Raw genomic sequence first — 72089 nt, forward strand, 5'->3', positions numbered from 1 at the left:
AATCCCATGCCCACATCTGTCTCTGAAACAGTCATCATTTTAAATTTCCATCTCTTCAAATACTCCTCTTCTATCAGCACCTACTCCTTGAAGAACTTACTATAGTGATACTCCTTATTTTTCTTGTCTCAAGGATAGAGAAGAGAAAAGTTGGTATTTATAGTCAGAAAGGTTTTTTGCAAAGTTGTGAACAACTCAGAGAATCACTGAAACTATTTTGTCTGTCCTAACTAAAGCTAAACACACACACACAAACAAAAGACCCATTTTCATTAAACAATGAATTTTGCTTCTTCTATACCAGGCTCTGAAATCAGACTTCCTGGATTCAAATCCTCCTTCCACTTATCTGCATCCTTTAGCAAATCATTTAACCTCTGAGTCTTCATTTCCCCCGTTAAAAAAAGAATTACAAAAATAGTACATATATTGTGGGGCTGTTGTACATTTCTATGCAATAGTACATACAAAGCCCCCAATGTACACCAAGTACTTCATAATAATATCATTCTCATAACCATACAATCTATGAGATTCGTAAATGAATGGATTATGCAAACAATGTGATTTAGATGACAAGGCATTGTTTCCATTGCTTCATCCTTGATTTCTTTTCAATCTTCTTGTTCCTACTTCATGACTCAAGTGTCTGAAAGATGCAGGGTCAGTGCAATATGCCAGTCTGCCTTATATCTGGGCATAGAGAAAGGCTGCATGCTTGAATGTGCTGAGGGGAACATGAATTTGCTTTCATTAGACCAACATTTATTGAGCATCAGTAAGGGGATGAGAGTACAGTAATGAATAATGAATAAGGTATATATAGCCCATGCTGCCACGCCACTTCTTTTCATGAAGAATAGGGCCTGAATATTACAATCTAGTGTGGGGTCAACAAACCTTTACTGTAAAGAAAAATAGTTTCAGTTCAGGTCAGACATTCTCTATCGCAACTATTAAATCACAAGCTTGTGATACAAAAGCAGTCACAGCAAATACATAAACAAATGGTATGACTGTGTGCCAAAAAAGGTTTATCTATATAAACTGGTGGTGGTGCTGGATTTTGCCTGGGATATAGTTTACCAACCTTGGTTTAAATGAAAATTATTAACAAACGAGATAGAATGGAAAATAATAGAGCTTCCCCCTCCATTATGAAGGCAGGCCTACATTTACCTCAGCTTTTATTCTTTAATTCAAAACCAGAATGGAATTGAGTAATTCAGTCTCCTTTCGGGCTCTGAATTCTGCACAGTGGTGGTGGATAAAAACTGCATGTTCTTACAATAATTGGGGAATTATTTGTAACTAAGGTACATAAGGTTTGTCACAAAAGTCTCTTACGCCCTTTTACATTATTACCAGACAAATTGGTCACAAATTTTTGATAATCTGAGTCACAACTTTGGTGATTTTTCAAATCTGTCTTATGTAACACAACATTATAATGTCTATTCCCCACCCAAAAACTGGCCTCTGAGAGTTTGTTCCTGTGTGGGCCAAAGTAGAAAAAACACATGTGCTATTCAGTGTTAGCTCCAAGAGGAGATAAAGGTTGCATTTGCTTTTAATTTTTTCATTGGTTATAAAGTACTAATTTGAGCAAAGCCAGGAACAAATGAACTACTTGGCATTTCTGAGACATTTCTGAAACTCTAAAAGTGACTTTTTGCCCAGAACTGTTGAGGGAGATATGGAACCTCTGAAAAGGGTCATTTAAAAGTCATTTAAAACAAAGGACTGAGATGGTGATTATGGAATCATTTCTTCTTTAAGGAATCCCTTTTAGATGCTCTTCTTTTGAAGCAACATGCTTTGAACCTGGCAGCTCCTTTTGGCTCACAGGTCCTATCAGCATGCTATAGTTTTGAAGCATTTTAGCTCATGCTTTGATAAAACATGAAAGTTGGTTTTTAAGAGATGATTATCTTTGTTTATCTGTTCTTCTGATTCTTGTTAAAGGTTTGGTTATGCAACTATACGTATAATAAGATCTTTTTCTCTCATTTTCTCTTTTTGTTGTCATCTTTGCTATAAGCATAAAGTATCTGAATTGTCTTGCTTAATATATCTTGTGATACAGGGTGGTTTTCTCTAGTGGTTTGACCTTTTCAGTTTTAGGCATGTTGATAAGATGGGAGTACCTACTTTACAGGGTGCTGAGCAATTAGTTTGTGGAAAGGGTGCCACCTTCAGGTACTAGTAGGAAACAGGAAAAAAAGCCCTCATATGCTAACAACACACTAGGAGAAAAGGTTTGTATCTGCAGCAAGCTTCTATATGCATTAAGTTTTTGTTTTAAGTCATTTTTTGTGACCCTAGATTCCCCATCCTCCAGACTGATTAAAACTTTTTGTTACTATGGAAAAATTAATCTTCCCGTTAATAAGTGTTTGTGTGTGCGCTCTACACATAATGCAAATTCAGAAGAGCCCAGTTATACACAAACGCCCACACCCACATAAGCTTGAATAATGAACCATGGAATTTTTTACTATCTGTTCACTAACCACATATTAAGAGAGAAGAAATTCAGAAAGTGATTTTAAATACTTACTTCCACCTTAGAAGAATCTTACTTCAAATTTCTTGAGACAGGTAATCAGCAGAGAGATTTCGGGAAAAGCATATGCCATTAGCTTGATTAGTGAGAAAAAGTTTATATTGCATAAAACAAATGACAAAAAAACTATTAGAAAGGTGCTTGGAAAAATAATGGTGGGGACACTGCCTCTCCTCTCTAAGCAAGCATTTATGATACTGGCTGATTTTTTTACTAGCTAGAAATACTGGAGAGACAGAGAAGACAAATGAATAGGTCTGAGAGGGACCAGAAATTGAAGCTGTTAAGAGCACGGGCCATAGAACCAACTGCACAGCCTTCAGAAATGCCGAGCATATGTGAGGAGAGGGAAGAATTGACTTCCACTGGAGATCTCCCTGCAAATAGTTGCATTCAAAATGGAATTTCCTCCTTAACAACATGTCCTCAATTTCTCTTGCTAGATCAGAAGGAATGGAGAAGTAAGGAAATAATCCTCTTTTGGGTCAAAGCAATCCAAATATGAAATGAGTTCCCTTGTAAAGGCGGTTGAATTCCCTGTTACTAGTGGGTCCACCTGTAGGTCAATTAGAATCCACTTGGGGGTAGTAAGAACACATGGCCCAACAAAGCTCACCTCTAGACTTTGTGGCAACTAAGTGAGGGAGGTTGAACAAACAGGCTGCAATATAAAAGTAGAGGAAATAAAATATTTTCTTAAAAGAGATAGGCACTGAGTAAATTTAAGACTAAATTAAGTTAGTCTATCTCTAGTAATTTTCCTATCATTAAGATAGTGGATCATTAAAAAGAAAGAAAAAAAGAATCCTGCTACATGTAGATTCAGTCTCCTGGGTTAAAAATGAATTTAATTTAGGAAATCGTTTTTAAAATTAATGTGTAATTGGATTTCACAATAACATCTAATGTGCTTTCTAGTTCAAAATTCTAAAAATAAAATAACTGATCCTGCTTATTTATTTAGATAGCATAAATGAAGAGATCATAATACCAATAGACCAATATAATTAGGAATGTACGATGAAAAATAGAACATTTTCTAATGATCTCACATGGTATCTCTGATAAGGTTTGCTCAGTACACAAAGAGCTGCAGGGTGCAATGAAAACAGGAAGATCTAATGCACTGAGCATTTTAGTTTTTAAATGTTTTCCAGATATCTTTGCACCCACGGCCATTAACAACAAATATTATACATTTCATAAATTATGTCTTATTAACATGAATAGACATTTCTCCAGAGAAGATATATAAATGACCAGGACACACATGAAAAGATGCTCAACATCGTTAGTCATTAGAGAACTGCAAGTCAAAACTACGGTGAGATGCCATTTCACAACTATTAGGATAGCTAAAAAATTTTTAATGGGGGGGGGATAAATGTGGGTGAGGATTGGAACCCTCTTACAATTTTGGTGAAGTTGTAAATTGGTGAAGCCACTGTGAAAAAAAGTTTCACAGTTCCTCAAAATGTTCCACATGAATTTGCCATATGACCCAACAATTCCACTCCTAGGTATATACCCAAGAGACTTGAAAACATGTGGCGAAAAAATACATGAATACTCATAGCAACATTATTCATAATAGCCAAAAAATGAAAACAACCCAAGTGTGTAATTACTGATAAATATTTTATATCCATACAAAGGAATGTTATTCGGCAGTAAAAAGAAATAAAGTACTGATTCATGCTACTATAGGGATGAACCTTGAAAACACTGTGCCAAATGAAAGCCAGACATGAAAGATCATATATTGTGTGATTCAATTGATATAAAATGTCTAGATAAACAAATCCAGGAAGTAGATTAATGGTTGCCAGGGGTTCTGGTTGGAGGTTGAGAGTAAATATGGAGTGACTGTTAAATGGAGGTTTTTCTCTCTAAATTATTTTAAACCACAGGTCCCCAAACTTTTTACACAGGGGGCCATTCACTTTTTACACAGGGGGCCTCAGACTGTTGGAAGGCCACCACATACAGTGCTCCTCTCACTGACCGCCAATGAAAGAGGTGCCCCTTCCGGAAGTATGGCAGGGGGCCGGATAAATGACCTCAGTGGGCCACATGCAGCCCGTAGGCCTCAGTTTGGGGACGCCTGTTTTAGACAGTTAAGGAAGAGGTAAAAGGCTTCTTGAGCCTTTTGTTTCTAAAAAATAATCAGCTTAAAATAATCAATATTCCAAAAAAGGCATATTTATGAGTGGCAAATTTTGTTTCCTCTTTAATGTGTGCTTATTTCTAATTTCTTTAATTTCATAAAAATGCAATTTTTCATATTTGACAAATAGTTTAAAAGCTTTTCATACATATCATCTTCTGCTAAGTTACAATTTCACCAGGAAAGTACGAACATTTCAATTCCCTGTCAGTACTGAATACTGAATCAGAAGAAAATTTGAGTGAATTTGATCAAGACTATTATCATAGGGTTTTTTTTTTAGTTTAGATGTAAATAATTTGATTGCTAGTAATATGGAACTTGTTTTAGAGGTTTATCTTTGTATTCCTTCTTAGTAAATTCCATGTACTTTTGTCTTTCAAACATTTTTTTCTAATGGAGTATTGACAGTTGTCTCATGTGTTTGTTAGAACTCTACATAGTAAGGTTATACACACTTACTCTGACATATGTTGCAATGTTATTCAAGTATCACTAGCTTTTGTGCATTGATTAAAATTATTTGTTAGGGTTGGCTCAGCGGTGGAGCGTCGGCGTGGCGTGCGGAGGACGCGGGTTCGATTCCCAGCCAGGGCACATAGGAGAGGCGCCCATTTGCTTCTCCTCCCCCCTCCCCTCCTTCCTCTCTGTCTCTCTCTTCCCCTCCTGCAGCTGGGGCTCCATTGGGGCGGGGGTGGCCCGGGCGCTGGGGATGGCTCCTTGGCCTCTGCCCCAGGCACTCGAGTGGCTCTGGTTGCGATAGAGCGACGCTCCGGAGGGCTAGAGCGCCGCCCTCTGATGGGCAGAGCGTAGCCCCTGGTGGGCCTGCCGGGTGGATCCCGGTCAGGCACAGGCGGGAGTCTGTCTGACTGTCTCTCCCCGTTTCCAGCTTCAGAAGAATGCAAAAATAAATAAATAAATAAATAAATAAATAAATAAATAAATGAAATTATTTGTTAGTTTTTTTATTTTTATTTTTTTTCAACTCAGGGTTGTAGCATTTTAGTTGTTCATTGATTGCTTTTTCATATGTGCCTAGACTGGAAGGGCTATAGCAGAGCAAGTGAGCTCTTGTTTAAGCCAATGACCTTGGGCCAGCGACCATGGGGTCATGTCTATGATCCCATGCTCAAGCTATGGACCCTACACTCAAGCCATATGAGACCACGCTCAAGCCGGTGACCTTGGGGTTTCAATCCTGTGTCCTATGTGTCCCAGTCCAACGTTCTACCAACTGTGCCACCACCAAGGCAGGCAAGATGGCTCATCTTTTTTATTTTTTAAGGATTTTGGTTTTATTTACCAAAAGTTTTGCAGCTTACAGAGATCCAATACATTTTCTAGTTATTCTGAGGTATTTTATTTTTGTTGACAGCATAGAAGTTTTTCAAAGATAGTATATCCTTTTTGGTTGATGTTTAATATTTGAGCATAGTATTTTTCTGGCACAATATTGTATATTTTAGAACAAGATGGTTAAATAAATTATCTAAACTCACAAAATTGTTATGCATTTGAGAAAAAAAAATTAATCCCCTCATGTGGATTTCTGTGCTCTTTTTCCTTACACATTCACCTGTGTTTCCTTTATATAATCTGAAGTATACTTCTATCTGGAATGGCTATTTTACAAACAAAATATTATTTTTGGCCCAATTTACTATTTGACCTTTCTTTGGAACATTAAAAAGAACATTTTTTATTGAATCATTTGAGAATAAATTCCCAACTTAAGGCTTCATCCCAACCAAATACTTCAGTATGTATTTCTTATAACAGTAATGTTCTCCTACATAAGCCAGTACAATCATGAAAATCAGAAAATTAACATGGACACATTACCACCACAGAATCCTCAAGCACCATTTACTCTTTGCTAATTGCCTAACTATTGTCTTTTGCAAAAAGGACCCCATTCAGAAATATATATTGCTTTTAATTATCATATACCTTTACTTGGGGACACTCCCAAGGCCTTTCTTTGCCTTTCAAGACTTTGACAACTTTGAATATTATAAGCCAGTTATTTTGTAAAATAGTTCTCAATTAGAAGTTGTCTTGTTGTTTTTTTTTCATGATTAAATTCAGGGTTGACATCTCTGATAGAATATCAGGAGTGAGATAGCTAACTTCATTTTTTTTTCTTTTTATTTCTTTTTATTCTGAATGAGAAAAAGATTTTATTGTAGTAGGCATTCCACATGCATTATTCTATTTAATTCTTACAGCAAGTCCCTGGTGGTAGGTATTTTCTTTTAATTTTCATCTTTAATTTACTCTGTTGACATGGTTTCAAGTGTCCTTCCTACTCAATATAACACCTTCTATCCCCTGCTGTGTCTCCCATGTCCCATGCAAAGCCTCTTTCCATTCTCATTTCTCTCTCTTTGCACCCCATTCCCCTACAACCAACTCCCCTTTCCCTCTGGGACTTACTATCTCATTGTCTGTATCTGTGTGTTATGTATATATAATTTGTCTAATCCCTTCACCACCTTTGATCCTGTCCCCACTTCCCCCTTACCTCTGACAGCTGTCCATCTGTTCCCTGTGATGCTGTATTTGTTTCTGATTGTTCCTCAGTTTATAGATTCCACATATAAGTGAGATCATATGATATTTGTCTTTCTCTGCCTGGTTTATTTCACTACGTATAATAATCTCCAGATCCATCCATGTTGGCACAAGGTAAGATTTCTTCCTTTTTCATGGCTGTGTAGTATTCCACTGTGTAAATGTACCACAGCTTTTTAAATCACTTGTCCACTGATGGACACTTGGGCTATTTCCAGATCTTGGATTTTGTTAACAATGCTGCAATGAACATGGGGGTGCATATTTTCTTTTTAATTAGTGTTCTGGGATTCTTAGTCTTTTATTTTTTTAATCACTTTTTTCTTTTTCAATTACAGTTGACATACAATATTATATTAGTTTCAGTGTACAACCCAGTGATTAGACATTCTATTACTTAGTAAGTGATCATGCTGACAAGTCTTGTACATAGTTATTAGAATATTATTGACTGTTTTCCATATGCTGTACTTTACAAACATCTTCTGATTATTTTTGTAGCAACCAATTCCTACTTCTTAAGCCCTTCACTTTTTTTTACCTGTCCCCTCCAATCCCCACATATCAGGCAGCTGCCAAAATGTTCTCTTATATGAGTTTGTTTCTATTTTGTTGGTTCATTTATTTGAGTTTTTTTTAGATTCAATTGTTGATAGATATGCATTTATTATTATTTCATTTTTCATATTTTTTTTTCATTTTCTTCCTAAAGAAGACCCTTTAACATTCCATATGATACTGGTTTGGTGCTGATGAACTTTTAGTTTTTTCTTGTCTGAGAAGCTCTTTATATATCCTTTAATTCTAAATGATAGCTTTGCTGAGTAGTATAATCTTGGTTGTAGGTCCTTGTTTTTCATCACTTTGACTATTTCTTGCCATTCCCTTTGGCTTGAAAAGTTTCTATTGTTGAATCAGCTACTAGTCTTATGCTTGGCAACTAACTGCTCTTCTTTTGTTGCTTTCTAAGATTCTCTCTTTGTCTTTAACCTGTGCTATTTTAATTATGATGTGCCTTTTATGGGCTTCTTTGGGTTTATCTTGTTTACGACTTTCTGAGCCTCCTGGACTCATATGTCTATTTCTTTCAACCGGCTTAGGGAAGTTTTCTATTTTTTTAAAGAGGTTTTCCATTTCTTGCTCTCTCTTCTTCTTCTTCCAGCATCCCCCTGATGCAAATGTTGATGTGACTAAAGTTGTACCAGAGGCTCCTTACACTATCTTCATTTTGGGGGGAATCTTTTTTCTTTTTGATGTTCTGATTTGGTGCTTTTTGTTTTCTTTTATTCCAAATCAATGATTTGATTCTCAGCTTGATGTACTCTACTGTTAATTCCTTGTAAATTATTCTTAATTTCACTTAGTGTATTCTTCATTTCTAACTGATTCATTTTTGTGGTTTCTATGTCCTTTATATGCTTATTTCTTTGCTGAAGTTCTCACTAAGTTTCTTCTGCATCCTCAAAACTGTTGTTCTGAAGTCTATATCTAATAGTTTGTTTGCTTCCATTTTGTTTACTTCTTTTTTCTAGATATTTCTATTGTTCTTTCATTTAGGACATGTTTCTTTGTCTCCACATTTTGGATTTTAAACTACATACATGGCTGTGCTACCAACCTGTTCTGTATCTCTGCCCCTTTAACTATGTGACTTCTTTCTTAATTCCTTAGTTGTAAGACTATCATGCTCCTGGATTTCAGGTGGCTCTAAATGATGGTTGTACTGTAAATTAGTTGTAATTTTGATGTGGTTGTGGGAGCATGTTAGTACAGTGTTTACCTATGCCCCCATATAGACTTGATGTCTTTTTTTTTTCTTACAGGGACAGAGAGAGAGTCACAGAAAGGGATATGTAGGAACAGACAGGCAGGAACAGAGAGAGATGAGAAGTATCAATCATCAGTTTTTCATTGCGACACCTTAGTTGTTCATTGATTGCTTTCTTATATGTGCCTTGACAGCGGGCCTTCAGCAGACCGAGTAATCCTTGCTCGAGCCAGTGACCTTGGGTCCAAGCTGGTGAGCTTTGCTCAAACCAGATGAACCCACGCTCAAGCTGGTGAACTTGGGGTATCGAACCTGGGTCCTTTGCATCACAGTCCAACGCTCTATCCACTGCACCACCGCCTGGTCAGGCTGGACTTAATGTCTTATTTGATTATTTTTTAATATTAACATCATGACATGTGCTTTCTGGGTGTTATTCCTTCATTAGTTTGCAATTCTCTCATCCCTTTATTTTTAAACTTTTTATGATGCTTTAAATAGTTTTTCTTTATTAAATAAATGAAGAGATGGATTCTCTGAATAACTCAAGAAAAAATATTAATAAAAATAACTTTTGATATTTAGACTAAGTAACTCAGTATAATGTAATACCATTTCCTGAGCTAGGGTACACTTAGGGAAAGAATGGTTTTATGAGTGTTAGAAATAAGACAGTGTTGGACATATTTAGTTGGAGACGAAGATTTCTGGGTAGACAATGGGATATACAAGTCTGGAGTTTGGTTAAGGCTAGTGATACAATTTTGAGAATAGCTAGCTTAGAGATGATACTTAAATTTATGGAACTTGATATGGTCACCTAAGGTAAAGGGACAGAAGGAAAGGAATACGGGTCTATAGAGTAAGCTTCAGGACATGCTAACATTTTTATGTTGGAAAGAAAAGGATTTAGCACAGAAGATCAAGAATAGGCAGCGGTGAAGGGAAAAACCAGGAGAGTGTGTTTTCATAGAAACCAGGAGGGGAAACTTTCTTGAGAAGGAAAGAGTAGACAACTTTGTCAAAAGTTGCTGAGCCAGCATTGTCTAAATGAAGTCTCTGGAGTGACAAAAATTCTCTAGGTCTGTGCTGCTTGACACAGTCACCATTATGCACCAGTGGCTTTTGAGCACTTGGGATGTAGATATTAATGACACAAGAACTGAATTTCTTTTAATTCTAATAGTCAAATGTGGCTAATAGCTTCCATATTAGACCATGCAGCTTGAGACTTTAAGAAAGATGAAGACAAAAATTGCCTATTTGGTACATTACTTTCATTAGAATGGTAGAAAGCTGGATCAGAGTCAGCTAAGATATGAACAAGTGGAAAGAAACAATTCAATTATTCTGTTTTAAGAAAAATACCCAATATAGAAGGAAAATATCTCAACATGATAAAGGCCATATATGATAAACCATCAGCTAACATCATATTAAATGGCACTAAACTGAAGGCTTTCCCCCTTAAATCAGGAACAAGACAGGGTTGTCCACTCTCTGCACTCTTATTTAATGTGGTACTAGAGGTTCTAGCCAGAGCAATCAGACAAGACAAAGAAATAAAAGGCATCCATATCGGAAAAGAAGAAGTAAAGGCATCACTTTTTGCAGATGATATGATCCTATACATCGAAAATCCAAAAGAATCCACAAAAAGACTACTAGAAACAATAAGCCAATACAGTAAGGTCGCAGGATACAAAATTAACATACAGAAGTCAATAGTCTTTCTATATGCCAACAATGAAACAATTGAGAATGAACTCAAAAGAATAATCCCCTTCACGACTGCAACAAAAAAAATAAAATACTTAGGAATAAACATAACAAAGAATGTAAAGGACTTATACAATGAAAACTATAAACCATTGTTAAGGGAAATCGAAAAAGATATAATGAGATGGAAGAATATTCCTTGTTCTTGGTTAGGAAGAATAAATATAATAAAGATGGCTATATTACCCAAAGCAATATACAAATTCAATGCAATTCCCATCAAACTTCCAATGATTTTTTTTAAAGAAATAGAGCAAAAAATCATCAGATTTATATGGAACTATAAAAAACTCCAAATAGCCAAAGCAATCCTAAAGAAAAAGAATGAAGCTGGGGGCATTACAATACCTGACTTCAAACTCTATTATAGGGCCACGACAATCAAAACAGCATGGTATTGGCAGAAAAATAGACACTCAGACCAATGGAACAGAATAGAAAGTCCAGAAATAAAACCACATATATATAGTCAAATAATTTTTGATAAAGGGGCCAACAACACACAATGGAGAAAAGAAAGCCTCTTCAATAAATGGTGCTGGGAAAACTGGAAAGCCACATGCAAAAGAATGAAACTGGACTACAGTTTGTCCCCCTGTACTAAAATTCTCTCAAAATGGATCAAAGATCTAAACATAAGACCTGAAACAATTAAGTACATAGAAGAAGACATAGGTACTCAACTCATGGACCTGGGTTTTAAAGAGCATTTTATGAATTTGACTCCAAAGGCAAGAGAAGTGAAGGCAAAAATTAATGAATGAGACTACATCAGACTAAGAAGTTTTTGCTCAGCAAGAGAAACTGATAACAAAATAAACAGAAAGCCAACTAAATGGGAAATGATATTTTCAAACAACAGCTCAGATAAGGGCCTAATATCCAAAATATACAAAGAACTCATAAAACTCAACAACAAACAAACAAACAATCCAATAAAAAAAATGGGAAGAGGATATGAACAGACACTTCTCCCAGGAAGAAATAGAAATGGCCAACAGATATATGAAAAGATGCTCATCTTCTTTAGCTATTAGAGAAATGCAAATCAAAACGGCAATGAGATACCACCTCACACCTGTTCGATTAGCTATTATTAGCAAGACAGGTAATAGCAAATATTGGAGAGGCTGTGGAGAAAAAGGAACCCTCATCCACTGTTGGTGGGAATGTAAAGTAGTACAACCATTATGGAAGAAAGTATGGTGGTTCCTCAAAAAACTGAAAATAGAACTACCTTATGACCCAGCAATCCCTCTACTGGGTATATTCCCCCAAAACTCAGAAACATTGATACGTAAAGACACATGCAGCCCCATGTTTATTGCAGCATTGTTCACAGTGGCCAGGACATGGAAACAACCAAAAAGCCCATCAATAGATGACTGGATAAAGAAGATGTGGCACATATACACTATGGAATACTACTCAGCCATAAGAAATGATGACATCAGATCATTTACAGCAAAATGGTGGGATCTTGATAACATTATACGAAGTGAAATAAGCAAATTAGAAAAAACCAGGAACTGCATTATTCCATATGTAGGTGGGACATAAAAGTGAAACTAAGAGACATTGATAAGAGTGTGGTGGTTATGGGGGGAGGGGGGAGAGGGAGAGGGAAAGGGGGAAGGGGAGGGGCACAAAGAAAACTAGATAGAAGGTGACAGAGGACAATCTGACTTTGGGTGATGGGTATGCAACATAATTGAACGACAAGATAACCTGGACTTGTTATCTTTGAATATATGTATACTGATTTATTGATGTCGCCCCATTAAAAAAATAAAATTACGAAAAAAAGAAAAGAAAAATACCTAAGATGCAAACTTATGTATGAAAAAGATCTTTATTCTATAATAATGTATAAAAGCATAAAATATGAAAAGGATATACACTAAAAATAACAATGTATTATCTCCAAGTAATGAAAGAATTCTTGATTTTTTTCTTTTGCACACAATTTTTATATTTTCTAAATTTTTGCTATACTGAAATATTTCTATTATGATTCTGGAAATGCAATGCATAGTATTTAAATGCAAATCTCAGACATTTAACAATTTGAAATAATTATTTCATGTCTGATGAAACTGAAGTATTTAAATAAGATTATCTCAATGATGTTAAATATATTAGGTTAATACATTATGTTTTTAGAAAATTGAACTCCAGCTTGACCTGTGGTGGTGCAGTGCATAACACATTGACCTGGGTCACTAAGGTTACTGTTTTGAAACTGTAGGCTTGACCAGTCAAGACACATACAAGAAGCAGCTGCTACTACAAGTTGATGCTTCCCACTTCACCCCCTTCTCTCTCTCTTTTCTCTCTAGAATCAATAAATTAAACCTTTAAAACAAATTTTAAAACATAGAACTAAAATTTGATAAATTCGATGAAATGATAAAATCATTGACTTGCCATTAAATCATTAACTGCATATAACATAAAATCTTTCTAAAGTTAAAGGCATTACAGTGCATTTTAGACTCAGAGTCTAAATGAGTATTTAGTCATAGAGTCAGTATAATTAAACTGTACAGTTCTTTCAACAATTTTAACCCTAAATTTAACTTTTGGGTTTTTGGATTTTTTTTTTTTTTTGTATTTTTCTGAAGCTGGAAACAGGGAGAGACAGTCAGACAGACTCCCGCATGCGCCCGACCGGGATCCACCCGGCATGCCCACCAGGGGCTACGCTCTGCCCACCAGGGGGCGATACTCTGCCCCTCCGGGGCGTCGCTCTGCCGCGACCAGAGCCACTCCAGCGCCTGGGGCAGAGGCCAAGGAGCCATCCCCAGCGCCCAGGGCCATCTTTGCTCCAATGGAGCCTTGGCTGCGGGAGGGGAAGAGAGAGACAGAGAGGAAGGAGGGGGAGTGGAGAAGCAAATGGTCACTTCTCCTATGTGCCCTGGCCGGGAATCGAACCCGGGTCCCCCGCACGCCAAGCCGACGCTCTACCGCTGAGGCAACCGGCCAGGGCGGAGGTTTTTGGATTTGTTTTTTACAAATGTAATTGTTTAGGGCCTGATCCTATATCATATTCAAAACTAATTAAAACTTTAAATTCTGAGAATTCTTGAACATTCTTGAATATTAAATAAGATTCATATTGCCGTAAATTATGGATGCTCTCTTTTGAAATGACTGCAGTTTATAAATAACTATCACCAGGTACCAAAAATGTTCAAATATCATAACGTTAGTATTCTATGCACATACACTATTTTTTATTAAACTCTAATCTTTTCCTACTAGATTTTTTAAAAATTCATATTTATTTCCATTTCCCTAAGCACTGATATACTTTCATATGAAATGAAATACTGATTTATTGCTTATTATATAAAAATGATAAATTAAGATTTGGTTAATTTTGTGGTGTTCTTTATTACTACTCTGCAACATGAATTTGTTCTGAGATTGCTGTCAAAAGGAAGAAGGTGTTTAGCTTGTTAATGTTTGTTGGGCAGATAAAATATATTATGCTCACTTTGTTAAAAATGGCGCTGCCCACGTGAGGCCGTCGCCCAGGTGATATTAATGTGTGTTGAGAATCCTTGTAGCCTGGGGCTTGGTTTTGGGATTAAGCCTTTCCCACCCTTTTTGATGTGAGGTGGTACAATCCAATCATGCCTCAGAGAAGTGACTTTGTATTAGAGACTTCCCTGTTCTATATATTGGATTAAAGGTTGTGAAGCTACACTATAAAAAACAGGAGCTTACGCTCTTGGTTCCTGGGGTGATTAGCATGAGAGAGCAGAGGGAGCAGAGCAGAGAGCAGAAAGAGGCCATGTGGCCAGGAGAAGCAGCCAAGATGGCAGAGTGTTGAGTGAGAGGCCAGTTTGTGCAGTTTGACGCTGGAGAAGGAAGGAGATGGGGGACTGAGGAGAATAAGGCTGGTGAGCTAGAAACCTTTGATTCTAGGAAACTCGGATAAGTCAGTGGCTTTGTGAGCACTGAATGTGAGTGGGTTTTGGAGCCCAGTGTGTGTTTTTACTTGCCCGCCGGGTGCAAGCTAGAATTAAAGACTATGGCCCACCAGTTTGTGGCTCCGTTGTTTCTTTACCAACTGTCCGAATCCAGTGCGAACCCGCATGGACCAGGCAGCTGTGATGGTGGCCCTGGCTTCTGGCTTTACATTGTTCAAGATGATTTTAGTCACAAAGTTACTGAGTTTATTCTCTGCATATAATAATTTTAAGCAGAAATGAGAGAATGGTATCAATTTGAGTGCAATAAAGGAAAGTTTGAGACCCTTTCAATGTGTTTTGCACACACCAAAAACATAAGTTAACTTTGTCTCTTTCCACTCCCCTCATTCAATCTCCAGAACTCTCACACCTACACTGGCAGAAAGCATAGAACCAAAGCCCAGCTTGATCCCGAAAATACACAAGAAGGAAGATTGCCGTCCATGTTTTCCCTAGATAATTTTCTTAACAGATTATTAGATGACACATTGAAGAAAGAGCATTTGACTAAAGTTAAGAAAACCTAGACTATCTTCCTGGGTTTCTGCTTGCTTCCATCATATGTGACACTGGGCACATTATTAAATCTTTTCGCACAATAGAAATAAATAGATGTATAAACTGGAAGCCTGGTTTGTGCTGGTGCAGTGGATCAAGTTTCGACCTGAATCACTGAGGTTGCTGGTTTGAAACCCTGGACTTGCCAGATCAAGGCACATATAGAAGTTGATGCTTCCTGCTCCTTTCCCTTCTCTCTTTTCCTTTCTCTCTCTTTTATCTGAAATAATTAAAGTCTTAAAAAATATTAAATGGAGGTCATAATGGTTCTTCCTTCATGGAGTATGTTGATGGTTAAATTTTGAGACAAAACATTTTATAATGCACCTAACAAAGTTTCTAACCTATAAAAAATGTTAAATAAATATTATCTCCCTTTTTCAAGAATGACCCATGGAGTTCATCAAGTCCAGGTTCCACATCCATTCTGCCTCTTTCTAGTCATGTGATTGAGAACAAGGTATTTAACTTCTCTAGCTTTAAGCATTCTGCAATAAGAAGATTTATTTTCCTTATGAGATTTTTATTCTCTTATTTTCCTTATGAGATTTTTAAGAGGATTGTAGCATAATATGGCATGACATATGTGAAGTTTTTCACAAAATAGTAAGTAAAAAATATTATTAACTGTCTACATAGGATTTCTTTTGAAAATGTACCAACACAAATATATCCAGGAGTTTAGCAACACAATTACCATCCCCTCTTCCTTTTCTCAGCAAACATTGTGAAGATACCTTTGGTCTCAAACTGTCCAAACCCTCATGAAAAGGTACCCAAAAAAAGCTCTCATGATATATTAATTTGGGTGGGAACTGAGCAATATCTTATAAATTATTATTATGGTCAAAAGAAGTTAAGAAATGGGAAATGGACCTCAAAAGGTTTGTGATAGAGAAATCATCAATATTTTACAAAACTTTTCATTTCCTTTGAGAGATCAAATACATTCCTCTTTTGTGATAAGCTGCTTGATTCATTCATATTATATGACTAATTGTTGTTTGTGGAAAGACAGGTGCTCAAGTCCACTTTCAAATGATGACTGTGAACGCCCTCACATATACACCAAGAGAAACTCTGAAGTACTTATGTCGAGAATTCTGGTCCAATCCCTTATTTCATAAAAAAAAATAAATCTACTAATTTAAAGGGAAATTTTTCAACTTGAATTTTATAAAAACTTTCATCAAATTTTTTCATTTTAATTTGCATGTCCAGACATGTCATAAAAATAGATTAAAGTACTGATACTACATAATAATGTAAATGAATATATTTTAAAGTGATTAGTTTAAGGGCCAAATGAAAAAAAAAATAAAATAATTTTCTTTTTCTCTAGCTTTATTGAGGTATAATTCCCAACAATGGCATATATTTGAGGTAAATAATGTGATGGTTTGATATATGCATACAATGTGAAATGATTACCACAATCAAGTTAATTAACACATCGAACACCTCAGTTACCATATGTGTATGAATGTGTATATGTTTTTGTAGTAACAACACATAAGGTCTACTCTTAGCAAATTTTAGGCATACAATAGAGTATTACTAACTAGAATCACCATGCTGTAGATTAAGTTCCAAGAAGTGATTCATCTTAAAATTGAAAATCGGAACCCTTTGACCATCTCTCCATCCCACCCCATCCCTAGGTCCATCCAAATGGTAGAAATTCTTCATTTTTAATGACTGAATAATATTTCACTATATATATATATATATATATATATATATATATATATCTCATAACTTTATTCATTCATTCATTGATGGACACTGGCTCTTTTCTCTCTGCTTCCACAGGTTTGACTTTTTCAGATTCCAAATATAAGTGAGATCATACAGTATTTCTCTTTCTCTGACTTATCATTTAGCTTAATGTCTTCCAATTTCATCCATGTTGTCTTAAATAGCTGGATTTTCCTTTTTATGGCTAAATAATATTCCATTATATATTTATATCTCACATTTTTTAATCTATTCATATGTTGAAAGACACAGATTGATTTTGTATCTTGACGATTTTGAGTAGTTTTTCAGTAAACATAGGAAGGCAGATATCACTCTGAGATAGTGGTTTTATTTTCTTGGGATAAATACTCAGAAGTGAGATTGCTGGATGATATAATAGTTTTATTCTTTTTTTTTAAGGACACTCTATACTGTTTTAGTTAACATTTACATTCCCACAAACAATGAACAAGGATTCACTTTTATCCACATCTTCACCAACATTTGTAATCTTTTGTCTTTTTTTATTATAACCCTCTTAACAGGTGTGAGGTGATACCTCATTGTGCTTTTCATTTGCATTTTACCTAATGATTAGTGATGCTGAGCACCTTTTCATGCACCTATTCATTTACAGATTTTCTTTAGAAAAAAAAATTTATGTTGACTTTTATGTATTTTTAAACAAGTTCTTGTTTTGTTTTTACTATTGAGTGGTATGATTTCCTTATATATTTTGGAGATTAACTTTTTTTCATGTATACGATTTGCAGATATGTTTCCCCATTTGGTAGGTTGGTTTTCATTTTGTTGATGGCTTTTTATTTTTATGTAGACCCGCCCACTTGTCTACTTTTCCTATTGCTGCCTGTGTTGTTTTGTCATATCCAAAATATTATTACCAAGACTAATGTTAGGAGCTTTTTCTGTTTTCCTATAGGAGTTTTAAAGTTCCAAGTTTAATACTCAAGCATTTAATCCAAGTCGAATTTACTTTTGTACATAGTACATGATAAAGATTCAATTTCATTCTTCTGCGTGTGTATATTAGTTTCCCCAGCATCACTGATGAAGACAGCATCCTTCCTTCACTGTGTATTTCGGTGACCTCATCATAGAATAGTTGATTGTATATCTGTGGGTTCATTTTGGAGCTCATAGCTTATTGGTCTATGTGTCTGCTTTTATGCCAGTACCATAATGTTTTGATTAGTGTTGCAATATAGCTTGAAATCAGGAAGTTTAATGACTCCTGTTTTGTTCTTTCTGAAAATTGTTTTGTCTACTCAGAGACTTTAGTGTTCTCTACAAAAATAAATAAATAATTTCAAACAAGTTTGCCTTACTTTACAATTTATGTATGTTCAGATGAAAGAAAGAAAGAAACAAACAAACATTTAAAGGGAAAAAAGATCACTGACAATTTAGTAATATCTAACACATAAAATATATTTTATATGAAAACATTAATTTACATTTGTTCACAGGCAACTATATAATTGTACTACTGATAATTTGACATATTACACAGAAATGATTCAAATAAGTACATTTACCAATTTGTAGCAAGGGTCTTATATAACTTCACTGAAAAGAAATTATTTCTGAAGTTAAGAAAACACTTTAATATACTATTTCTGAGTAAAAATAAATCTTGGTTGGCATGTTAATAGTTCATATGCTTTCAAAAATTAATCAACAAATGAAAGCATATGTCCACACTAAAACTCCTCACAAATGTTTATAGTAACTTTATTTGCAATAGCCAAAAAGTAAAAACAAATGTCCATTAACACGTAAAATGATAAATAATTGTGGTATAGGCAATAAAAGGAACAAATTATTGATACACATAACAACACATGAATCTCAAAATAACATAGTAAAAGAAGCCAGAAACAAGAATATATTCTGTAAGATTACATTAATATAAAACCCTAGAATATACCAACTGCCCTAACAGTGACAAAATGCAAATAGCAGTTGCTGTGTGGAAGAGGGATAGGGTAAGTTATAAATGGAGGATGATGTGGCTAGGAAGTGACAAGAATGAGGAATTACAAGGGGCACTAGAAAATTTCTGGAGATGTTGAATTTGTGGATTTATTACTATAGTCTTGATTATGGTGATGGGTTTTTAGGTGTGAACATATGGCAAAACTTACTAGATTGAACACTTTAAATACAAATATTGCAGTTTATTACATATGATTCATACTCAATAAAGCTGTTAAGAACAAGTCTTATGTCTTGTTCATCTTTATTTTTAAAAGTATGAAAGAAAAGAAAATTATAAACTGTTGTTATTTATGAAACTTTCTGACGTTTTGTGTCTTTGTTATGTGATGTTCAGCAATCAGTCTCTTTGGAAATATTCTACAGGTTTTTCTAAGAAGGTAGAAATGAATATTCAGATCCTATGACAGTATTTCTATGCTGCTCTCACAAGCTATCTTTTTAAATGATCATTTTCTGAGTCTTGTGGCTTCAGCATTCCCTCCTTTGTCTTTGTGCACATGCGCACACCTGGCAATACCCTGTTCAGGTTCTGGAGCACATGTTTAAGAATTAATTTTTTTTAATTTTTCCTTTCTCGTGCCCTGTTTTCATGTCTGAAACTTCATAAAACCAGCTGATTAAGGTAGTATTGAAATTTTCATTTTTGCCTGACCTGTGGTGGCGCAGTGGATAAAGCGTTGACCTGGAATGCTGAGGTCACTGGTTCAAAACCCTGGTCTTGCCTGGTCAAGGCACATATTGGAGTTGATGCTTCCTGCTCCTCCCCCTTTCTCTCTCTCTCTCTCTCTCTCTCTCTCTCTCTCTCTCTAATAAAAATGAATAAATAAAAAATCTAAAAAAAAAGAAATTTTCATTTTTAGATAAAAGGCTGAAAATATTAAAAATTTCTTCTAATGGATGCTGAAGTGTCCGATGATTGCTACAGCAAGTTACATTACCAGACTCAACCCCTTGAACACAAATGGGACCTTGGAACACAAGAAGTTAAACGAGCAGGTCTGGTTTCTCCATGGCTCATGACAAAACATTTCCAGTTTTTGCATCAATAAAGCTTCTCATTTTAGTTGAAGTTTCCATGAGTACTGGATTTTTTCCCTTGGTAATATGATGTGTTAAAAATATATGTATATATACATATATTCCTATGGATCAGATAGGTGAAAAGAAAACCTTGAAAATGCTTTGGATGAAAAAATGTTTATGAACAATTCAAGGATCCATTCTGAAAGCATTATATTTCCTGGCAAGGTTTACAGAGAGCCATCACAAATTTTAACAACATCTTTATTAATATATATCTTATATTGTATATAATTTAACCTTTTAAAGTGTATGGTTCAGTAGTTTTTAGTGTATTCACAGTCTCAAAAATCACCACTAATTCAAGAATATTTTAAACAATTAAAAAAAAAAACTCTTTCTGCACACTCAGTCCTTCCTTATTCCTCCCTTCCCACCAGCACCTTGCAAACACTAATCTGCTTCCTGTTTCTATGCAACTTTCCTGTATATCACTCAGCAGAGTTAGCTAAAGTCATCATGTGGCACATTACTTCTCTAGTACTTATTTATCTTATAACTGAAGTTTGGACCTTTAACTACCTTTCTCCAATTCCCCCTGATCCAACCATCTGCCTCTGGTAACCACAAGTCTATCTCATTTTCTCATTTTCCCTGAGTTCTTCTTTTCTTTAAGGATTCCACGTATAAGTAAGATGATACAGCATTTGTCTTTCCTGTCTGATTTCTTTCACTTGTCATAATGCCTTCAAGGTCCATCCAAATGGTAGGAATTCTTCATTTTTAATGACTGAATAATATTCCACTACATATATATATGTCATAACTTTATTCATTCATCCATCGATGGACACTGGTTGTTTTCATATCTTGCCTATTGCAGCTAACACTGTTATAAACAGGGGATTGCAAATATCTTTTCAAGTCAGTCTTTTTCTTTCCCTTGGATATATTACCAGAAATAAAATTTCTGGATCATATGATAGTTCTAGTTATAATTTTTACATGATCCTTCATACTGTTTTCTGCAGTGCCTGTACAATTTATAATCCCAGCAACAAACAGTGCACAAAGCTTTTCCTTTCTCCACATCTATAACAGCATTTACTATCTTACGTCCTTTGGATTATGGCCATTCTAACAACCATGAGATGATATCTCATTGTGGTTTTAATTTGCATTTTCTTTTTTTAAAAATTTTTACTTATTCATTTTAGAAAGGGAGGAGAGAGAGAGAGAAAGAGAGAGAGAGAGAAGAGAGAGAGAGAGAGATGAAGAAGATAGTTGCTTCTCCAGTGTGCCCTGACGGGGAATTGAACCCAGGACTTCCACACGATGGGCTGATGCTCTACTGTTGAGCCAACTGGCCAGGGCATATGTTGTATTTTAAATAATGATATTTACCAAAAGATGGTGACTAAAACACCGATATCTAACACACTCCATTATGATCACAGTAACAAAAACCAACTGAAATATGAAATGAACTTAAAAGAAGGATAAACTTTCACATGCTATACAATTTGAAGAATATACACTAGTTACTTTAAAGGTAAAGATCAATTGAAGATCCTAAAAAAACCCTCAAAATATCATTTCATACATCTACAATACAGTGTGGTAATAATTAGAGTTGTCTCTGACTAATTATAAGCACAACAGAACCACCTGATTTGGAAGGTGTGGGCTGGAGGTTAAGGTAAGACTGGGGACAAATGAAGAACAGGGACTTTGAGCAAATTTATTATTTTAGATTCAAATCACTTAGAATCAGCAGCAAATGGACCATAAGGCCACTCTGACCACACCTAGCAGAAAACATGGGGACAGTGTGATTTTTCTTCTCTTGGCTTTAAGCAATAGTTGAAGGTATCACTAAGAAAGAGCCCTGACAGCCACATTCTGTAACTGGAGTAAAGTTTAAACAGAGTAGAGAAAAATAGATACACGATTTTGAGTCACGGAAAGTCACTTTACCAAACAGTGAGGAGGAAGTATGCAGAGATAATTTTTCCCTAAACCTACAGCTTCAAAATTCCAAATTCTTCCCACACAAGCTTCAATATCACTAATTTGGTGACATAGGTATACATTGATTCAGGTCTCTTGCAAAATTTCTGAGTCATTAAGTCTAATAATAATCAAACACAGTGAGGAAATTCAAGGTGACTCGTTATACACTAATTCCAGGCAATGACCAGTTCAGTATAGAGCTGCGCTAGTAAGAAAAAAAAAATTATTTTGTAAAATGATCAATTTGCATATGAAAATATTCTGCAATATGAAAGAAAAGAATGAACACGAGCATAAGTAGTAGAAGTAGAGAACAAATAAAACGATCAATGCAGTGGAAAGGCAAACCAATCCAAATTACCCAAATAAATAATGGGGAAAGGACATGAGTAGACATTTCTTTCTTTCTTTTGACTAGACCTTTCTTAAAGACATACAAGTGGCCAAGAAACATATGAAAAGATGCTCAACATTAGTAACCATCAGAGTAATGCAAATTAATACCACCATAACATATCACTCCACATCTGTTAGGATGCCATTATAAATAAAAAAGAGTATTGAATGTCAACTGTAAATTGAAAGTTAAAAAAAAAAGTAACATTGTTGGGCAATTTGTTTTAACAAATGTACCACTCCAAGATGTTAATAGAGGAAAGTGAGTGAACTCCATCGTACTATTTTTGTAAACGTTCTGTAAATCTAGAAAACTGTTGTAAAACATAAAAAACTTACTTAAATAAAAATTTACACGCACACACAGAAGGAAATAAAACAAACTAACAAGTGTTTCTGAGAATGCAGAGAAATTAGAACATTTGCATGTTGTTAATGAGAATGTCAATTGGTGCAGCGACTATAGAAAACAATCTGGAGACTCCTGAAAAATTAAAAATGAAACTACCATATGATCAAGGAATCCCACTTCTGGGTATATAGCCAAAGGAAATAAAATCAGTATCTCAAAGAGATATCTGCACTCCCATGTTCATTACTTCATTATTCACAATAGCCAAGAGGTGGAAACAACCCAAGTGTCTATCAAAGAATGAATAAAGAAAGTATTGTATATAATACACTGGAATATTATTCAGACATAAAGAAGGAAAATACTGTCATATGCAATAACATAAATGTACCTTAAGGACTTTATGCTAAGTGATACAAGCCATTCATAGAAGGACAAATACTGTATGATTCCATTTATGAAATGAAGTATCTAAAGTAAACAAACTCATTGAAGCAGAAAGTGGAACAGTGGTTGTTACTGGCTGGGAAAAGCAGAAAAGGGAGAGTTGCAGTAAAATGGGTACAAAGCATCAGTCACACAAGCTGAGAAAGTTTTACAGATCTATTGTAAACATTGGACATTATAGTTCACAATACTGTAATGTACACTTAAAATTACTAAGCAGATAGATCTCATATGTTAGTGGCTTTTAACCTCTAAATATAGTTGTAATTGCCTTTTAAAAACTTACGTACATAACACACAGATACAGACAACAGGGTGGCAATAGCCCGAGGGGAAGGGGGGTGACATTAAGGGAAGGAGACGGTGGGGGATGGGACAGAAAGAGGCTTTGCTTGGAGCACAGGGTACAAGACGTGGGGTATAGATGGTGTTATGTTGAGTTGTACACTTGAAACCTGCATGGTTTGGCAAACCATGTCATCCCAATACAGAAATACAGAGGCCCTGGCCGGTTGGCTCAGCAGTAGAGCGTCGGCCTGGCGTGCGGGGGACCCGGGTTCGATTCCCGGCCAGGGCACATAGGAGAAGTGACCATTTGCTTCTCCACTCCCCCCTTCCTCTCTGTCTCTCTCTTCCCCTCCCGCAGCCAAGGCTCCATTGGAGCAAAGATGGCCCGGGCTCTGGGGATGGCTCCTTGGCTTCTGCCCCAGGCACTAGAGTGGCTCTGGTCGCGGCAGCAACCCCCCTTGGTGGGCAGAGCGTCGCCCCTGGTGGGATATGCCGGGTGGATCCCTGTCGGGCGCATGCGGGAGTCTGACTGTCTCTCCCTGTTTCCAGCTTCAGAAAAATACAAAAAAAAAATACAGAAATTAGAAAGTAAAGGCTGCTACTGAAATCCATATTCTGCAGGAGTTGCTCCTTCAGAATATGGTTAAACCCCAACACAGGTATGTATGTTTGCCGCTAATGATATGTGAAAACATGAAAATGGGAAGCTCTCAGGGGCATTTTTAATTATTTGAAAATGATCAAATGCCATTGATAAACTGTTAGCTTATTTTTTTATTGGTTATTGCTGTTTTAATGGAATCTATTGAGGTGACACAGGTTAACATAATTATACAGGTTTCAGGTAATATGGTTAAAACACTTTTAAAACTATTCACTAGAAAAAGCAGAACTAATTTTTAGAAAGCATCTCCTTCCTGCTTTCAATATAATTTAAATAAACAGGGAGTTCATTAAAAAATGTTAAATTTTGCTTCTTTTTCTTTTTCCTTTCTTTTTTCCTTCTGAAGCTGAAAACAGGGAGAGACAGTCAGACAGACTCCCGCATGCGCCCCGATCAGGATCCACCCGGCACGCCCACCAGGGGCGACGCTCCGCCCCCCGGGGGCGCCGCCTTGCCAAGACCAGAGCCACTCCAGCACCCGGGGCAGAGACCAAGGAGCCATCCCCGCGCCCGGGCCATCCCCGCCCCAATGGAGCCCCGGCTGCAGGAGGGGAAGAGAGAGACAGAGAGGAAGGAGGGGGAGGGGGTGGAGAAGCAAATGGGCGCTTCCCCTATTTGCCCTGGCCGGGAATCGAACCCAGGTCCCCTGCACGCCAGGCCGACGCTCTACCGCTGAGCCAACTGGCCAGGGCCAAAAAATGTTAAATTTTGAAGAAATAAGGCAACAGATTCATATGGAAAAGGGAACAGAAATGTTCCAGAATGAACATAATTAAGTGATACATGACACAGAGTACAATCTTACCAGAAACATTAAATTATAGAATTAACCTTTAAAAATTTCAACCTGGGCCCTGGTCAGCTTGCTCAGTGGACTGAGCATCAGCCTGGACTATGAATGTCCTGGTTGATTCACGGTCAGAGTGCACAAGAAAAGCGATCTTTTCTCTCTCTCCCCCCCTTCTTGCCAGTAGCACGATTGATTCAAGCATCAGCCCTGGGCTCTGAGGATAACTTGGTAGGTCCAGACATTGGCCTTAGATGCTGAGGATAGCTCCGTTGGTCCAAGCATCAGTTCTGGGCTCTGAGGAATGCTTGGTTGATTCGCGCATCGGCCCCAGATGGCGGTTGCCGGTGGGAACCCGGTTGGGGCCCCTGTGGGAGTCTGTCTCTCTATTTCCCCTCTTCTCACCTAAAAATTGTTTTTCAATCTAAGAATATGTTAAAGTACTCTTAAACCAAAAGATACATATTGTAAAAAAAAACATAACCCAAATAATATCCACTAAATTAGAAGAGATTATGGGAAAGGAACTAAAGTACACTAAGGTTTTTACGAGGCCTATTCTTTCCATGTTGTTTAAAATGGTAAACCTTTCTCCACTTGACACACTCATACTCATTGTCCTGCTCTATCTTTCCTCATAGCAGTCTAATGTACCACAAAAATAATCTAACATAACATAAAAATAATTTATTGTTAGTGCTCTCTAAACTAGAAAGTAAGCTTGATGAGGACAAAGGGTTTCTTTTGTTTACTGATTTATCAGAAGTACCTCAAAGAGGACTGCTGCATAGAGACTCAAGGAATATTTTATTTATACATGAAAAAGTAATAATTGAAGAATTAATTATCCTAAATTTAAGTCGTAAAGCATACAATTTCTAGAGGGTGAAAATGAGGCAATACATATGCATGCAAAATTTGGGTTTTTTCTTTAGGCCTTAACAATTTGTTTTACTCTAATTAATTTGTAACACATCATTACTAGTCAGAGAAGGCCCTGTTATTTATTCATTTTTGTCTTAATTATAGTATTATAGTATTGATTTAATAGAGAGAGGAAGAATGAGAGAGTCAGGAACATTGACCTGTTCCTGTATGCGCCCTGACCAAGGATCAAACAGGCAACCTCTGTGCTTCAGGACGATGCTCTAACCAACTGAGAATCCGATCACGGCTTATTTTTCCTTTTTCAAACTGCCATTCCCCTCTCCCTCATTGGCAACTACTTCAACATGTTAAATGTACATCTGCATATTTGAGTGTTTTGTAAAACATGTATTTTTTTTGCAAGTTTTTGTATTTTGCACAAATGCTACTGCTTTATTTCATTAGGTTTTTTTTTTTATTTTAACCAAATATTGTGTTTTTAAGATTCATCCATGATGGTACACATACATCTAAAGCATGCTTCCAACTGTTGCATAATACTCCATGGTGTACTTTGACCACATTTAACCAGTGATGGAGTTAGGTTGCCTCCTATTACTCTCCCAACAACATGCTTCAGTAAGCATCCTTGAATACATCCACTTATGCAACTATAAGTATTTTGAAATATACACCTAAGAAAGGAATTGGTGGGCCACAGGCCACATACATGTAATTTAGTTACATATTGCTGACTTACTCTCTAGAAAGGCTGCACAATTACATTCTTACCAGCAGCCCATGATTGTGCATATCTTAGCTAAATTTCCCAGAAAGAATGACACAAGGAACTACATGCAGGTAGTTTATGTGGGAGGTGATTTCAGAAAGCAGGAATAAGCCTCTCGGGAGACCAAGACTGAGAAGGAAGGAAAGCCAATAACGTGTGCATTGTTTCTAATAGAGACAGAGAGGATTCAATTCTGCTAGGAACATCTGAAAGCACATGGCATAATCCCTGCATGTGTGACAATAAGACCAAAGGCAAACACATGTCAGTTTATGATACCTGCTGGCAGTGCTAACCCCTCTTCTCTGCCCCCTCACTTGTGAGGTAAGCAAGGCTCTTTGCTCCCTGCAGTTCTGAAAGGTACATGCCCTTGGGACTAGTGAGCTTCTGTTGCTGACCAGACACTGGAAGAACCCCGGCATAGAAAGTGGAGATAAATGATATGTGTGTGAGGTGAGATGCAAGTCTTCACCGAACTTGACAGCAGGACTAAAACCAGAGGCGAGGCAGATTGTGAGTCAGGGCACCACAGCTCCTAGTATAGTTCCTGTGGCCTTAATTATTTGCCAACACATGCTTTTAACTATTGAGATTTTTTTTTTTTGCAATATCAAGCTGGTGAAAATAGTCATTATTCCCAGGCCTATGTGAATGCTGGGAATTCTTACCTTTAATCCTCTGGAGGTTGTTTCCAAAGCCACGGTAATTTCCTCAGAGGCATGCCCCAGTACTCAGCTGAACACCTGAGTGCCACGCTCTCTTCTCCAGGACTCTGTTGTATAAACTCAGGTTGCCTTAATCTACTTGGACCTTCTGCTCTTTCTCCTCACCTCAGGGAATACCAGCGGGCTCTGCCTGGGCTCCCTCTCCCTATGGTCTGGAAGCTGTCTCAGTGCAGTAAGCTGAGATAACCACGGGACTGACACTGCATGTTTTCCCTCTCTTGGGGATCACTTTCTTTCATTGCCAGATCTCCAGTATTCTGAAAACCAGTATTTCATGTATCTTGTCCTTTTATTGTTTCATATGGGAGGGGAACTCTGGTCCTATTACTCCATTTTCTGTGGAAGCAAATGTTCTGTTCATATTTTTTCTTTTTTTTTTTTAAATAATTTTATTTTTTTAATGGGGTGACATCAATAATTGTTCATATTTTCAAAGTAATCAGTAATGGTAAACAGCAGTCCTTGGCCTCTCAGAATGTCGGAACTCATTTAAGGTTGACGCTGAGACAGGATTTGATCTGAATCAATAGCTTATGCATTCACTAACACCCCCTTAACTGTTTTGTAAATAGACCTAATGGAATTTACAGACATGCCTTAATGCAATTTCAGTCAAGGCCAGGTTTAAACTTCAGGGGTTCTCAAAGCAAGAAACAGTCTAGAAAATGTTTGCTGCTCTTTACCATCTGTCTTTTCACACAGTATCATCCATTCTCAGGGTGGGGGAGTTTCCAGATTTTTCTCTTTGCATTCGGTCACATAATTTAGGTCTACAAATGAAAATCAAAATGTAGAATTGGGCCCATTATCTAAGTTATTCTACCTTCCGTCTCTAGGCACTCCCAGGCCTAAATAAAATCCAGAAAAAATGTGTGAAATATTCATAAATACAAAGCAGAAGTCTCTCAGAGCCTTTCACTAAAATACTTCAAATAATGGTAATGCCATTTTTCCTGGAAGCTTTTTCCTTTTCTGGGGATTTGAGTATATAAAGGATAGCATGCGCAGAATAGCAAAATACATACGAAATACTACATGATTAGTGCTGAAGGAGTGTTCATTAAAGGATCTCCCAGGGATGCTAAGAATTGGGCACAGAATAGTTGGTGAAGTGGAATTTCTCAATAGATGATGATAATAATTTTGTTCTTAACCAAATTGGTTTAAATTAATTTAGAAAAAAATAAAGAACATTGAGAATAGTAGCAATGGCATTCATAAGGACATGGTGGCAGGAGGGAGCAGGATGTGTTAGTGAAAGTGATTTGCCTGAAGAGAAGGGCTACATTATGAGGAAGGAGAAATAAACTTATGGAGACAATATGAATAGGACAAATCAACCGAGAATTTTACATGTTGGGCTAAAGACAGAGGATGTATAATTTAAATTTCCAGAAATAAAGTGAAGTAGGAAGCCTTACCAGCCCCTTCTCTCTCTCTTTCGAAAAATAACCCAGAAATTAGATTTTAAAAGAAAGCAAAACAGCTTTCTTGTTTGGGACAAAACTTATCTCTCCCAGCTCCTCTTATTAAGTAAAAGTAAAAAGCCTTAAATCTGTAAAAGAGAGCTTCATAAGTGAACCTTGAAGGGCAAAGGGGGAAACAGAGCCTCGGGGCCTCAAGGGCTGAAGAAATGCGGTGGCCCAGTTCCTCCTGACCATCCTTGAGGGGCAGAAGCAAAACCAGGCCAAAGACTCCCGACCTTCCAAGGTGCAGAACACCCTCAGCTGAGTGTCTGGGTGGAGGCAGGCCTCCTGGCAGACCCTCCATATAAAGGAAATTGGCTTTTTGTGATGAATTGGATCTATTTCTTCACCAATTCCCCATGCCTTCCAATTTTCCTTCATGTCACTTTTTGCTATAGAGCTTTATATGCAATTTTTATTTTTAAACATACACAGTAGTCTAATTTGATTTTTAACATTTTAATTTTCAGATTCTTAACCACTGCACTTTTATCACTCTGTGAGAAATGAAACACTTTCATATACCTTCCACAAAAATGAGAGGAAAAAGTAGCAGTGAATTGATTACTGGCATAAAACATTAGTTTCTAACAAAAAGGCATACACGGTACGACTATCAGAACTTCTTATGGAGAAATTAAACTTTATCTTAAAACCAGTGTTAGTCAGGAAGACTTTGTTACAGAAAAAATAAATGGTTAAATAATATAAATCTTAAATACATCACACTGTTTCCCCCTTTTTGGTACAGTATATTCCCAGATTTCATTGTAATTTGAGGCATTCCAATTTAATTTACCTTATAATGTAAAGTCAAATTACTCTTAGAAAAATGTAAGTTTGATGAGAAGATAGATTTAATAATCGAATTTAGACAAATTTGGTTAGTTTCTGAGTACACTTTATTTCAACCCAATCATTACTCAGAGAGCACTTTTTTTCTTTTTGAGAAAGGGAAACTGAATTTTAATTTAGCATCAAAACTCTACCTATAGTAAATCAATACTGAAGCAAATGCCATCAAGTATGCACAGATTAAGAGTTTCAGTTACAAAAATTTGGAAGAAAAAAAATTTCAATAATGGATAAAAACAGAACCAATTTAAGCTAACCTCACCCTGGCCAGGTAACTTGCTTGGTTAGAGCATGGTTCTTAAACTCAGAGGCTACCAGCTCAATCCCAGGTCAGGGCACATATAGGAACAGATTAACGTTCCTGTTTCTTTCTCTCTGTTTCTCTTTAAAATCAATCAAAAATAAAATTAAAGCAAAAAAAAAAGATTTAAAAAATAAAGCTAAAATTAGCTCTAGAACACTGTATTGTATTTTTACCTTAAGAGAATGGATAACTAAACATCAACAGAAATACTCTTAAAATTATTGTTTGTTTGCTCAAAGTTGTTCATATTAATGAAACAACGATTAATAGTTTCTAAGTTAAATTTCACAAAATGAAATCACTGCCTTCTAATATAAACTTAAGGCATAATACAGGGCAAAACCCAAGCATCATACTTTCTATTTATGTCCATAAACACAAACAAAAACACAAATGATAATACATATAAGGAAATAAACAGACAGTTCTTTATACATTAGTTCCACAACACAGGATATTGTCATATAACTTCTACAATAAATTCCCTTTTTTTTTTTCCTGGAATAGCACACCAGTAAAATGTGAATGCCTTACATTTTAGTAATTTAGTAACTAATTTTTATTTTGACACCAGATACTATGATGTGAAAGGTGTAAAACCCAAATATTTTCTGTGTCATTTGGCAAAGAAAGGCTGAGGGAGAATGTTCTGCCAAACTAGACCGGGCTCGCCATCCTGGGACCAGCTTCTGATCACCAGCTCAATTCCACCTCTTCAAAATTATCCGTCTGGCTCATTCAGCCTAAACCCAAAGCTTATATCCTTTGCATTGAGTCGAATTTCCTTTCTGTCAATTAATCCTAATTTTCCAGAAAACTGATTTTTTTTAAATATACTTTTTTTTAGATTTTATTTATTCATTTTTATTAGAGAGAGAGAGAGAGGGATAGATAGAGAGAGAACAGGGGGAGGAGCAGGAAGCATCAACTCCCATATGTGCCTTGACCAGGCAAGCCCAGGGTTTTGAACCGGCGACCTCAGCATTCCAGGTCGACGCTTTATCCACTGCGCCACCACAGGTCAGGCCCAGAAAACTGATTTTTTATGTTGATCCTAACAAACTTCAAATCAAAGAAAACGTTATAATGTTTAAAACAATTATAGATGGTAACTAGATTCCTTTAGTGTTATGCAAGATGTGTTTCAAGTGCTATACAAATACATGGGAAAGTAGCAAAAAAACTTAGATTTTAAACCAGGATTCCTACACATTACTACACTACACTATACTATTCCTATACTCTACTTGGTGTAGTATAGGATGATCTTGCTTTGAATACTACAGGACAAAAAGATGGAAAAGGCCATAAAACATACATATTTTGAACAAAAAGAACGTCATAAACCAGCTGTACTACAAAACACTCCCTTTACCAAAGATTACTTAGTTTATCTCTTAAACATCTGAGAAGTTACTTTCTTGTGGCTGTAAGGAATGAGCACTTTTAGATACATTACAATAATCTCTAGTAGTATTTGGCATTTTACGTACATTAACTGAATATTACAGCTGTATCATAAAAGAAGGCTGCCCATTTTAATTTTTTGAGCCTCTTGGAGTTTTTGAACGCTTTTTATCAGTTTGTGTTTTGGAGTTGTTACCTTTGGAATTCTTCCGTTTAGTTCGCGACCTGTCTGGAGCTGAGGATGTAGCACTCAATATATACTCATATGGGGAGCCTTTAAGTCCGGCTGCCTCCCTCATCTCTTTATCTATTTCTTCCTGAAGCTTCAATGCAAAAGTCCTATCACTTTCTTCTTGCATTTTTCTCTGAAAAAGTACATAGTCCAACTCTAACGGCTTTACAGGTTTGGTGACTTCTGTTTCCTCTTGCTCCAAGGAAGCTTTCGGGGACATTTTCCCTTTTTTTGCAGAAAAGCATGGATCCCTGTCTGTTTCAAACAAAGTTTTCTGTTGTTTTCTTTTGGAAATACCTTTACTGATCAGTGGGTAAGGCTCTATATCAGCTCCAACTATCTGTGTCATATCTGATATAATGCACTTACTCCGTATTTTGCCACGAGGCTTAATTGCGGCTTCTGTGGAACAGGAAGCTCTGGGTTTAGGCTCCTCAGGAATTATGACACATACCTCCTTACCATGCTCGTCTGGTGTCATTTTGATTTTTATTTCAGGGTACAGTCCTGGACCACTGCCACATGACTGAGGCACAGGTGACTCTATTGAAGACTGTGCAGCTTGTTCTTGGATTTCAAGGCATATTTGAGAAGGAAGGGTTGGCAGGTCTTCCTCCATTTCTGTGTCTTGCCATGCAGTGCTCTTTATACCACTACTGACAGTTTCCTCAGTGCAGCTTTTCTGGCCTTCTTGCGCAACTTTTGAAACTGACACGGGCTGATTGTCAGATTTAGGTGACAGACACTCCGGAATATCTCCAGTAGTTGTTTGTTTCTTTTGCTCTTTCTTTTTACTTCTGGCTGTGCCTGGATCGTATTCTCTGGAAGTCATTGGAGAAGCCAAGTCACTTCCCCCCCAGGAATAGTTCATTTCAAGGCTGATCTTTTTTGCCAGTGCTTCATCAGTTTTCAGCTGTCGTTTTCGCTTTCTTTCCATTTTTTCTGCCTGTCTTTTTTCCTCTAGTGCGTCCTCTGCCAATAATTTCTGTATGTATTCTTCACTGGCTTTGTTTCGGTCTTCCTCTATCTTTTGCATTTCCTCTTCATACTCTCTTCTCGATTCTCCGGGATCACTTAAATGACGAACTAGCTGCAAGTTATCACTCGTCCCTTCTGATTGTGGGCAAGACTGTCGAAGGTGACATTCTGTTGGATAGTGTCTTTTAATTTTCTCCCACAATTCTGTATTGACAAGAGATTTTCTTCGCATATGGTACCGGGCCCATGAAGAAACCCAGAAGCGGCAGAAGGGACAGCATAAGTTTGACCTTTTTACACGGGATAGGAAGCATTCCTTACAGAGCGAATGATCACATGGTAGCGTTACAGGTTCTATCAGGATTTCCAAACAGACCCCGCACTGGTAATCGGACAAGGGAGGGATGGCCTCTTCAGGTATATCCATTTTAATACGCTACTAAGGCAGAGTCAGGCAGAGTCAACTTCAACACCCAGAAGAGACGCCAACCAGCCACCTATGGAGAAAGACAGTGAACAGGTCTGTGTTTAAACATAATGCCCAGCAGCGTATCAGAGTTCAGAGATTGGGAGCATCAAACACCTCTGGAAGCAGAAGCGGCTCTGCAGGCTAGGCACACAGTACAGCCTTGGGAGGTGGTGTCGTGTCCACATTTAGAGCAAATGTGTCCACGTTTAGAGCAAAAGTCCAGTAAGGAAATAAATGAACCTCTCCGTAGTCAGGAGACCTTGGCTGCTCTGAGGTACTTAACGGTTTGGGAAGTATGGACAGGGAAGATGGCGGGCACCGGGAAGATGGCGGGCACCGGGAAGATGGCGGGCACCGGGAAGATGGCGGGCGTGACCCCTGGTGTGAGGGGAGTTCCACATTGTTTCCAGCCACCCTCTCACCAGGTGTGGATATAAACTAAGTTACCTCCTCCCTACCACTGGTAAGGATGCTCCCTTCACTGCGGGCAGCCAAACTGCAGACAGTCCAGGAGCGCGGCCTCAGCACCACTGCTTGGTGAAGAACAACAGCCTCAGCACCGCTGCCATTCGAGGAAGAACAACGCTTCCGCTCTGCCCCGGAAACACTCCGCTGAAGCAGGCTTTCCGGTATACTGTTGCTATGGCGGCAGTGCACAATCACGTCCCAGCATTCCAGAGTCTCGCGAGGTTTCCCAAGGCTCGGAGTTCATCCCTCCCTTTTCTTGGGTCTGCCGAAAAGCTTCTACAAATCTTATCATTAAGAAAAAGATTTAGGGGTATCATTCCAACCTATCTCTTTTCCTGTTCCATTAATCCCTTTAAACAAATGCACTTATAAAGTACCAGCCTCGTCAGACCAGAGGTGGAGAGTGTAGCGAAAGCAGAATAAACCATTAACTGGGCAGATAAACTAAGATGGTTTAAGCAAGAGGAAAGTGCTGAGGATGGGAGTTGAAATCAGCCTCAGCAACTCTGTTTTAGAGACAAGACTCCAAGCTCTAAAATTCTTGGAAGAGGAAATAGGGTACCAGGTAGGAAGTCATGGGAACAATTAATCAAGCCCTCTTATTAGAATTATGGTCTGATTCCAGAGCAGGACCAGCAAGCGGTAAGGATAAATCCTGAAGTACAAAATTACTGGCCTAAAACTATCCACATTTTCCTTCCTAGGGAAAGAAATGGACCTAGAATCCAGAGAAGGGATGAATAGCAGCAAAGTTTAGCATTAGGGAGCTTAGCAAATTATTATATACTGGGGCAACTAATCTGAACAGAAATTTATCGATACTGAGAAAATGGTGGCTTTTCTTATTCTAAAGATTCATAATTGTCATGAGTTCCAGAATAAGAATTGAATCTGGGAAGATCCAGGGACATAGCGACTGTCTACTTCTTACTGATGAGATTTCTACTGATGTATTTTCAAACATCTCTTTCCTTACATATCAACAATAAAAAAAGAGAGGAAATGTTCATGAATGTTAAATATGCATTATTTCTTTCTTGTGCCCATTACATGAAAAAAGCTTCAAGTACCAAAATTACCCAAATGAGGAAACCCTACTCATCCCCAAGGCTCCTACTTTTTTTATCGTCAGTGATGCTTTGTACTGCTTTGCCCATGACTGAAGCAACTCGCTCCTTTCCCAAATCTCTTTACTACGCCCTCTGTACATGACCCTTGCTTCATATTTAGCAAACTAACTTACATAAACTACTGAACTACTTACACTATATGTGTGCATTGCATTAATTTTTATAACCGAATCCTAGTTCTTCCCTGAGACCACCTCTCCTCCAGGACTACAAAGTAGTGTTTATTTTCTTATCCATATGTCATTCAGGGGACAGGGTTGTGTCCACTTTGACTACATTGATATTTTCAATTATTTCACTCTTCTATCTTCTTTTCAACAACAACAAAACCCCCATCATGGGGGCAGGGAAGGGGTGGTAAAAATATAGATTCCTTGCTTTCACCCAGACAAACTGAATCAGAACCTTTGGCGATGAGGCCCAGACACCTGTATTTTTAAGAACTCCCCAAGCCCTGGTCGGGTAGCTCAGTTGGTTACAACATCATCCTGAAATACAGAGGTTGCTGGTTCAATCCCTGGTCAGGGCACATATAGTAGCAGATGTTCCTGTCTCTTTCCTGCTCTCTCCCTTTCTCTTTCTAAAATCAATAAAACAAACATTAAAAAAAGAGCTCCCCAAGTAATTTAACTGAACAGTGGTTGTTAAAAATAAGCAATATGGTAAGATAAACAGCTTTCCCAGGATATGCGTTCTTTTCATGACTCAGTCATGGATTTACCTTGTGACTTGAGTAAGTTATTTCAACTTTCTTGTCCTTAATTTCCTTATCTGTAAGATGAGATGATCTTTAAGGGCTAACATCCACATACCATAGCTCTCTAATTCGGTTCTGAACAATATTTCTTCTGCTCATTTACCAGAGTATAAACTTTGGTATTGTGATTGCTGTACTATTTACCTTATTCAAGTACATGGTTTCTCAAACTGATTTATACTGTGGAAGAAAATTAATATCCTCAAAGAAAGTATTTGGCCAAAGGAATATTTTCAAAGATGTAATAAAATCAAATATAATAACACTTAAGAGAACCTTTTTCTTATGTAACGAAACAATCCAGATTGTCATATATTGGAAAGAGTTTCTTTCTTAGAGACAGTACAATGATAGATGAAGGACTATGAAGACAGCCAGGTTCACTACTTTTTTAGAAATTAGCCTAAAGGGAAAATTGTCTTCTTGGGTGCTAAATATGCTTTATGTTTATGTTTTTGGAAAAGTAAACTGATTGACCCTGAGATGACCCACGGGTTAAGATCAATATTAGGTTTTCTTTCTATAAAATATGTACCTGACATACAAGCACATGTAATATAACACATATAGACCAATATGACTATCATTATGTAAAATCAATTCGAATTATTTTCAAACCAGAACCAATGTGGCCTATGAAGTGCTTCCAGTGTTAAGAATATTTAGCCATGCCTGACCAGGTGGTGGCACAGTGAATAGAGTGTTGAACTGCGACGCAGGACACCCAGGTTGGAAACCCCGAGGTTACCAGCTCCAGCATGGGATTATAGACAGGAACCCATGGTCGCTGGCATGAGCTCAAGGTTGCTGGCTCGAACAAGGGGTTACTTACTCTGCTGTAGCCCTCAGTCAAGGCACATATGAGAAAGCAATTAGTGAACAACTAAGGAGAATAAGGAGCCGCAATGAAGAATTGATGCTTCTCATCTCTTTCCTTTCTGTCTGTCTGTTTCTATCTGTCCCTCTCTCTGTTTCTGTCACACACACACACACACACACACACACATACACAAGAATGTTTAGTCGTAATCTGCACTAAAAGTTTTGGAAAAAAGTCTAATGCCCTGAAATGACCAGATATATTTAATGTATTTCCAAAGAAAAAATACAGCTGATGAGTCATAATGTTTTATCCAATGCTCCAGTCCTTGAGCTCAGCAGTCAATGTTGTTTATAGCATTTTATCCAATGATGGTGGAAGAAAAATCACTGATGGGGAACACAGTATGGCTGGAAAGAAAGTAAAACTCTTCAATCCTTTAATATGACTTGGTCACCTCATTCAAGGATTTCAAAAGTGGAAATAGTAAAACAAACATATTAATAAATGAAATGAAATCCAAGATAAGTCAGGAGATAGGGAGTACCCGGCTTCTTGGAGGGAGCTCACAAGTCCAGTCCCACACAAAGTAATGCCCAGGTTGAGAAAGTGGCTCATGGACGATGAAAGACTGGTTTAGATACTGAAGGTCATGGAGAAATTTAGAGAGCTGAGAAATAGTGAATAAATTTTCTCATTCCTTCCTGCCAAGGAAAAAATATTCAAAGTTGTATACACTTAAGGCAGAGTGGCCCAATAAAATAAGAATGGAACATGGCTTCAAATTTCAGCTACATTACTGTGTCCTAGAGGAAATCACTTTACTTTCGGAGTTTCCGGTTTCTAAATTGAAAAATATAAATAAAATATCAATCACTTGACAAGTGGTGGCACAAAGGATACTTTGGATACTGAGGTCTTATGTTTGAAATCTCAAGATTGCAGGCTCACCAGGTTGAGAACAGGGTCACCGGCTTGAATGTGGAATAATCAAAATGATCCCAAGGTTGCTGGTTTGAACCCAAAGGATACTGGTTTAAGCAAGGGGTCACTGGCTCAGCCGGATCCCCCCAGTCAAGGCACATATGAGAAAGCAATCAATGAACAACTAAGGTGCCGCAACCATGAGTTGATGCTTCTCATCTCTCTCCTTTCCTGTCTGTTTCTCACTAAATAGTAATAATAACAATAATAATATAAAAAATAATCTTGTGGTTTTGTTGTGAAGGTAGAAGATAATATATGAAAAGGCCCAGCAGAATGCTTGGTATATCATAAGCATTCAATAAATGACAGCTCCTTTATTATTAAAATAAAATGTGCCTTAGGCTTGATTATTTTTGTACTTATTCTTGAGTTTCTGGGAAACCGAAAGAATAACTTATTATGAAGATACATCATGAAATCACCAATGTCGATGCGCCTCATGGTTGAGCTGAGTAACTGCCTTCTGAAGTTCTTTGGTAATATGAAGTCACAGAAGATTTTTGCCTGGAGGGACAGATGTTTTGAAAGCAGTATTTTTAAAGTAATACTAAAAACTATTTAATGTTTTGAATTTTCTCTGTAGTTAGAAAACCTCCAGCAGTGCTTGTGTTTTTTTTTAAGTTAATGTTTTTCTTTGTTTCATTTTATTTTGTTTTCTAAAGGATCTCACAACCTCTTTGCCATCCTCTTTTGTTGTTAATGGTGCTGATGGGCAGGAAGCATTTCACTCTGTGTCCTCTATCCCATGGGATGCGGCCTCACAGTGATGATATATGCATGTATTTTGTAAAATCAATTGGGAGAAAAAGCAAAATAAAGATGTAAAATATTGCTTGCAGTTAACTCTTTTTGAAATTATAAGGCACAAAGGTCTTCATGACACAGTACAAGAAGAAGAAGAGTGTTCACAATGTAAAAATAGATGTAATTGAAAACATGCTGTGTTTTTCTTTCTTCTAAAGTTTGTCTCTATGATTTAGGAAATTTTATAATTCTGGAAATGTTTTTTGCTTCTGAAATTTATTTATCTTTTTATTGTACAAAACTGGTGTTCATAATAAATGTGCACTTAAAATACATGAAGGAAGGGAAGGAAGGGTGGAGGGAGGAAAAGAAGAAGTTAGATACTTTATAACCTGGTGCAAAAATATGCAGTGTGTACAACTGTACAGTAGATCATTGCTGTCTCAATTTGAAGCATTATGTAGTGATCAAAGTTACTGAACTCTCAACGTACCTTGAAATAGGACATTGGCAATGTAGATACTGCCCCTGAATTAAGGTAAGCAAAACAAACTATTCAAAACACTTCTTAGAATTCATTCAAATTCAAAGAATGAAGATCTAATATTCATGTCTTGAAAAAGGCAAACGAATTCTAGCTTTGCCAATGACTAATTTTGCAACAATTCTCTTAATATCTCTAAGCGTCAACGTTCCTGTCTATAAAAGATATATTTTACAGTAATATGGAGTTACACTAGAATTTTACCTGTGGGGACAGATGTTTTGAAAGATTCATTTTATTTTATTTTACTGACTTTGTTAGGGTGACACTGGTTAACATAATTATACAGATTTCATGTGCACAATTCTACAACTTGTCTCTGCACACTGTATTGTGTGTTCACCCCCCAAGTCAAGTCTTAGTCCATCACCATTTATCTCCCTTCCACCACTTCCCCCCTAGAAAAACTCTCAGGATGCTTGTTTAAAAAAAAAGGTAGTGTTTGCTTTATTACATGCACACACACACACTAGGTAAGTGTTGTGTAGTTGTTTCTGTATTATCAAAAATCAAAGCTTAAGTTTCTGATGACTCTGGTCTGTTTGCTCAATTTCAGTGAGCATGCCTTGACTATAATCATGGTGATGTGGCTACTTTGGCCCCAGGAATCTCAAAATGAATAAAGCCAAGGAGCCTATTCTTTTTGCTTCTACCAAACAAGGTTGAATTATATCTTTCATCGTACAACTTTAATGTAAGGAAATTAGAGGAAGAAATACACTCTGCTGTTAGGGGTCTACCTTCTCCAAACAAGGGAACAGACCAGAGGTAAGAGTAATGTATGTGTCAAAAAATAGAGACCTTTTAATTAGAAATCAGTAATATAAATGAAATAAGAACACACATCTTCAAAATATCTGTTTTTATTGTTAGCTTGTTGATGTGAAAAAAAATGTGAAATCGTGGATTGTAAAAGATGAAAGTATAAGTAAAAATAACATATATAAATTATGTATTCACAACTATTTTATATGTAAAACTGATGGCTCTCAACTGCCTACCATTTATAAATTTGGACAAGATACAAGTGGACATGCTTATAATAAATAAGTCTACTAGCAAATCTGAAATTTTCCTTATAAATAAAGCATGACAGAGCACTTTTTAAAGGTAGTCCCGTGCCATGGCAACATGCAGAAGTCTGCTGAAAATAGCTACAAATTATGCTGCTTCTCTACTCCACCTCATCCAGCCCCACCGCCCACTACAGCTGTCAAAAAAAAAAAAAAGGAGAAGAAAGAAAATCTTACAATTGTGTAGTGAATGCGGTAGGGCAGTGGTCCCCAACCCCCAGGCCGCGGACCGGTACCGGTCCGTGGGTCACTTGGTACTGGTCCGCAGAGAAAGAATAAATAACTTACATTATTTCCATTTTATTTATATTTAAGTCTGAATGTTGTTTTATTTTTTAAAAATGACCAGATTCCCTCTGTTACACCCGTCTAAGACTCACTCTTGACACTTGTCTTGTCACATGATACATTTATCCATCCCACCCTAAACGACGGTCTGTGAAAATATTTTCTGACATTAAACAGTTCTGTGGCCCAAAAAGGGTTGGGGACCACTGTGGTAGGGGAAGGTGGGTGAAAAGGAAGAAGGGTATAGGGAAGATAAATGGGTGGAGACTTGCCTGACCCAGCAGTGGAGCAGTGAATAGATCATCAGACTGGGATGCGGAGGACCCAGGTTTGAGACCCCGAGGTCACCAGCTTGAGCGCGGGCTCATCTGGTTTGAGCAAAGCTCACCAGCTTGGCCCCAAGGTTGCTGGCTTGAGCAAGAGGTTACTCAGTCTGCTGTTGCCCCCTGGTCAAGGCACATATGAGAAAGCAATCAATGAAGAACTAAGGTGTCACAACGAAAACTGATGATTGATGCTTCTCATCTCTCTTCATTCCTGTCTGTCTGTCCCTATCTATCTCTCGCTTTGTCTCTGAAAAAAAAAAATGGACGAAGACTTGACTTAAGGTGTTGAGCACACAATATATACAGATGGTGTGTTGTAGAATTGGGCATCTGAAACCTGTGTAATTTTATTAACCAATGTCACCACAATAAATTCAGTAAAAAAGAAAGAAAAACAATTCTGCTTCTGTAAAAAGCTTCTCTTTGCTGAATCCATATTGATATAAGTTGGGAAATGGTTTTAGGCTCCTTTTGCTGAGTGTGGTCTCTCACAGCAATACTAGGATAACAATAACAACAGGATCCTAATAGAACAATAAGCATATCCATTAGTTTTAGAATGTCTCTTTAAAAATAATACTAACATTAAAAAATCATATTCTTTCTAAATATGAAAGTAGATTAAGAAAATATTTTTTCAATCCTCCATTTTACAAAGGAGGAGATAGAATACTTTAGTATTATACCTGAGTTTGTATGACAAAATACTTTTTATTTATGGGAATTTTGAAAGAAAAAATCATGCATGTAATGGGTATAGATTTTATTTAAGGAAGCATAAGTCATCACATGGGGATCAGAAATATTTTAGAAGTCTGTACATTTTAATTTAACATGCAAAGGCATTAACCATACTTATTATGTTCCAAAATCTTTTATTTTGATGTTCTAATTTGTCATCTCCAATTATTTCACTGTATGTCCATTGATAATTGTTATAAAAATGCAAGCTCACAGCTTACTAAAGTCATTAGTAATGATGATGGAATCAGTGTGCTAGGTTAGATGGAAATGTTTTTCAAATTCTTGACTCTAAGATATAATCAAAAACATAATGGTTTAATTAGTTTATGGGATGCCCTGAAAATGTGTAAGTATAGTTTCAAACATAAAATAATTGTGAGTACATAATTTATATATGTTTATTTTTACTTATACTTTTATCTTTTACAATCCACGATTTCATATTTTTTTCTACATCAACAAGCTAACAATAAAAACTGATACTTTGAAGATATGTGTTCTTATGTCATTTATACTACTTATTTGTAATTAAATTGTCTCTTTTTATTGACATATGCATTGCTCTTATATGTTAGCCAATAATAAAATTACACCTATTGAGATGGTTCATGAAAAGAGTGCTTTTCCCTTGAAATATTCCTATAAAATATTTAGCCCTGTCTTATTTTTCTTTTAGAATCATATCAAAAACAATCTTTTGGGAGAAGCAAATTAGTTCAGGTACTGAGAGTGAGCACCTCATTAAGATGTTCCTAGGTAATAAGCATGCTGAAATGCCTCAAGTGTAAGTAGATGGTGCAGATGGGTAATTTGAATATGCATACATTCCTGCCTTTATGGTGAGCTGCCCTACTTAAACTACCATTCATTTGAGTTAATGTCACAGCATATCAATACTTCTCTACATTGCATCCAGAGTTCAGAATGAAATTATTCCTCTGTGCTGTATTATGGATGAAAGATTTTTTTTTCAGTGCTTATCTTGAAGTATCCACATGAAACTGAAACATCCCCACTTATCATTACACCTAGGGTGTGTGGGTGTTCTTTCATAGCTAATCTCCCTCAACACTACATCTGGCCTGACTGATGATTACCATGGTTCCAAACTCACAAATAAAACCTGATGAATATTCTGCATGCTAGATCTGACCAGATTTCCGTAAATTATCATCTTGTGACATAGTCATTTCAGGCTACCCAACAGCAATTAAACCCCAAACAAGCTAGTCCATAAAATAAAATTAGCTTACTTCTGACAGCATGCTGAATTTCAAAAAGTAGTACAACTCTATCTAAAACAAATAAACACAAGGTGATGATATGCATGTACAATAATGTGAAACTTCATAGAAGTTTAAATTAATTTGCTCATTTGATTTTCTGTCTTTTTTCTTAATAAGAAATAAAAGAAATTGGAGGAGCACATATCTCTATATAAAAAATTATGGAGTTCTTTTTATTTAATTTTCCATCTCATAACACAGAGAAAAGAAAATTACTTTAGTTCTTTTAACATTTATTCTCCCTTGCAATCTTTGAAATCCCTACTATGAATGAAAATGGTGAAGCAATTAGCATGAACATTTTTATTGTACATAGAATCTCATTTTATTAAAATAGTGTCATTATTGGATTGTTGTATGCCTCTCTGGACATTTTATGTTCCATTCCCTTCCTTCCTTTATATTTTTCCTAACACTGATATATTTATACTTAGATTTCAGGTTTTAATCTAAGGTTGAAGAGGTATTAGTTAAGAATTTTATTTTATTTTTTAAAAAATTCTTGCAAGAAACAATGGGGCATGAAGTGAAGGAGAAAGCTTGAAAAGAATTGAAAAATGAAAAGGAAGAGGATTTGATCGCTGACAACTGCCTATTGGATTCCAAGAGTTACATCAGTGTGATATTGATCCATAAATCCGATTATGACTGACAGGATGCCTTGCACTAGAGAAAGGCGAAGGAAATGGGGCTAACAAAAAAGCTATACTTATAGTTATAAAAGAAAGACACAACTTGAGCCTAGGAACAGATAAGGATAATTTTTCAGAGCTTTACTTTCAAAGCAATTAGACCAAGTTCATCAAATGTGTTAATACAAAAGTTTTATAGACTCTTGAAAGATATCAAAGGTTCAGAAGTCTATTTTTCTAAAATACAAGCAAACAGTTTGCAAGTCAAAAGATTACCTGTACCTGATAGATCTGTAAAACTTGGAATTCATTTCTCAATAAAAATACTATTTTAAATAGGTAAGATCTCATAGCAAGTATTGAAGGTTGGGTTCGCTGGGGAATGAACTTTGAGACATCAATGTGCTCCTGGAACTTTGTTTAGGAGTAGGATGCACATCTGTGAAGAAGGAGTGAGGAAAACAGCACTGGGCGGCTGGAGGAGTTGAACTGTGATGCAGACACAACAAAGGCCTCAGCTGCTCCCATGAAGGGTTCTGAACCTGAAATGGTTTTTCAGAATTATCTCGAATTGAGGCAACGAAGTAGGGCCTTTATATGTCAGACTGGCCAGTCATTAGAAGCAAGCTGATCTTGGAGAGAGAGCATGGATTGAGTGAAATGATCCTTGTTCAAGACAGAATCCCAAAGAGAGGCTCTGTTGGAAGCCACCAGCTGACCAACACTGCCAGAAGCTGGGGAAGTGAGTGCTTCAGAGTCCAGGAATGGAAAAGAGGTGATCTGGGCTGCTGACCACAATATCCACCATCCTAACTCCCCGAAGCTTATTTAATCCTTAATATAATTGTATTATCATAGTATTGATACCATCTTTGATGCAGATGGGCTATTTAATAAAAGAAGGAGCTAAGAAAATTGCGAAGTAGACAAAAGTTGTCATTGTCACCCTTCTACTTCCTGTTTTGTACTCTGTTATTAGCACCCAGTGAGTCATTCCTTTTGCAAGAGATTCTGCCTCCCCCCCCCCACACACACACATACCACCACCACCATTCCCCGATTCCCCACTCTCACAGATACTCTGCAGCATGCCACTCCTATTGGCCCTGTCTCATACTGTGCACTAGCTCTGAAATTACCCATGTCTGTTTCACACTTAAACTTGTCAATTCTTTTAAGTAACACAAATGAGTTCTAAGTGGAAGCAATTATATTAATGTTATCTCCTAGAATGTCCGAAAGCCTGATAGTCTTTGTTCCTTTTCACAAGCATTTTTACTTTTGAAAAACTGTGGAAAATCTGAATAAATTCACAACTGATGGAAATTCACGTAATATAAGCTAAATGAAGGCAATGGATTTAGGAGCAGAAATTTATCTGCCTTGAGTGAGCTCTCTTAAACTGATTTACAGTTTAAAAGTACACTTAGAAATCTTCTAAGAAGGCATTAGTCAAATCACCTCAGAAATATGACTAACCCTTTCCTCAAATTCTTAAGAAAAGACATCCTTTTTTTTTTTTGCAGAGAGAGGGACAGAGGGACAGACAGAAAGGGAGAGAGATTAGAAGCATCAATTTTTTGTTGCAGCACCTTAGTTGTTCATTGAATGCTTTCTCATATGTGCCTTGACTGAGGGGCTCCAGCAGAGTGAGTGACTCCTTGCTCAAGGCAATGACCTTGGGCTTCAAGCCAGTGACCTTTGGGCTCTAGCTAATGACCATGGGGTCATGTCTATGATCCCACACTTAAACTGGATGAGCCCATGCTCAAGCGGCAACTTCAGGGTTTCGAACCTGGGTCCTCTGTGTCCCAGATTGACACTCTATCCACTGTGCCACCACCCAGTCAGACAAAAAAAGATAATTCTTTAGTTTATAAACTTATAGCTAAGAATCACAGTATTGATAGAAATTTACCTTTCACAGAATCATCTTTTTACACAAATCTTAATATTTTCAGTTACAAAATATATTCCAGCAAGTTTAATATTAGACTAGTAATCCATCTATAATGAGAACTTAGATGACAATTCTGTTGTAGACCTAATAAAAATGTTGAGGAAATTGATTTTTAAAAGCCTAACCTATCCCCTTGCCTCTTCAACTTTCAAAGAAATAAAAATATGATGAGATTAATTTCCAATGTTCTATATGTGCCATATTGTAAATAAATTTCAGTAAGAATATGATTCAATTTTATATAAAAGAATTACAAAATCAACCAAAAATAGCATGCCAGTGATTTTAATTTTAATTCTCCTAGAGTCTTTTCTATTTACATCTTTTTATACCATCGTGTATTTTTTTTGGTTTGAAAATACTTGCACAACTTTATATATTTCAAGTTATTGCAAGAGTAGCAAAATCTCATAATAAAATTATTTCATTTTTCATGTAACACATTTACAAAGTGCTTTTGTATTCTTTGGGGAGGCTACTAATACTAGAACAACCCTATATTAGACACAGTTATAGCATCATCAAGGTAAGGAGCTGGACTTAGTAGGTAAAGATAACACTCAGCACTTTAGAAAAAAGAGAACAAATATTTGAGGAAGACTGAGGCAATTCTTTAGATAAACTACATACAAACTTTTATATTATAGTAATAATTTCAAAGGTCTTCCATGAGTGGTGAGTAGAAATTACTTTTTCCCTAGCCATAAATGCCCAAAGTCAAAATCATAAACCCATTTTTCCATCACCTTCACTTATTCCATTTTATAAATATTTGCAGAGTGCTTTTTATCCAGGATAATTTTATTTACTAGTTACTATAGGCAAGTTTTCCAGGCCTATCAGCTTTCCAGGGACCCCAAATTTGTCTACAACAGTAAAAATAAAAGTTCTTGGCACACAATTATAAAAGCACCCTGCAAATCAAAATTATTAAATGTTTAATTAAATATAAAAAATGTAGCATTAAGTCAACATCCTTAATTTTTAATTTAGTATTCATAAAATTTTAATTGCACTTAAAAATATTTTATGGGTTAGATCTTTTTGTTTAAGAATTTCCAAGTATGCATAATGTTTGCAGAGAAATCTTAGTCAATCATAAATAAATGAATTATTTGCAGGAAAATAATTTTGAAGCAAAATAACTTAAAAATTATTTTAAGATTTAGGTATTTGGACCCCACAAACTTATTTAAATTATGCTGTGTGTATGTGCAGATCACTGTTTTAAATGCCTTTACTTAGATTATCTAAATTGATCATAACCACTTACATTTAATTACATTCAAGGGAGCTTTTTTGAAAACGTACTAGAATTGCTGAACAAGCTCTCAAAGTATATTCATTATCTAAATTGTTCTTCATCTTTTTCTTTTCAATTTAATGCAATGGCAATTTATTCATTATCTACTCTAAGTTTGCCACTGTGCTAGTTACTCTGGATAGAGAAATAAGGCATATATATTTATAAATATAGATAGATATAGATATAGATATAGATATATAGATATATAAAGATAGATTAGATGATAGATATAGATATAGATATATCTTTCTTCAAAGGAGCTCAAAGACTAACAGAAAATTCAGACAAATAAGTAAAAACTTATTTGAAAAGCTTATGAACTATGATAAGTATTCTTACATAGGTAAGCATGGTGGTCTAGGATATTATCTAGGAAGCAAACTTATTCCAGATTTGGAGGAATAGAATAATCTTCATAGAAGAAGTTACCTTTAAATTTAGACCAGTAAGATAAATCAAAGGTAGTCAAGGAAAGAATGAAGAGAGGCTCAAAAGTTTCAGGAAGAGGAAGAGCTTGTGATAATGACAAGGCAACAGAGAAAATGGCACACGAAAATAACTGAATGATCAGTAAAGTAATAAGGTGTGCTTCTGTGTCCTCTAGACAGAAAGAATACTGATAATGTGGCCAAAAGAAAATAAAAATCCTTGATAACCCATCAAAAGATTTTTGCATCAAAACCTGCCTTTGATCTAGCAGAACAAAGCTTATTAAAAGAAAAGCTGTCAAAATCTGCATTAGGTAAATGGATTTCTATATCAAGAAACTAACATCTCCATCCATATCTCTAAATTTACGCCTTCTCAAAATGTCAGCTGTTGTGTAAACATGACCTTTGAAGAAAGCAATTTGACTAAGGATTTTACAATCACTCAGTGAAACCATGATGCAGCTGCATCATTGGAATGAGAGTGAATGGTTCATGCAGAGCCACTAATATAAGCCCTTAGCTATGTTGTGCCTTTAGGAGATTTATATGACCTTTCAAAGACAATCCAAGTATTTAAATGGTCTAGGGAGCCATCATGTAAAGTATAACTGACAAACAGCTTGTCTAAGGCAATAAGGGCTCACATGCATAAAAAAAAAAAAAATACTTAAGTGGTAAGATCTGATAAGAACCAAGTTTTCTGTACTAACTACCATTTCAAGTTTTAAAATAACAATTTGAAATAAATAGATTAACAAGTAACTGCTGGGAGACAATTCTCCAGGCATCTATTGTATTTTTGTATGTCTTACGAACATACAATCTGGTTGCCTATGTTATGAGCTATCCTTTCAAAGATGCTTTTACAGCAAATATCTTTGGAAGATAAAGATAGTGTCTCCCTCGGCCTGACCTGTGGTGGCGCAGTGGGATAAAGCGTCGACCTGGAACACTGAGGTCGCCGGTTCGAAACCTTGGGCTTGCCTGGTCAAGGCACATATGGGAGTTGATGCTTCCTGCTCCTCCCCCTTCTCTCTCTCTCTGTCTCTCTCTCTCACTCCTCTCTCTCTAAAAAAAAATCAATAAAAATAAAATATAAAAAAAAAAAGATAGTGTCTCCCTCCACAGCAAAGGTCAGGTTTGTTTACTGCCCAGTATGACAAAAATGTCCTCCTCTAGAGCATGTTGGGGCAGGTTTGCTTGAAACGAGTTGTAAAATATTAGGGTTTCCTAAGTTGGTGCTCCTCAAGTGTAATGTAAACCCACTTGGTAGACCACCCTGTGTTACTCTTGTGGTGCTTGGAGGGAGGGCATGGGAAACTGAGGTGAACATGCTCAGCTTGCTGTGCCATGACAACAGTCTTTTGTCTCTGACCCAGAAGTCTCATGTCTTCTGTCAGCATCAGTGAAATTGTAGCAGGATGTTAGCTTGCAAGTCTAGTAAAATTTTCTCCTTCACCATTACCATTCTTAAAAATAATCTTTTCAAAATTTGCATTGATAAGATAATTTACATATTAATCTATTTACACCCTTTAAATCTTTGCTTAAGCATAGCTTCATGATATAACAATTGCTAATGATCTTTATCTAATAAAAGTAGGTTTTTATTATAATTAGACAAATTTATTTCTGCCTAGAGATAATTTGTAATTAACAGCCATACTGTGAATTTGTGGTTTACCGAGACCAAATTGTAGTATGAAAAAGAATTTCTGCTCTCTCCTGTCCTACAAGGATTTTTCAAGTCAGGTATCACAGTGATTCATAAGATACTTATTAAATTTAATTTTTACTCTTAAATGAGGCTATCTATACCTTGACTGTAACCAAGTTCTGAATTTTTTTTCCTGTGGTAACTCGTAAGTTTCTGAAAAACAAACAAACAAAAAAACTAACCAAGGCTCTGTGAGTACCTTTTCCCCAAATTTTTCAATCAATCACTAGACTGCGTTAACTTATTTTCCAAATTAAGTTTATTTTATTTTTTAAAACTTTACTGATTATAAAGAAAGAGAAAGGGGGAGAAAGGGGGAGAAAGAGAGAGAGAGAAACATCAATCTGTTTCTATATGTGCCCTGAATAGGGATTGAACAGGCAACTTTTGCATATCAGGATGATGGTCTAACGCAGTGGTAGTCAATCTGGTCCCTACCACCCACTAGTGGGCATTCCAGCTTTCATGGTGGGTGGTAGCAGAGCAAACGCAGTATAAATAAAACGATAGTTTTAACTATAGTAAGTTGTTTTATAAGAATTTATTCTGTCAAACTTAGTAAAAATCCAACATGAAGTACTTGGTAAGTAATTATTATTATATGCTTTAACTTGCTGTAACTCTGCTTTATAAATTTTATAAAGTTACTTCCCTACTTTGTAAATCACCGTTACTGTAGAACTGGTGGGCGGTTAGAAAATTTTACTACTAACAGAGTTACAAAAGTAGACAGTAGGTATAAAAAGGTTGACTGCCTCTGGTCTTACGTAACCAACTGAACTATCCAGTCAGGGCTCCAAATTAACTTTAATATCTTAATGCTTTATGATATGAAGTATGTATGCTATTGCATTCTTAAGCATATATGCATACTATAGTGGGTACAAGCAATGATATCAGACTCCAGTTTATGTCACAGTTGGCTGCATGGTGATATAGTTGCATTTTAGTCATCATTATGTCAAGACTGATGAACAGCCATAGAAGGGAAGCCAATACTTTACGGTAGAATAAAGTTGTAACAAAGGATTCAAAATATACATCATTAAAGCTATTGGCCTTGTAGCTAATCGGTACCCATACAACTTTGATTCTGACCTTCTTTCAGAGATTTTTGTTTAAATCTAATTTTGAAAATGACACACAGTAGACTAAGTATATATAAATGTTAAAAGTACCTAAAGCCAATGAGGTGTTCATTATTTTATATCTAAAATGCTACTGATGTGAAAAACTTTGATTCAGTCACTCTATGACAAAATTTGAAATGTTTAACTTTCCAATATTTTACTCATTAAATATGCTTAACTTTCTTTCTCATACAGAAAATAGCTTTGTTTTAGTTACACTGAAAAAAGTCTATGGAGACTAAAGCTGAAATCATTTTAAAATAACTATTTAATTAAGAACACAACCAGGGTATTTAAAATTGAAGCAAAATTTCCCATCTCATTACCTTGATTTAAAAATATATATATTGTGGGACCTGACTGGTAGTTGCTCAGTGGATAGAGCACCAGCATGGGATGTTGAAGTTCCAGGCTCAAAACCCCAAGCTCGCCAACTTGTGTGTGGGCTCATCTGGTTTGAACACAGGCTCAGCAACTTCAGCGTGGGGTCGTTTTCTTGAAATCCAAGGTTGCTGGCTTCAGCAAGGGCTCAACTTGAGCCCCTGCATAAAGGTGTATATGAGAAACAATTAACAATTAATATAAATATTTATATATATTTATATAAATAAATACATATATAATAGGATGTCTTGAAAAATAATTACTAAGTTTTTAAGACAAGTAGCTTAAATTTAAAATTGACTCAAAGAGTGTGGCAAACTTTGAAGTCAGGAAAACTTATTAGATTTATTTTCTAAATAAATAAGTCAATGTTTATGCAAGCATACAAATTATACAAATTCTAGGTCAATAAGCACATTCTAAGCTTTCATGAATAAGTATATTGTGATAGTATGAATAAATCATATAAAAAATACAACTCAAGTGGCTGAAGTCCAAGAATTAATATATTTTATTTACAATACAAAATGTCTTTTTAACTCATTAACAATAATTTATTGGGCCTCTACTGTATGCAAGAAAGCATATAAAACTTTGGAGATACAGAAATAAGTAAGAGAGCTAAGACACTCTCCTGCCCTCAAGGAGCTTGTAAAGATGAGAACAAAGATAGAAGTATAATAAAACATTTTGTTAACGCATGGAATAAGGTCACCCAACTCAGTCTGAAGTAATCAAATGAATAATTTCCATGGCTGAGTCTTTGAAGATGAGTTGTAGTTTTCTAGGAAGTAAGAATGGACTAGGATGCATCAAAGTATGTCCATGCAAGAAATAATCTGAATCTGCTACCACTTTATGGTCTAGCTTATGTACGAAAAGCAGGATTAGGTTGTAAGTGAAGCAGAAGCAGTGTGTTTTCTCGTGGGGTTCTCAGAAGAATAGTGTCCACCAGGGGCTTCAAGAACTATTCATCTCTTACCAAAGAAACTGTATCTCAGTCTGGAGACTACAATCATTTTTTACAGGGCATATTTACGTTAGATTTCTCTTATCTGGTTCTGTTTTAAAATATAGTACATTTAAAATAAAACTGACCCAGCTCATGGAGGTATAAGAAGAAAAGGGATATTACAATGTTAAGTAATTATAATGGCCATAGTGTTTGGAGGCTTGCTATCATCTAAACTGATGTGTGACCTTGCACAGATCATTTAACCTCTCAGCTACAGATGTCATTGGTGATTTGGAAGTAATATCACAACTGTTACAAAAATGTGAGGGTCATAAAGCACTCTGAGAGACTGCAATGAGGGGATTATATAGGCATAAAGTGCATTATGATAATGAGAACTAATAATAAATTATTTCTTAGCACTTTGCACACTAATTACAAGTACAACGTGTTCTAGAACATTACAGCAGTTGGAACTAAGTTGAGAATTCTGCTTCTCATCCTATTGTGTTTTATACATAGGGTGATCATATAATTTTTTTGTCCAAATTAGGATATTGTTGATATTGAGGGTGCACAGACCAGTCGGCCTGTTCAGATAGCAGGTCTTCATCAAGACTGTCTTGAGAAAATCAGAATGTAGAGTCACTCTAGCTATATACATTTATTCCTTTGTTGTTTATATGTAGGTAGCATCTTCTATAAAGCTCAAGGTCCTTTCTTGACCTTGATTGTCACCACTTGTGGCAGGGCTCATGACAGTATAAAAGCAAGTGTAAGGCAACTATAAGCATTTTAACAGAGGCACAAACATTGGACTAATTTTCCTACACTCACACTCTCAACCTAAACTCTGAAATGCAGCTCTCATAGCTATTTACTCTCTACTTGTGTATTCATCTCACCCTCATTCTTAGAAAAGTCCCTCAGCCTAAAAGTTACATACATCACATGAATGTAATGCATTCTGTGTGTCCTCTGTACCTAAAACTGTGGCATGTTTGACATCTGGCTTATGCAAATCCTTTCACATTTCTGAGCATCAGTTAGCCCGTGTCAGAATCCAAATGTCTTTAACCTTCCTTCGACTCTGATAATGCTGGATTTTATGTCCCCTTTTTTCCAAGAAAGAGGAAAAAAACATATTCTGCCTTTGTTTTCAAATTCTTATTGGTTGAGGACATTGATTTTCTCACTGCTTTCCTTCTCACCACCACACGCATGAGAGCATGCACAGATACACACACACACATAATTTATCATATTGATAAGCAACAACAAGGAGAAAAGGCATCAGGAAGTAATGCTGAAGATGTAAAGTTATTGCATAAAAACAGAGGGAGGGAGCAGAAAAAGGCTAGGGTGAAGAGCCAAGCCAAGCACCCCCCCATGTAATAGGCAGCCTGCATTGTCATGCACATTTATGATTGCTAGTCATTCATGATCATAGGCTGTGAAGGCAAGAAAAAAGAAATGCCTTTTAAATGTTATTTCAATTTTACATTTTCAATCTGTAAAAAATGTTTCATACTCTGAAATCATCCACTAATTTGCACTATCATTAAACTCCTACAATAGGAGAAAAGAAGCCATTAAGTCTCACACACCTTCACACAGTGGCAAGTCTCAAAAGAAAATGTAATAGAAGTTGGTTACTAAGTGCAGAAGTCTCTAAACTCAAGTTTGCAAGACATTCTCACCAGTCTTCTCCCAGGTTAACAAATGAGCTGGAGCAATTTGAATCATGGACTTGTTCCAGTCAGAATGATTTCATTCCTGTTCCAAAGCACAGATTTCACATAATGCTAAATCACAAGACATAGAAAATAATATAAAAGAAAATGATTTGATCAAAGATATAAGCTTGTTTCATTACTTGTTTCCAGGCTAACCCTTCACTATTATTTTAATAGAGCTGATAAATGCAAACTAATGAGCCTTGAACTGAAGACCCAAAGGTAGAGAACTGTTTGAGTGTTGAAGCATGCTAATTAGGAAGCAGCAACGTGGATATAGAGCAGAGTAAGAAAGGAAAAATATATGAAATCTTAGGTCTGCCCTGTATAGTTACCAGGATAATGTGGCAAAAAAATAAACTTTGAACTAAGTAAATGTTAGGTTAGCTATACATTATACTTTGCACCTTATTTAATCAACAAGCAGTTATTAAACCCTTAATATATGTCAGATGTTTGTGCTAGGAAAATAGAAAGTAGTAGAGTTTGAATAAATAGAGTACATACAATGGGGTAAAAAATGGAATAAAAAACTAGTAAAGTAAGTACTCAGAGATGATGCAGACCTTTGCAAAGCCATGTAAGGAACTGAGGGTTTATCCTGAGAGAGGCTGGATGTAACTGAATGATTTAAAGTAGATAAGTGACAATTAATTCTGTGCATTTGAAGACATCACTCTAGCTAGAATATAGAGGATGTATGGAGGGAGGGTCTAATATGAATGCTGGGAGACCAGTTAGTAGGTGACTGCAGTGATAGAGGCAAGAGATGATAATGGCCTAGGCTAGTCCTCACAGATCTTGGAGAAAATTAGATTTTGGGAAGAGGTAGTAAGGGAAAAGAAGTGATTAAAAATCAATGCTTTGCAGGGGTTGGGTGGAGATGTGGTAGAGTTGAATAAGCAGAGCACAGAGGATTTTTAAGGCAGTGAAAATACAATATTTTGTATAATATTATAATGATTGATATCTGTCATTCTACTTTTTTCCAAACCCATAGAATGTGCAATACCAGGAGTGAACTCTAGGGTATACTATGAACTCTGGGTAATTGTGATGGTTCAATAGATGTTCATCCTTGGTTTAAAAAAAAATGTACCATTCTGGTGAGTGACATTAATAATAAGAAAGGTGATACACATGTGGGGGCAGGAGGTACATCTATGTGAGAAATCTCTGTGTCTTCCCTTCAGTTTTGTTTTATACCTCAAACTTTTTCTAAAACAATAAAGTTTGTTTTAAAATGGGAAAAAAGAGATTAATTTCTAGGTTTCTGTTTTGGTCAGCTGGCTTTGGTACATGTTGTCACATATGAACTAAGGTCCATAGAAAAAAGAGTAGCCTCTTGAGAGAACAATGAGTTCAGTACTAGACAGGCTGCTGTGCAGGTATCTATGGGACTCTAAAATAGAAATGTGGAGTAGGTATTTGGACATGATGAAAAGTTCACAACTTAAAGTGTAGATTTGGAAGTCATCAGTAAAGGGACAATAATTTAAGCAAAAAAAAAAAGTAGTTAAGATTACCAAAAGAAAATGGTGCATAGATTGAGAAGAGAAAAAGATCTTGAGCCAGAATCCTGAGAAATACCAACATTTCAGAGATAGACAGAGAAAAATAAACCTGCAAAAAAACAAAAACAAACAAAAAAAAAACACTGAGTAGCTAGGAGGAGAACCAGGTGAGTGTCATGTTATAGAAATTCAGAGAAAGAAGTGCTTCAAAAAGGAGTTAATCTAACACTTTTATGTACTTGGAAAGGTCAATTTCCCCTCCTTTACCTCACCATCACCTCTGTACAATAAACAAATATAACTGGATAATATTTGAAAGTCCTCCCACCTCTGATATCCTACTGTTCCACAGAATTTGAAATGCCTCCCCTTATTTTGGTCGATGAGAAGAAGGAAACTCTTTTCAAGTCAGGACTTCAAGAGTCCTTAACCCTTGTTATCAAACTAATGAAAGCTTTCAGATCAAGTAACAATGCCTACAACTCAATAATATTATTAAATAAAACCTAATAAATTAACGCCAAATAAAAACAATGTATAAACAGTAGCAGTACGTCCTTGAGCACGTGCTAAATGACAAATATGACCCCCCTTTTTTTGTACTTTAACTCACTCAATGCTTATAACAAATTATTGTGTGTGTTTTACAGAGCTTAAAACCAAACTCTAGCCTGACCAGGTGGTGGCGCAGTGGATAGAGCATCGGACTGGGATGTGAAGGACCCAGGTTCGAGACCCCAAGATCACCAGCTTGAGCGCGGGCTCATCTGGTTTGAGCAAAGCTCACCAGCATGGACCCAAGGTCGCTAGCTCAAGCAAGGGGTCACTCGGTCTGCTGAAGGCCCACAGCCAAGGTGCATATGAGAAAGCAATCAATGAACAACTAAGGTGTCAAAACGAAAAACTGATGATTGATGCTTCTCATCTCTCTCTGTTCCTATCTGTCTGTCCCTATCTATCCCTCTTTCTGACTCTATCTCTGTCCCTGTTTAAAAAAACAAACAAATAAACAAACAAAAAACCAAACTCTAAACAAATTTTTACCAAAAGTTTAGTGTTACTTTGCAGCAGAGGTGAGACTTGAAACAAAGTCTATCTGATCCCCGCTATTTCCATAATGTGAGATGTCCCATGGAAAGCACCTTCTAACTTCCTGTCTCCCCTTCTCATATGAAGACTACAAATTAATTTCCCCTTTAACCTAGTGTTTGTTCACAGCCAGTTAAAATTTCTAATAAAATAATCTAAGCCAATCAAGAAAATTAACCTCGCCCTAGCTAAATGGCTCAGTATCATTCCGAAATGCAGAGGTCACTGGTTCGACCCCTGGTCAGGGCACATACAGGGACAGAGCAATATTCCTATCTCTTTCTCTCTCTCACTAAGATCAATTAATAATTTTTTTATTTGAAAGGAAAATTAATCTTGTCTTAACGTAAGGCTCTGTACATTTGTAGGCAAATTGTCCTTTCACAAGGTCCTGAGTACCTGGCATCCTGACAAAAGTGGGCACAGCAACAAGAGAGGTATCATCTTCCAATCTTACAATGGTCAGGCTACTTGCCTTCTCCAGAGGATACTTTACATTCATTCAAAACCGTTGCCTCTCCCCCCAATTCCTTTATAAGATGGATCTCTTCCTAGATGCCTGTGTAGTTTGGCTCATTTTGAACATGGGTCTGAATAAAGGAAGAAAAGGGTAAAACAACTAAATATATCTTGAAGAAGGCACTCTCACAAAGAAACAGTATGGAAGACTATGTATAAACTACTACCTAATATTCTGTGTAATAAACAAACACACACACGTTGTGTGTGTGTTGTGTGTGTGTCTTTTTGTCTGTGAATTGTCATAGAAGATATATTGAAGGAATAGAAGTGACTTTTATTTATTATGTTATGCATTTCTAAAAATGGTGGAGTTCTTGTGATTTTTACATTTTTTGTGTTTTTGTGGTTTTTAATTTTTTAAAAAACTTTCAAAACAAAAACAATACTATCAAAAGGGCCAACTGGCCCTGGCTGGTTTGCTCAGTGGTAGAGCATCGGCCTGGCGTGGAGGAGTCCTGGGTTCGATTCCCGGCCAGGGCACACAGGAGAAGCACCCATCTGCTTCTCCACCCCTCCCCTCTCCTCTGTGTCTCTCTCTTTCCCTCATGCAGCTGAGGCTCCATTGGAGCAAAGTTGGCCCGGGCGCTGAGGATGGCTCCATGGCTCCTGCCTCAGGCACTAGAATGGCTCTGGTTGCAACAGAGCAACGCCCCAGATGGGCAGAGCATCGCCCCCAGGTGGGCATGCCGGGTAGATGCCGGTTGGGCACATGCGGGAGTCTGTCTGACTGCCTCCCTGTTTCCAACTTCAGAAAAATAAAAAAAAAAAAGAAAGGACCACCTGTAGCCAGCTCAATATTCTGTTCAACATCATTTTTTTGTGTCATCAGCCTGTTGAGTGCCTAAAATGAAACTCCTTTCTCAATATTTTTTGGAAAGAGAGAGAGAGAGACAGGAAGGGAAAGAGATGAAAACCATTAACTAGTAGTTATGTCACTTTCATTGTTCATTGATTGCTTTCTCATATGAGCCTTGACTGGGAGGCTTAAACCAAGCCAGTGGCCCCTTCTTCAAGTCAGCGACCTTGGACTCAAAACAGCGACTTTGGGATCATATTGATCCTATGCTCAAGCTAGTGACCCCACACTCAAGCTGGTAAGCCTGCACTCGAACCAGAATCTCAGCACACCAGGTCAATGTTCTACCTACTGAGCCATCATTGGTCAGGCTCCCATATTATTATTTTTTTTTGAAGCAGGTATCACTGGGGATATCAATCTCTCTACTCAAACTGTCCTTCCACATTGGGGGGAACAATATTTTCTATTTTTACCATGTGACTTTGTCTTCCCTGACCCCAGACCATAGCAATTAATTTAAGGTGGACACATAACCCAAGGTATTGCGATAAGTTCCTCTCTCTTGAGTATTTTAAATTGCTGTTCAGAGATATTTACCCTTACTGAGTATTTGAACTGAGGACATGCTAACCTGGAAGCAGTAGCTATCTTATGCAAGAGAATGGAGAAAAAGTAAGTCTGCAAAAAAACCCAAAAAAAACAAACAAACAAAAAAACACACTATGAAACAGGCACAATGACAGAATTTTAAAAGTACCCATAAGACATGAGAAATGGTCCAGAGAAATGAGAGCTGGCACAAGGGACATTACCTTGATTCCAAATAGTATGTTCCTTCCTGATTTCCCATCCCTCACATGAGCCAGGATTCATTTTTGACTTTGGTTCCTTTTAATAGTGTTCCTCATTTTCTTTGAGTTGGCTCCTGTCACTTTTAATGTGAAGCTCATTGCCTAAGATAATGAATTCAAACTTTTCTGCCTGGCCTACACTGGAACAGCATCAATGTGACAGAATGAAGGCTAACATACAGAGGATATTTCGAAGGTAGAACTGAAGGAGTTGACCTCAGATCTGTTTGTTGTCTTTTCGACAGTCAGTATCTCTTTCACAATACATCTGTTTATACTGTGTTTAGCAGTGGTCTTTGCTATTCCCTCCTTTGGCTTGTTCAAGCGAACAATTATGTTTGCCGACTATTTTATACATATATATCCTCATCCTTCCATGAGGTGTCCAGTAAAAGCTTAAACATGCCTCTTTGGTATTATTATTCCAACAAAACTGGGAACTTTATTTTATGACCATTTCAGAATATTGTTGAGGAGAAGGGAAAGAGAAACTCCTCCCTTTATGGCCAAGAGCATCCATAAAATCACAATGGCAAAAGAAAAAAGAAACTTCACTCAAGTCTATTGTCTCGGTCAGCGCTTAATTTCTGGTATGGATTTCATCATTAAAAATGAGTCCTGACCCAGTTACTAAGCTGCCCAAAATGAAATATCTGCCTATGTGAGAAGCATAACCTGTTTAGCTTTTTAGAAGCAGAAAAATAATTTTCTTAAATACAAATACTAGTGCAAGTATTTTTTCCCAATTTTTTCATTCATTTTAGACACTGGTAACTGAACTTTCAAATGAGACTTTTTATATATTGTGTGATGATGTTGATTTTCTGTCTGTAGATTATCTCCCTTCTATGAAAAACAACAAAATTAAAGAAAGTAAAAAAAAAAGACTCACAATAAAAAAATGGAACAACAAAATAATAACGTTTGCTATATCCCAATGCCAAACTTCACTTTTGACTTCCTGCCCTTCAAATCTTTTTCATCCCATGGGCTTGTACTGAATATAGAAGCCATAAATCAGACCTTAGTTCTTGGGTATCAGGGACAATGCAATTTTGCCCCAGGCCAAACATAGTACAGTCTGACCTACACTGGTTGATTGGTCTATTTCCCACTCCATATGCTAGAAATAATACTGACAAGCTGACTGGTGACACTGGAGGTGACCCGTTGAAATTGGCAATGGGGGAAAAAGCAGCTACATTTTCCTCCTTTGCCTCCTCCGAAAGCCTTTAAGTAAGGCAAAAGTATATAACGATGAATTTAGGTAGCAAGAAGAAACAGAAGAGACAAGATAATGTCTGCAGAAGGCCTTGTCATTCATGTCAGAGTCTGTCAGGTATGTTACAAGCAACTGTCTGAACTAATAATTCACTTCATCTTTCTATCTCCCCATTCTGTATGAGATTACCCTATTTTTGCCTTGTCCCCCAATTTTGATTTCCACAACCATGTTCTTCACTCAGGCTGTTGTCATCCTCTGTCTATATTACCATATTTCCCGATGTATAAGATGTACTCTTTTTCAAAAAATTTGGAGTCTAACAACTGGGTGCATCTTATACAGTGATTGTAATTTTTTACTTGCATTTCCCGCTTTTTTGCACCAGTGAGTTGTATGAATTTTATGATGAATAAAAGTTGAGTTCAATAACTTTATGTAATACAGTTTTTTCAAATTTCAGAACCCAAAATTAAGGTGTGTCTTATACATGAGAGCATCTTATACATGGGGAAATATGGTATTCTAGGCAAAACATATCCAGTAATCTGTGCCTTCTGCTGGATCTCCCTGCCCTAGTCTCTCTTTCTAGAACAATCTTGCTTTCTATTCCTATATTTAACCTTCCTAAATGTCATTTTCTTTACAAATATCTCCTCCTAAATAACCTATAAGGGATTTTCATCCACTCAACTCAATTGAAATACTTCCCTCTGCTTTCTTTTCCTATGCCTTTAGCCCACACTCTTCCTCATCACAACTTTTTTCATTTCATTTTTTATAACTTCACAGTCAGCTTTTTCCTTACAGTTGAACAGTTGCTCTGCTTACAGTAGAAATAGTACAGTTGTGTATGTTAAGAGTATACATGAAGCATATCCATTTTTTTTAATTGCTGCTTTGAAAAATGGAGGTTGACTGGAAGGAATGTGGAACATACAAGGTGAAAAAGCACCAAAGACAAATTCTGATCCATCTAAATCCAGATTCCACATTTCTTATTGCTATGAGGAGATTGTTTCTCATCTCTCACATTGTTGTTATGGCATTAAGCAAAAATATAGTGTTTCTTAAATGACAACTATATACCAGGTCCTTTCAGGTATAACATCTCATTGAAGCCTAATGGCCCTTGAAGCAGGTATTGAGACCTTATATTATAGAAGAAGGAACCTAGACTCAGAAAGGTGATAAAAATAAAGTGAATCAGGATTATCTGTCTCCAATGTATTTGTCTGCCTTCCAACAGTGCATATATAGGTCCTTAAATTGATTCAAAATCAGAAAACAAACTAACAAATTCTTATCAGTAGCAAGTTGGATCCCACAAATATACCTACAAGTAAAATCAAAGTATAACGATTATTTTTAAATCTAAAAGATAAATAAATTTCCATTAAATGTAATTATTTTAAATCTAAAAATTAATGCATTAACAGGGAAAAAAGGATGTAAAAGAGTTATTAAAAGTCATTTGATCTTCACTGCCTTGGAAAATATTTCTGCCATTTCTTGCATGGTGAGTGAGCATAGCTCCTCTCTTCCACAGCAGTTCCTACTTCCTGGCAATATTATTCAAGTGTGGCATCAAGAACAGATTGAACCTAACAGCTCCTCACTCTACATTTTGTTCTGTTGATGCAGGTTAAGGAAGTATTACCTTATCCGGTAGTCACATCAAACTACTGGTACATACTGAATTTAAAAATCAGCTAAAAGCACTGAAGTGATTTTCATGTACTGCTGCTAAGTCACACTTCCTATAATGCATCTTTACATATATATATATATATATATATATATATATATATATATATATATGGATTGCTTTTTTGGGTAGGGATTTAGGAATCTTAATGGAGTATTTTTTTTGCTTATGTCTGTTAAAAATGTGTCTTGTTGGATTCAGCCTGTCAAGAATGATGCCCAGTTTTCTGACTTTGGTAACTAGACAATGCAGTTCATTATTCTCAGGAAACTCAGGAAAGACAGCAGATGTAAGGTAAAAGAATTGAGTTCATTTTGCATGTGTTGATCTTGACCTCCATTTACAAATCCAAGTGGAGAGGTCTGGGATTCAGATACAGCTCTGGGACTCATTAGCTAATTGGTCAGAATTTAATCAACTGACATTGTGAAATAATCCAGAGGTTCAAATGCTTAATTAAGAATGTTACTATTGCAGGGTGTAGTATAGGTATATGTGACTGAAAATGTTGCAAGGAGCAACAGAGGTTAGAACATTTCTGTAGCATTATGGATAAAGAGTATTTCAAGAAGTAATCAAACAATAATCAATTGTGTCAAATGCCACAAAAGGATGTCTGAAAAAAGGAGTGAACTATTGTGATATGGTATACTGTGCCTATATACTTTCCGTAACCTCCCTCATCAAAGAAAGAAGTGATATGACTTTTCTTCATAACCTTATGGTGGAGTCAAAAGCTCATTTCTTTCTCTAGTAAGAGCCTACACACTGGCATTTTCATAACCCTTTCTCAATTCATGTACATCTTAGAACACAAATTCACTGGCCTGTACAGAATCTATTTTATTTTCCTTATTGACTGTTGGCACGACATGTCCATGTTCTAATCTCTTGCTGTGTTTTCCCATTCTCAATAATCAACAAGACATATCGAGCTACTGATCTATAACATCTCTCAGAACCTTGGTATGTGATGCTTCCGGATCAGGAACTGTACATTTATTTAGAAGACAGAAGTGTGTTTTAACATTTTTTTTCCTACATATGTTCAACTTCTGTTTCCCCTTCCTCATTTTCATAAAAAGAATATCCTTTTCCATTAAGGGTCATAGCAAAAGAGTTTGACTTTAAGAAAATCAAATGCTAAAAGTGAAGTGGTTACTAGGTGAAGGGGGTGCGGGGTAGGGATGGGGGAAGGAAGTAAAGTGAGACAAATTTTGGTGACAGAAAATGATTTGACTTTGGGTGATGGGTATACTGCATAATCAACAGTTCAAATGTTATAGAAATGTTTACTCGAAATCTATGTACTCTTATTGGTCAATGTCACCCTGTTAAATTTAATTTTCTACAAAAAAGTTAAAATAACAATAATAACCTGACCAAGCAGTGGTGCAGCGGATAGAGCGACAGACTGGGACACGGAGGACCCAGGTTCAAGACCCAGAGGTCACCAGCTTGAGCACAGGTTCATCTGGTTTGAACAAGGCTCACCAGCTTGAGCCCAAGGTCACTGGCTCGAGCAAGGGGTCACTCGGTGTGCAGTGCCCCCTCAGTTAAAGCACATATGAGAAATCAATTAATGAACAACTAAGGTGCCGCAATGAAGAATTGATGCTTCTCATCTCTCTCCCTTCCTGTCTATCTGTCCCTATCTGTCTCTCTCTCTCTCTCTCTCTCTCTCTGCCACAAAAAAATAAAAATAAATAAATAAATAAATATAAAATAACAATAGTAATAAAAATAAATATAAATATAATCAAATATTTTAATAGTAATTTAGTTACTGGTAATTTGTTAGTAGAATAATGCCTCTGGGTTTCACAATTTTAAAGGTAAGATATATTTAAGTTAATTCCTAATAACAGACAAAGAACTGTTGATACCCACATTTCATTAGCTCTAAAAAGGATGCACACTTAATTCTCTTCAAATTACATTGAAACTTTACTGCATTATATCTTGAGATGGTAGAATTTTATGATCCTGCTTAGTGGAATTAAATTTTTCAGCGTTCTAATAAATTATAAAGTGGGTGACATGGCCTATGATGATTAAGCCAGAACTAGAACTTTGAAGAATTATCATTACAGATATAAATAGTTCTGAAGTTATAGAAATACGTAATCTTAGAATAAGAAATGCCAGAGCAGATTGCACCTTTACTTAGCCTAAAAAAATAAAAAGTCTTATTCTGAATTAAAAGTTTAGATTAAAACAGAACTCACAGATGTGACTAAGAGAAGCCAGTAGCTTTCTTGCCAGTTCCTTCTGACTCTTAGCAAGAGATTCTATGCTACTTCTGAGAACTTACTTCTTACTTGATACCTATCTGCATGTGTGAGAAAAACTTTCTCCTCATGCCAGAATTTTCTTCCATTTCAGGGATCTAAAGTCATATTTATTTATTTTTCTTCTATTTTTAATTTTGGCTTAATAAAATCCCCAAGATTCTTGCCCCTGCTTGACCAATATCTACTCGTCACTTGTTCCCTCCCCCTTTCCTCGCCCCTTATGTATGGCTTCCAGGGAAAATACCACAAAGAGATTCAGCCCAATGATTCATCCTTTAGCCATGGAACTCTTTCCAGATGCACAGATCTTTTGAAAGTTGATGGGGACATCTTTCTCAACAGCATTTCAGAAGTTACTCTTCGACCAAACAACCCTGCTAAGTAATTCAGAAGTACAAGTTATTCCCCCCCCCCTCCAAAACAATGGCAAGGAAAACATGTAACACAGTATCTATATATCACTATTTTGAAAACTAGAGAGTCCTCTGCTCTCCAAACAGATGGAGGTCCCACTCTAGCAAAGGTTGTGTTTGTTGACTTTTTTAATGAAGCCGGTGCTGCTGACTTGCTGAATATGAAGGAGAAAGGTAAGGATTTTGCTGCTTCACAGTTTTCTGGTATTGCTGCTGCTCTGGCTCTTACTTAGGGGCTCATATTTTGTTTAATTTTATTTAGTTTGTCTCAAATATAATTAAATTTGTATTCTCTGGAGTTTAATGTACCATTCTCAACTGACTAATCTTTGAAAGTCACTTCAGGATCTTGAATAAAAAAATGCCTAACTCTCATGATGGCACCAAGTCCCAGAAAAATCTAAACCAGCTGAAAGAGTTAGACATCATTACAGATTCTATGAACGGCAGATAAAAAAAAACAAAAAGGTTTTTAAGTTATTCTCAGTAGGGGATTTAAATAGTGTTTTAAAGTTAATCACAGAAAATTGCTTAAAGCTTTCAGATTTTTAAATGTCAAATAAGAAATAAGAACTAAATATTACACAAGTAATAACAGATTTGTGATTTTAAATCTAACTTTTAATATTTTCAGGGCAGACAGTCCCAGACCAACCATTATATAAACATATTCACCATGACAAATACTTCTGGTCATGAAAGGTTAAAACTATTTTATAGAAAAAATGTATTAAAATATTTCTGGTTTTGACCCTGTATCATTTTATGTAATACTGAAACCAACGTACACGTGTATAGCATTTCAAGAAAGGCTTTCTTTGAGATTTTTTCTTTGGTGAGCAGTTACAGAATGGGAAATGAAAATGGAAGTTATGTTAATTTGCTTAAGGTTACACAACAGACTAATAATATGGTAAGTTAAAAAAATTTGTACTGTTTGATTATTCACAGCTTTCCATCTCCCAGTACCTTTTCAAAAAAGGAATCGTGCCTCTTAGTTCCTCCCTTTTTACACCCTCAAGTGTCGGCCTTACTGAACAAGTTTTAGACATTAGCAACGGAGAATGAGAAATAAAGGAAAATGCAAGGAGAACTGTGACTGGTATTCAGGACGACTGAAAGATGGTAGAGATTTTCATAGAGTGCGAGAGTTGAGAGGAAATGGGCGTGAAAATAATTGAGATGGAAGAGAAGTGTATAGGAGAGGAAGAAACAAAGTGAAGTTAAAAATACATTTTTGTAGACTATGCATACCCTTCATAAGATTCAGGAAATAAGAAGTAAAGAGGTAAATTTTGTGAAATTATTCTTTGTTGAATGGACTGTGTTTTGTATGTCTGCACCATTGCTCCAAAACTATGTTATGTGGCTCTATGTCTTCAAAAGCCTTTTAGTCTTTGACTCTTCTTTTTCATTTTAGCATCATAATAATTCTATATTAGAAAAATAATCCAAAAACTTCAGGATAAATGCAGGATATGTTTACTACTCTCTGCTGCCACAATATAATGCTATATTTTATATAAAAGGTGACTAATTAGGAGCCCAGTGGATGGGGATGAGAGTCAGATTTGGAAAAGGGAAAGATTAAATTTATACTAGATGTTTCAATGCCTCTGCAAAATCCGACAATCCTTGTCAAATGCAAGTAGTAAATTGGTTTATGAAGCATTATCATTGGTTACTACTGTTACTGATGAATCAATATAATCATGCACTCTATTAACTTTTAAAATAATTCAGATAAACATAATACTTACCTTTTGGATTTTCAAGTTGAAAGAGAAGAAAGTGAAGAAAAACACACACATATAATTATCATAATGCAATCAGACATGTTATATAGTGGAAAACTACACATATATAATTTATCATAGGAGTTCAAAACATAGAGAAGTAATTAAGTCAAGGAAGATTCACCAATGAGCTGGATCTTCAAAATTAAATAGATAAAATGATGGAGACATCATGTTAGATAGAATAAAGACTAAACAACTATGGTGTCATGTGTGTTCTTAAAAAATTGTATATGACTGGATTATATATATGGGTTTTGGAAAAGGGCAGAAGAAGCAAGAATAGTGTTAAGAATTTCCAAGATATAGGTCAGAAAGTGGGTTGAGAACAGATCGAGAAAAGTTGCAACATTTTGTGAATATGTGCACGTGTACAGTTTCCTGAGAAAGGATTCATCCCTTTCATAAATTTTCAAAGACCTTGTGACCACCCAAAAAGTTTAAGCATTGCTGCTAAAGGAAAAAGAGAGTATATATATTCTGGTTTAAAATATATATTTAGAAATACCGTGTATCAGTGAACACACCATAAATACCTTTTCAGATCATTCCGTAGGTTTTCACAAAATAATTTTTATCTTGCTTAGAATATGCATATGCTTGTCATGGTTTATTCAATCTTTTAATGTTGAATATTGTTATTCCCATTTTTCTGTAAATGTAAACATCAATTGTGATAAATATCTTTGTAGTTAAAATCTTTGCAAACATTCATAATTATTTAGGATAAACTCCTGGAAATGTAATTGTTTAATCAAATATTGTATGCGTTGTTAAAGTCTTCGGTAAATTCTACCGAATTTTGTTCCAAAAAGATTATGCTGATTTGAACTATTGCTTAGAAGTGTGTATGGTGTCTCTGTATGCACTAGTCCTTAGTCAATATAGAAAACTACACTTTTTTTTTTTTGTAATTTGAAGTCCACTTGTATTATCATCAGTTGTGTCCTTCACTCTTTTATTTTAGATTGGAGTGTTTGTCTACTACTTATGGAATTGTAGAAGTTTACTTACTCTGTAAAATAATGTGACTTCATTGTCATTCACATTCGTAAATATTTTCCCTTGTGTATTTGCCTTTCAATTTATTTATGCAGTATTTGACTTATAGAAGGTGTGAGATTTTATTTACACAGATCTATCCATCTTGCCCTTTCTGAATTACAACTGTGATGTAATGCTTACAAAGTATAGGTTCATCCCATGATCATTTAAATATTTACTTATATTTTCTTCTATAATTTAAAAGAAACATGTAATTCCTGTGGAATTAATATGGTATTATTTTCCTATAAACACACTAAATTTATGGAAACATCCAAACTGTCTCACCAGCTTAAAATGCCCCCCTACCTCTCAGATTTATCTCATCACTTTTTCTCTTACTAACTATACCAGCATTCATTCTAATCTTTGAATACGCCAAACTCATTCTCAACTAAGGACCTTAATTACTTAGACACTTTGCATGGTTCACTCCTTTGCCTAGGTCAGATCTCCCCTTAAACGTTACACACTCATGAGGCCTTTTCTAGAACATTCTATCTAAAATAACATATTACTCTAACACTTCACACTCTCTCACCCCTTAGTCTGATTTTTTCATAGCATTAATTTTGCCTGAAATGACAAATTTGTTTATATACTTGTTTATTGTCTTGTTTATTACCATATGTTTAATGTAAGCAGGGATTTTGTCCTCTTATTTAACCTCTACATCCTCAGTACCTGAAGAATGATGGGTAAACAAGAAGAGATAAATAAATACTTGCTTCATTTAAAAAAAAAACAGATACAAAATGTTCACACCTGTTTGTATCTTTATGAAATATTAAGGCTATTTTTCTGATTTACCCACCTTTTTCAACATCAATTTCAAAATATGTTGTTTTATAAAGTATTTTAAATTCCACAAGGACATCCTTTTTCTTTCTCTTTGTAAATATGTCCATGTCTGATCTACTGTATATAATCTTCCAAATGAACTTCATTTTTTAAGCTACTACAATACATCCTTTCTTCTGAGCAATATCTCATATACCTTGGCTTTTCATTCATTACATTTTCATTGATTTTTCATTTCCAAAAAGTTTATGATTTAATTGATCATCCACAAAATTATGAATTAATACGAAAAAAATTGACAACTAATATTTTTCACCAGGAATAATTTTACATCTCTCGATTTGGTTGGTTCTCTTTTATGTTCTTTAGTAAAGTTTTTGAGTGTCTTTCATGTAAGTTCTATACCTTTTATTTCTGTTTATTTCAAGGATTTTATAGTCTTCATGTAATTCTAAAGGGAGTTTTTCATTTTCATTATTTCCTAGGTTGGAACCTTTTATAAAATTAGTGTAAATTTTTCAATATTTATTGGTTATGTTATATTTAATTATTGTATAATTCAAATTTTATAACCTTATGAATATGCCTACCTTATGAATATAACCTATCTACCTTATGAATATAATCTACCAATGATCAATCTTATGAAAATATACCACAGTCATCTCATTTTGTCAGTTTATACTTTCATTTCTAATACATTTTGTTGTTTTTCTTAGATGTTTTGATAATTGGTAGAAAGTCAATATTATTGTTTTTCGGTTTGTAACTTTTGGGGGGGAGGTCTACTATATGATTAACATATGAATACATAAAATAATTACTAACCCACATTATTGGATAGATGATGTAATAGGATGTAATTTATGACATTAACAAATTAAAGGGGAAGTAGAGATTTTTAGATGCAGAGTTAATTATGATATTAAAAGTAATTTCATATGAATTCAAAATAGATTGTTATAAATTTAGGATGGTAACTATAACCCACATGGAACCAGTAAAAAAATATAACTGGAAAATATACAGAAAAGAAATGAAGAGGGAATCAAAATGGTAAACTAGAGGAAACTAAACATAAAAGAAGACATTATTGGAGGAATTGAGAACCAAAATCCATATGACATACAGAAAATAAATAGCAAAATGACAGAAATAGGTCCTTTGTAATCTGTAATCACTTTAAATATAAATAGAATAAACTCACCAATTAAAGAAAGAGTGGCAAATTGGTTTAAAAAATAATCCTTTATTTTGCTTTTCAGATCTTGAAAATGCATTTCTGTTTTGCTGTCTTAATGGTTGGATCATAATTAGATCATATAGATATTTCCTTAAATGCCTAAAATCCAGTCAATCTTCATGGCATTTCTTAGGATCTCTTGGTACGTATTGAGTCATGGCTTCAACACTCGGTCAGGTAGTTGACCCTGTTTTGGCCTTTGCTACTTGCTTGTGCAGAACCTCAAGGTTAACAAAGATGAGAGTTTAGCCTACAAAAGTATTTCTTGAGCATGCACAACCCTTGACATGCAAACAGTCCTATACATGTGTGTGGCCTTGTAGATTTCCAGGAATATGTCAGAGATGTTTAAAGCCCCGTTTTCATCTTTCCTATTGTTTTTGTTTGTTTGTTTGTTTGTTTGTGTGTATGTTTGTTTGTTTGGTCAGGTAGTTGCTGGCTCCCCTATTATTATAATCTGAGGTGGCTGTGGTTTTAAACAATTGTTACTTTTCTTTTTTTTTTTTAGACAAATACCCCCAGGGTAAACTTTGTTACCACTTGGCTATCTACGTAGCCAATCAAATAAAGATAAGCCTTGTCTTGGGGCTTTCAAGGAAACTCTCAGGTCAGGTAATGACAATTCATGAAAAATGGGTCTTTGCTGAAGCTTAAACTCCATTCTGACCACTCCAGTGATGACTAGAGTGCTGAACTTCACCATGATTGTTGACTGTTTATTTACAAAACTCTCGGGGAGCTGGGGAGAGGAGGATGTAAATAGAGCAAGTTAAAATACTACAAAGCTCAATATTGTTTTTGAAATTAGGCCATTTTCTTTGATTAAGCAAGCCTGTGATTGTTGCAAGCCTTTGGTTAATCTCTAGAGTTCTGAAAAAAACTTATTTTGACAATTTTTACCAGATTTTTTTTTACTTTTATGGAGGAGTGGGTACTACTAGCAATCCTTATTCCACTTTTGCCACTGATGCCGATCTTTTTAATTACCTCTTAGAAACAGCTGTGACTGCATCTTACAGATTTTAATATGTAAAAATTTCCTTCTCATTCCGCTCAAAGTATTTTAATTTATAATCATTTTTATCTTTTCATTACTTATAATTGTATTTCTTAATTTTAAAAGCATGGAGTTGTGTGAACATTTCCTAGTCATATATTTGATTTTTAATATATCCAACTTAATAATGTTATGATCAAGAAATATATTCTTCATAATGTCAAATTTTTATTGTTTTGGTTGACCATTTAACTGTAATCTATTGTTGTTTCTCTAAGGGCAACCTATAATTTTGAATGCATTTAAGATTTGCTGTTTAGGCCCTGGACAGTTGGCTCAGCAGTAGAACATCAGCCTGGCATGTGGAAGTCTCAGGTTTAATTCCCGGTCAGGACACACAGGAAAAGCAGCCATCTGCTTCTCCACCCCTCCCCTTCTCCCGTTCTTTCTCTTTCTTTGTCTTCTTTTCCATAGCCATGGCTCTAATGGTTTGGGCAATTTGGCCCCAGGTGCTGAGGATGACTCCATGGCCTCACCTTATACACTAAATTAGCTCAGTTGCTGAGCAACAGAGCAGTAGCCCCAGAAGGGCACAGCATCCCCTGGTAGGGGGCTTGCTGGGTAGATACAGTCGGGCACATGCGGGAGTTTGTCTGTCTGTCTCCCTGCCTCTTACTTAATAAAAATAAAAAAAAATATTTAAAATAATAAGATTTAGCCTGACCAAGAGGTGGCACAGTGGATAGAGCATCAGACTGGGATGTGGAGGACCCAGGTTCGAATCCCTGAGGTCACTGCTTTGAGTGCAGACTCATCCGGCTTGAGCACAGGCTCACCAGCTTGAGTGCAGGGTTGCTGGCTTCAGTAAGGGATCATAAACATGACCCCATGGTCTCTGGCTTGAGCCCAAGGTTGCTGGCTTGAGCAAGGGGTCACTCATTCTGCTGTAGTCCTCCGGTCAAGGAACATATGAGAAAGCAATCAATGAACAACTAAGGAGACTAAGGAGCTGCAACAAAGAATTGATGGTTCTCATCTCTCTCCTTTCTTGCTTGTCTGTCCCTATCTGTCACTTTCTCTGTCAATGTCACAAAAAAATATTTATTGTTTCCTAGAAGTGGTTTCATTGGTGTCCCAGTAGAGCCTAAGCTCTACATCAATCAAGCATCCCCAATTCAACTTCCCCACACAGTGGGACACTCCTGCTTAACAACAGGGCTGGCAACGTCTTCAAGACTACTCTTAAGGTGGCTATGAGGATTCTACTTATCAGTGCCAACACCAACTGCCACTGGAGGAAAGACATGACCGACACACAAATTAGTTGCAAGAATCACTCAGGCAGTTTATTACTCACAAATCCTTTTGGCATGCCTGGGTATATAGCTTAAGGGCGACCCTTCGGTGTGAGCCTCTCAGCTGTCTTTGGTCAGAGCTGCATGTAGACAGTCCACATTCAAATTGGAGTCTGGGTGACTACCGCAGTAGGGAGTATCTCAGCTTTATTACCTTTTCTAACCAAGGCCTTCTAACAGGTGTCAATCTACAAGATTATCATCTCAAACCACCTTTTTGGGAGTTCCTCACAGGGAGTCCTTTTTATGTTAATCTACTGAAATGTTAGATCAAGCCACTTTTAAGATGTTCCTAGGGGATCCTTCTGTCTATGTCAACCCACAGAGTTATAACATCAAGCCACTTCTTATCTATATGTAACCACACACACATACTAATTCCTTTTAATATTATATCCTAATTATTTTTATATATCTTCCATGTTTTTCTATATTTCTATATATTTAATTACTATAACATTATATTACTACAACGATTGGTATTTATCTTGTTTGATGTTCATAGGGCTTCTTGAACATAAAAACTTGGATGAATCTCAAAATCATGTTGAGAAAAAGATTTCAGACACAAAAGACTATAGAGTACATAACTATATTTACATGAAATTTAGGAAATACATATTTACTCTATGGTGATAAACTAAAGATCAGTTGTTTTCTTGGGGTCAAGAATGGAGATTGACTGGAAAGGGGAACAAGGATATCTTTTATAAAAATGGAAATATTTTTGTCTTAAATATGATATAAATTATATGAAATATTGTTGCTTTAAGCCATTAAGTTTTGAAGTGGTTTATTACTTACTAATAGTTAAGTCATACAGAATTTTGTATGTAGAAACATGGTGATGTAGTAAAACCCTAAAAATTGTAGCATTGTCTATAGGACTAGGGAACAGACAGAGGCTAGAAAAATAGTAAGGAATTTATTAATAAAGACTTGAAGAATATTAAGCGGTTAGTGAAGACAAGAAAGACAGAGAAAAAGTATTATTTGCATAGGAAAAAAAGGAAAATCCATGTTGTACAGTAGCAGAACAATTAGCAAAATGTCACCTGGGTAAACCTGGAAAACAGAAAATATACAATGATCATATAGCTCTCATTAAGGACAAGCCTCTGCAGAATGTTGAACATGATTGTTGGCTTCTCCTAGCAATACATGACAAAGTACAGGAAATGAATAATGAATTCATTGATTAATTCTAACATTTTAGCATTGGATTCTTTAGGGTTTCTTATATATAATATTCTGTCATCTGCAAATAGAGACAATTTACTTTTTTCTTTCAAATTTGGATGCCTCTTATTTCTTTTTCTTGCCTAATTGCTCTAAGATTTTTGATAGTATGTTGAATGAAAGTGACAAGAGTGGGCATCCTTGTCTTGTTTCTGATCTTAGAGGAAAAGTTTCAGCTTTTCACCATTGAGTTTCATATTAGCTCTGGGTTTGTGATATATGGTCATTATTATATTGAGGCAGATTCCTTCTACAGCCACTTTGTTGAGAAGTGTTTTTTTTTTGTTTCGTTTTATCATGAATGAATGTTGAATTTTGTCAAATGCTTTCTCTATATGTTGAGATGATCATTTGACTTTTATCTTTCAATGATATGTCATATTGATTGATTTGAAGATGTTGAACTGTCCTTGCACCCTTGGAATAAATCTCACTTGATCATGGTATGTGATCCTTATAATACAATGTTAAATTTACATTATTAATATTTTGTTGAGGATTTTTACATTTGTTTTCATCAGGGATATTAGCTTGTAACTTTCTTTCTTTCTTTCTTTTTTTGTAACATCATTA

The 72089-nt window shown here is 36.1% G+C and overlaps 1 pseudogene; it reads right to left on the bottom strand.

Annotated features, from left to right (window-relative positions):
* Positions 1 to 31663: 31663 nt before the first annotated feature.
* On the bottom strand, positions 31664 to 33169 carry LOC136317619 (E3 ubiquitin-protein ligase RNF168 pseudogene; annotated as a pseudogene).
* Between the last annotated feature and the right edge of the window lie 38920 nt (positions 33170 to 72089).

The sequence above is a fragment of the Saccopteryx bilineata genome, chromosome X (genome assembly GCF_036850765.1).
Source record: "Saccopteryx bilineata isolate mSacBil1 chromosome X, mSacBil1_pri_phased_curated, whole genome shotgun sequence".
Taxonomy (NCBI): Eukaryota; Metazoa; Chordata; class Mammalia; order Chiroptera; family Emballonuridae; genus Saccopteryx; species Saccopteryx bilineata.